General features: G+C 55.8%; 3 protein-coding genes across 10 annotated transcripts; all 3 read right to left on the bottom strand.

Annotated features, from left to right (window-relative positions):
• Positions 1–278: 278 nt before the first annotated feature.
• IFFO1 (intermediate filament family orphan 1) lies at positions 279–10,760 on the bottom strand (the record flags this gene model as incomplete). Of its 2 annotated transcripts, none has more annotated exons than XM_082304780.1 (9): positions 279–1,030; positions 1,653–1,783; positions 1,981–2,073; positions 2,777–2,897; positions 3,384–3,568; positions 4,468–4,608; positions 4,861–4,956; positions 5,042–5,102; positions 10,060–10,760. In XM_082304780.1, 9 exons carry the CDS (start codon positions 10,758–10,760, stop codon positions 928–930), a joined length of 1,632 nt encoding a protein of 543 aa, XP_082160906.1. In that variant the 3' UTR covers positions 279–927. The 2 variants fall into 2 exon arrangements, with proteins under 2 accessions (XP_082160906.1, XP_082160907.1); XM_082304781.1 differs by having other exon boundaries at positions 3,384–3,544.
• A 7,438-nt stretch (positions 10,761–18,198) lies between these two features.
• Positions 18,199–23,718, bottom strand: NOP2 (NOP2 nucleolar protein). Of its 2 annotated transcripts, XM_082304757.1 has the most exons (16): positions 23,561–23,718; positions 23,416–23,461; positions 23,245–23,333; positions 22,550–22,815; positions 22,213–22,256; positions 21,890–22,047; positions 20,893–21,092; positions 20,701–20,790; positions 20,534–20,621; positions 20,297–20,437; positions 19,980–20,119; positions 19,618–19,707; positions 19,204–19,326; positions 19,022–19,119; positions 18,800–18,930; positions 18,199–18,689 (listed from the first exon to the last, which is right to left on the bottom strand). In XM_082304757.1, the coding sequence occupies exons 1-16, from the start codon at positions 23,664–23,666 to the stop codon at positions 18,436–18,438; spliced, it is 2,064 nt and encodes a 687-aa protein (XP_082160883.1). In that variant the 5' UTR covers positions 23,667–23,718; the 3' UTR covers positions 18,199–18,435. The 2 variants fall into 2 exon arrangements, with proteins under 2 accessions (XP_082160883.1, XP_082160884.1); XM_082304758.1 differs by lacking the exon at positions 19,618–19,707.
• Positions 23,719–23,904: 186 nt separating this feature from the next.
• Positions 23,905–46,239, bottom strand: CHD4 (chromodomain helicase DNA binding protein 4). 6 transcript variants are annotated; one of them, XM_082304751.1, is made up of 40 exons: positions 46,115–46,239; positions 44,991–45,152; positions 42,851–42,978; positions 42,470–42,661; positions 41,954–42,072; positions 41,290–41,531; positions 41,076–41,203; positions 40,820–40,955; positions 40,193–40,374; positions 39,819–40,058; positions 38,661–38,864; positions 38,349–38,554; positions 37,982–38,113; positions 37,580–37,676; positions 37,010–37,201; positions 36,722–36,922; positions 35,591–35,728; positions 33,421–33,542; positions 33,127–33,300; positions 32,673–32,814; positions 32,050–32,181; positions 31,819–31,936; positions 31,487–31,611; positions 30,956–31,193; positions 30,614–30,786; positions 30,270–30,450; positions 30,083–30,193; positions 29,824–29,930; positions 29,605–29,738; positions 28,984–29,128; positions 28,629–28,794; positions 27,714–27,823; positions 27,339–27,474; positions 27,009–27,086; positions 26,756–26,893; positions 26,549–26,657; positions 26,090–26,222; positions 24,927–25,122; positions 24,627–24,818; positions 23,905–24,538 (listed from the first exon to the last, which is right to left on the bottom strand). In XM_082304751.1, the coding sequence occupies exons 2-40, from the start codon at positions 45,085–45,087 to the stop codon at positions 24,477–24,479; spliced, it is 5,856 nt and encodes a 1,951-aa protein (XP_082160877.1). In that variant the 5' UTR covers positions 45,088–45,152; positions 46,115–46,239; the 3' UTR covers positions 23,905–24,476. The 6 variants fall into 6 exon arrangements, with proteins under 6 accessions (XP_082160877.1, XP_082160878.1, XP_082160879.1 ...); XM_082304752.1 differs by having other exon boundaries at positions 29,824–29,912; XM_082304753.1 differs by having other exon boundaries at positions 29,824–29,909.
• Positions 46,240–56,629: the final 10,390 nt, after the last annotated feature.

The raw sequence follows: 56,629 nt of genomic DNA, 5'->3' as shown, positions 1-56,629 counted from the left end.
ATTGATGTGGGCTTGGGGGTCCGGTGGAGGACACCCCCCACCTCAAGGGATTGAGTCCCCATCCCTGGAGGTATCTAAAAGAAGGGTAGACGTGGTGCTCGAGGACACGGTTTAGTGGTGGCCTTGGCAGTGATAGGTTAACGGTTGGACTCGATGATCTTAAGGGTCTTTTCCGACCTTAACGATTCTGTGATTCTATGATTCTAAGCCGCATGGTGCCCACGGCGGCGCAGGGAGAGCCCACACCCAGCGAAGCTGTAGAAAAGGAAACTGTCCCATTTAATGACACCTTGCCCCCATAACACAGTCGCGAGCGCACCGCCGACATGCGGCAAAGCAAAGTGCACGGTGAGCGGGACTCGTCCCCTGCCCTGGAGGAGGCGGGGAGGCTCAGGGTGCCCGGCACAGCACGGGGACAAGCCGGGCGCCCGGCCAGCAGCAAGGACAGAGAGAGCCCCGGGCTCGGTCCAGTTGGCACCAGTGTCAGGTCCAGTTTGCAGGGAGGTATGGCTCTCGTTCGGCTCCGTGTGGCGCAGGGAGGGCACGGGGCAGGTCAAGCGTACCAGGACAGAGGCCGGAGGAGGTGGGTCTGGGGGTGGCCTGGGGACAGGTCCTGGAGAACGCCTCTGCGGCAGGTTTGGAGCCTCCCTGCCCGAACCGCGGTTTAACCAAAGCTAGGGGAAGGGAATAGAGAAGGGGCTGGAGGCTGAGCGGCCCGGGTGAGGGCCCTCAGGTCTATCTAGCTATTCCCATTTGCAAGATATCCGGTGGCGGGGGGGTGCGGGATCTGCCAAGCACCCCGAAACGGGAGCGAGCCTGGGCGACAGACGTTTACCAGCGGCTCCACGTCCCTGACAGTCTCTCCCAGGCGCGGCTCAGGCACCCCCGTGCCGGGAAGGGGGTCCGAGGGAGCGGGGCCTCCCCTCATTATCTGATGGAAGCGTCGCTGGGGGGGTCACGGTCAGACTCTTCGCTCTCCTCGTTCGGGGCTGACTCGCTGTTGGAGGCCGGGGTGAAGGCAGGAGACTTTCTGCGGAGAAGAGCACAGGGCAGCAGTCACAGCACTGCCCAGGGGGAGGGAAAGGACCCAGTTCGGTGTGGGCAGGGGGCACCAGAGCAAGGAGAAGAGAAGCTGAAGTGCTCCTCTCGCTCCCTTGGGGCATGCGTGGGTCCGCGGGAATCCTTGGGTGCTGGGAAGGGTGTCCCAGAGGACATTAGATGAGAGGTCCAGAGCATGAAGGGGGAGATGCTGGAGGAGCCTGCCCAGAGCAGGACCCTGCCAAGGCATGTGAAAAGGGGTCAGTGAAAGCCCACCACAGAGCCCCCCAGCCCAGAGCCACCCTGGCTCCACGCGCCTGTGGGGACCTCTACGATGCCCCTGCACAATGGCAGCTCCTCTCTCCATCGGGGGTGTCCGGCTTCACCCGTCAAAACTGACCCCTGTGCGCAGCCCACCCTCTGCAGAGGTGGCACCACGACCTGTGTGGAGGCTGGCCGCCAGCAGTCCGACAGCTTCTGGGAACTGCCCTCTCTCCACGCCGCACCGGGGCAGGGCAGGAGGACTACCCCGTGCTTCACCTCCCACTCACCACCACCCTGGCTCCAGTCCTTGCCCAAAGCCCGGGTGTCCCGGGCCTCCCGCTGAAGCTCACCTGTCCCCAGACTGGGTGATGAGCCGCCGGCACGTCTCCATCTGCACGTCCAAGCCTCGCTTCATGCTGCACATTTCCATGTACTCGTGCAGGTGCCGGTTCATGTCGTTCTTGGCTGTCGCCAGCTCCAGCTGCACAAGGGAAACGGTGCGGAGATGAGCCCGGGGCATGGTGCGGCGCAGGGCAGGGGGCACGGCCGGACCCGAGGCTGCCGCCCCCCATTACCAACTACCGGCTCCAGCATGGAGTCTCCCTCCCCCGAGGACCCACTCCCTCGTTTCACCCCCTTTTGCGCCACGTCCTCCCCGCTTCCTCCTCCTCCTCCCACCTCTATTTGGTCGATGGTTTCCTGGTACTCCTTCTCACGGCTCTTGAACAGCGACTCCGTGTCCTTGATCACCTTCTCCAGGCTGTCGTCCTGCTGTTGGGGAGAGCAGACGGCACGTTTAGAGGCAGGGAGGCGTCCCACATGACGAACCAAAGGCAAGAGAGAGAGAAATCAGAGAAAGAACTGGCAGCACTGGGAAAAGAGGAAGAAACATAAGCGGTGTAGTATAAATAAGGCACGAGTCAGTCCTGCCAACACGGGGTAGAGAGACCCAGGACTCGCCACGCTGGGCAGTGACCACATCAGCCCAGAACGAGCCCAGCAATGCACAGAAGCTTTGGAGAGCACAGACCGTCCCCAAGCGCAACGCGTCCCCAGGGGACTGCCGAGTGCCGAGGATGCGGGATGGCGAGGGCTTCGGCCAGGCATTGAGGCCTCTGTTCGGGCAGCGGTGCTGCGCGGCGGGCAGGTGCGCTGGAGAGCCCGAGCAAGGGCCCACCAGCGACCAGCCCAGCCAGAGGAGGTCCACGCGTGTGGACCATGCCCTCAGCACATCTTTCAGGCTACAGGTCCCCGGTCTGTCTAACAAGGAGACCTTCACAAGGATGCGGTAACGTATTCGCATAGAGAAGATGGGGGTGGAAGATGGGGTGTAGAGGGGAAGCATCTGTACAGGCCTGCAAGGGATGGAGAGGGCTGAGGTCTGGTCTTTGAGGGAGCATCTTCCCAGCCTCAGGCAGGACCGAGTGTCCCAACCCAGGGCTGGATCCCCGAGGGGACCTGACACCACCGTTACCTCCCCCTGCACCTCTGCGGCTGCAATGGCGTATCCGGAGAAGTCCTCCCAGAGGAGCAGCGTTTCTTCCGTCTCCTCCCAGGTGAGGCTGTCACAGTCATCCTCAAAGTCATATTCCCTCCTGGGGGCAAGGGAACAGCACGTCAGCACCCAGCAGGAGAATCCCAGCAGGCAGGGCAGGCAGGGGGCCGCGTCGGTGCCGAAAGCCTCGCCGCTGCTCACAGGCAGGGCTGCAGCTCTTGGAGGTCTGGCCAGGGTGAGATCAAGTGTGCACAGACCCAATAGCTGATGGGGAAGGGGCTGGCTTTATGGTCAGGAGCCCCAGCAAATTCAGGCAGGGGCTCCCAAAAGGTGGGAAGGGGTCAAGAGGAGGGGAGCTGGAGCAGCTCCCACCCACGGCACAGGTGGGCTCACGTCTCCCGGGGAGGATCAGTCCCACCGTGCCGCAGAGCGCAGGGTGCATGCACCCTGCGGCAGCACCTCCCATCTCGCCCTCCCCTTGGAAGAGGAGCCGCAGCCCATCCCTGCCCTCTCCATCCCGGGCGCCAGCCTGGTGCCGGAGCCTCGCTCGACGCCACCGGCGGAGGTGCGGAGCAGCCACACTCACAGCTGGTTCAGCATCCTCTGCATTTCCTCATTGATACTCATGGCCGTGGTCTCGTCCTCCTCTTCCTCTTCAGGTTTTCGGGAGGCATCGCTCTCCGACAGCGAGGTGTCTTCATCGCTGACCTGCTTGCGCTCCCGCTTCCGCCCCACCGAGGCTGGGACCTTAACGGGAGACAAGTGCAGAGACTACAGAAACGAGGCCGGGTCCGAGGTTGGGAGCAGGTAGTTGGGAGGAGATGGAGGGGAAAGGAATGGTGGAGGGACAGAAAGGCAGGGAAAGACAGAAAGAGAGAAAGAAAGGAAGGAAGTAAGAAAAGCAAGAGAGAAAGAGAGAGACGGGCTCATTATGATCAGGTTAAAGATGGTGTGATGGATAAAACATGGTTTTAGCATTTTCTAAAATTAAAACTGAGCAACGAAAGATGGAAACTATGAATCTGATGAGAAAAAACAACGTGGTTTTACTGCAGAAAAACTCAAATCGCCCACCACCCCAGTCCAGAGACAGGGAAACACAGCGACAGAAACAGGAAAACAGAGACAGAGTCTGAAAAAGGTGAAATATGTCAATATTATTTATAGAAAGTTTAAAATTTGTACGCTTTCCCAACTGAATGGAACTAACCAGTTGCTTCTGTAGGGACAAAGAGAGCGAGACAGAAAGGCAGCGACATCCAGAAAGAGAAAAGAGACAGAGAGAGAGAAGAGAGACAGAGAGAAGATGACGGAGAGGGGAAGGGGAAGGAGAGAGATGGAGTTAGAGACAGACACTCAAGCCGCTCGTCTCCCTCCTGCAGCTGCTCCCCTACCACTGCGGGGTCCCCGGGCCCAACGCAACAGGTCAGCGAGAGGCTGAGGGGGCTCCCGACGCCCAAAGCAACATCTGGAGCTTTCCACCTCCTCTCCATGCCCTTTCGCCCGGTCCCCCCGAGACAGACAGAGAGCAAGGGGCCGCGAGGAGCGAGGGCGAGGGTGACCAAGCGTCTCCCCTAGCAGGGGGCTGGTGGTGTCTCTTCTACCTCCTTTGGGAACTCTCCTCCCCAGAGCCAGCGGCTGAGCCTGCGGCAGCAGCAGGCGCTCCTCACCTGAAACATCTTGATCATGTCCTCGCAGTTCCGCTGCTGCGCCACGTCGCACAGCTTGGCAGTGATGTCGATGCGCCGGCAGATGTCCATGTCCACCTTCATGGCCTTCTCCTGGATCTTGGTGTCCAGCTCCGTGATGTTCTGAACCCACAGCGCCACGGGAGGGGGATGAAGGAGGAAGATTAGGCAAGGCAAACGGCAACCGGAGCCCCCACGTTCCCTCCTGTGCTGCAGGACTGCATCCGCATCCCCAACTTTGCTCGCCGCACCCCGGACCAACCCTGCCAGATCACCTCTGCGCTGGACGCGCCCCACCAAGGAACTGCTTTTCTACACAGCCCCACCGCTCGGGTCGGACACTGCTGCCGGGTCGGAGAGGGGTTAGGGACTCACGTTGCTCATCAGTCCCTTGAAGACAACAAGCTCTGCCTTGAGCTGCTCCACCTTCATGGCCAGCTCCTCCTGGCAGGCTTCAGCCTCCTGGGCTTCCTGCCCCGGGCAGAGGGAGACGGGCAAATCAGCATCAGCGTGGGGCGGCTGGGGTGCAGGGGAAGGGGGGGAGAGCGACGCTCACCTCCTGCAGCTCCGTGACCCGGTCCTGAAGCTGGACACGCACCGTGTACTCCTCTTCCCATCTAGGGAGACAAAGGCGCTGGTCAGATCCCACTGGCCTCGCCGGCTGCCGGAGAGGAGGGAGCGGCAGCTGCTCCCCCCAAAGCTATCCAAGAGGGGGTGATGACGGCACCGGGGCGGGAAGGAGAACGTGCCCAGGAATGCATCACCGCTTCTTTCCAGACGACGGCAGCTGCCAAACGCCCATCAGCCACGGCCGTGAACCCTGCCCCACCACGCTCTCCGCTGTCCCCGCCGTGGGCTGGCCCAGGGCTGCCTGCTCCGTGACGGGGGGAGCTGGGGACACCAACCACGGGCTCCGCGTGGCAGCTGCGCTGCATGCCCTGCCACGACGGGGCCGGCCTACGGCCCGACACAGCCCACGGGCCTCCCCATCTGCCCCCGAGCCCCTTGGCCTTGGGTCACATTAGATTCAGCTCCAACGCTCAACAACTACTGCAGAGTTGCCCCCATCTGCATCGTATTTGTGACCGCATTTGCGCCACAAAACCCAGCCTAACACCAAACCTCGTTACCGCGTGAGCGGCCATGACGTGCGCCAACACGAAGGGCTGCTTCTTCTGCCTGGACCAGTGCAGAGGGCCGCCCTGCACCGGGCCACGCTACCCAGGCAGGGGCACGAGTCTCCTGGCTGCGCTGCTGCGTAACAGGTTGGATTAAAGAAGATTGTTTCATCCTAGAAAGAAGCAAGATGGATTGTCCCAAGTTATGCCAGGTTGGCCGGTGGAGACTGTATTAGGCTCTGCAGCTTTGCAAAAGGCTGAGCTGCAAGGCGCCTTGCTACACAAAGGCGCATCGCCTAGCAATTACTGTATTTCGCTGCATGAGATCATCGTCTTGGGCCACGCTGCAGCGTTGGCCCGGTCCACGGTCTGTTGGGAGGCCACCAGGCTGCACTGCTCTTTGCTAAATGACTATCCCATAGAGCAGACGGGCTGGCACGCGCCGCGGTGCGGCACGGGGCAGGGGCTGCTGCATTCTTACCCGGCTCCTGGCTCTTCTGGGAGAGCCAGATTTCTCCGAGAAAGCGGGATTTCTCTGGGAAAGCAACCGGAGCTGGGCCCTGCCTGGTGCTGTGATCTCCGGTTTCTATTTAACGCTTGCAAGCACTGACACAGGCGCTGCGACCCTGCACGAGGACGTGAAAAATCTCTCCCCTCGCTTACTCACACCAAGTCTGAAAAATAAATCCTCAGGTCTAGGAGACCAGAAAGCATATGAAAAGCCCTCGCGCTTGTTATCTCGAGGTATCAGGACAAGCTGACGACACGGGAGAGTCCTGGCTTATGAATTTCTAAGCTCTTAAGGCTGGCAACGCTGCTCCTTACTCAAACAAGGACAAAGCGTGCAGTCCTCGTGTTGGCGTTGGCTCCATACCGCAGCTACAGAAGGGGAGTCAAAGGGGGTTCCCGTCCCTCGGGGGGAAGAGGGAGAGAAAGAGAGAGGGAAGGAGAAAGTTAAAAAGTAGAATTGCCCTTATATGGGAACCGTTCAAACAAGGCCTCCCTCCCCGGGGAGAAAAACGCCTTCCACCATAAGAAAAAATTTTCAGCATCTTTCTCAGCGTGGCACTTCCTCTCTTTTTTGGTCTCCGCCTCCCTCCGGGTCTCTACGTAGCCCGGACTTACTGGGGAAGTAAAGCACAGCTGCAAACCCTTGGAAGAATTCATTTCACACCAACGCTACGGCAGGCGAGCGCAGATCAGATAAACGCCGATTTAAAGGCAGGAGGCAACAGCGATTCGCCCCGCACGCCCATCCGTTACGAACCGCTCTCCCGCTCGCCTCCTGCACGGCTCCTTCTTCTCTGCTCCCTCCTGCAATGCACCACTCCTAATAATAACCTGCCAGCGGCACTGCGCCCGCAGCCCGGCGCAGCCGGCGGCCGCTGCCAGCTCGCCGCCGGCTGGAAGCAAGGCCGCCCCACGGAACCCCACGGCCGCCGGCGCACGCCGAGGGGAGACGCGTGTCCTTCCTGCGCCGCCGCGAGGCAGCCCCCTGCCCAGCGGCTGGAATACGGGGAGAAGGCAGGGAGTGAGGGCAGGAGGGTGCCAGCAGCAGGCAGACGTGGTCGTCTCCTTGCCGGCTACAGGCCAGCACCTCCCAAAGCCGGGGATGCGACGAGATGCAGTGCTGGCCCCAAAGCCCCCCCCGCCGGGTGCGTCCCCTCAAGAAGTTCACTTAGCAAAATAAACAGCCTCTCGCGTCTCTAAAAACCCTGCTCGCTGCCAAAGGCACGGGGGCGTCGCACCCTGCGCTGCACGGTTAGCGCACGCCGGTGCTGCGGGGCACCCTTCGGGCTGCTGGGGGCTTGCAGCTGCACGTTTCCCTCTCTTGCCATGTTTGAGCTTCGCCTGAACGGGGAAGGCCCTGCAGCCCGGTGCACCTCCGTGGAGGGCAACTACAACAAAAGACCTTCTTGCGGCCCTTCAATATATAAAGGGGGCTTATAGCAACGACGGAGAGAGACCTGGAGTGACAGGACGAGGGGCAATGGTTTTAAAGTGAAAGAGGGTAGAGTTATATTGGAGATTAAGACATTTTTTGCAACGAGGGTGGTGAGGCACTGGCACAGGTTGCCCCAAGAAGTTGTGGATGCCCCATCCCTGGAAGCGTTCAAGGCCAGGTTGGACGGGGCTTTGAGCAACCTGGTCTGGTTGAAGACGTCCCTGCCCATGGCAGGGGGTTGGACTGGGTGCTCGTTAAAGGTCCCTTCCAGCCCAAACCGTTCTGTCACCCTAACACGCTGTGCCATAACGCTACTCGCCCCATACCTCCAGCGTGTGCTTGCAGCATCCAAGATAAAAACCGCTTGGGAATACGGAGGCAGTGGACAGCACAAACCGGAGGAGACGCTCAGATCCCCAGTGCTTGGTGGCTCTGTACGATACTCACAGGCACCCTTTGCCCCTCTCCAGACTACCTAGCCTCAGTCTGCCCTTCCCAAGCACGGCTCCCGAGAGCCTCTCTCCTGCTGCATCTCTTCTCCTCCCTCCCTATGGCCCCCGCACCCCTCCTAGATCCCAGACTTGAATTTCAGGCCCTGCACATCCAGCGAGAAGCTCCTCCTGCTGCATCGCTCCGAGCGCTGCGGGGTGCACGGCGGCAACGCTGCCCTGAAGAAAGCACAAGCTCGAGCACCCGAGCCGTGAGAACCGGCCAGCCCTGCGTTAACACGGGCTCTGCCCCCAGGCAGGTGGCAAAGGGATGACACCGGCTGTCCCCACGGCAGATCACAGCCCGCCAAGGCAGGGAGCTCTCCGCTCCCAGGGGATGTCGGCGTCAGCCCTCTGCATGGGGATGGGTGTGGAAACGGGATCCTCCTGTCCCATTCCCTTGTTCGGGACCTGGTTGCACCCGTCGGAACGTTCCCAGTGCCGGAAAGGGTCTGGGGGTGGGGTCTGCTTCTCCCCCAGCCCCTGGTAACACACTCCAAAAATAGATCCCACCAACAACATTGGCCCGCGGCAGCTCGTGGTGCCCCCCTGCCCGCCCCCAGCGTCCCCGCTCCCTCCGTCACCCCCCAGCCTCCCCCAAAGCCCGCTCGCCAGGGCGGGACAGCCCCAAAAAGCTCTCCTTTCTCCCAAAGTTTCAGCAGCACTGACAAACTCGACTCAGTCCCCTCCGGCTGAAGCGCTTGGAGCAGGCGAGGCTCCAGCCCTCCGGGCCAAAACGGTGGCTCCAGCTCCCCGCTGCCTGATCTGAAAACGCAAGGCGAGCTGCCCGCCCCTGGAGAAGGACCCCCGGCTTAATAATAAAAGGCCTTAGGTACAGGCAACGATCGGTGGGAAAGAAGAGATGTCAGCTCTTCCTTTCCATGTGCCTCGCTCGATGCCTTCAGAGCATCCGACAGGCGAGTCTGCTCAGCCAAAGCCTTATAAAGCCAAAAACATAAGGTGTCACCGTGGAGCCCCAGCCTTGATCTTGGCACCGGAGCCCATGGCTGCGAAGCCCAGGTCAGCAGCACGGCTCACGGGTAGAGCACGCCGTTCCGCTCCTTTGGGTACACAGTCAGTTACCTTCCAATTGCTTCTAAAGCATCATAAAGTAACTTTTGTTTGGGGGGGGGGAATCAGTCGCCCGGGTGGTGTCGGTCGCCAGCGGCCTCGCCCGGCCCCGCGCCCTGACCCAGCCACGCCAGCCCGCTGCCTGATCTCATCCTACGTGCGGATCCGGGAACAGCCTCAGAAACCGGCCTGGAACAAAAGCACCGCCGGGGCGACGGGAGAGCGGCGGCCGCCCCGCACGGGAAAGAAGAACGGGCCAAGAGATTAGCTCTGCATTCTGCTTCGCCCTTCTCCGAGGCACGTGCCGAGCCGCAGCTATTTTGGGTCGGGAGGAAAGCCCCGGAGGAGTGGGGGGCTCCCACATGGCTCGCTGCTGCCGAGGCGCCGGCTGGGAGAGCGCCGGGGAGGGAAAGGGCCCGGGGGAGCCAGCCGCCCTGCCGAGGGGCTTCTCGGCACCGTCCTACGCGTCCAGAGAGCCCTCCTCCTCCTCCCGGCAGCCTTTCCCAGCCCAAACCCGCTCACTGCTGCGCCTTCGCCTTCCTCACCTACTTTCCGGCTGCTCCTCCGAGATCCCCCCCCCTTTAAAACGCCAGCTCCTGGAGTCATGTTATTTCTTCCCTGCTTGGAAAAGCATTTCTAGTCCCTCATGCCGGGTTGATAAGATGGAAAAAGGCTCAGCGAGCATCCCGAGAGGGTTCAAACACCAGGAGGCAAGCGAGGAGACCCAGGCGCGGACGAACGCTTCCAGGGGTCCGTGTTTTAGCCTCGCAACCCCACCTCGCGCTGCCTGGAGCCCGCGCTCCCGGGAAGTCAGGCCAGGGCTGCCTCTTCCCTCCCGCCCGCTTCTCCCGCACCGGTGCCCACCGGGTAGAGCCCCGCAGCCTCCCCGGCGACGGCGTCGGTCCCTCGGGGGATGCAGCTCGGGCCCCTCGCTCCCGCCGCCCCTTCTCACCTGCGCTTGTACTCGTCGCGCTCCCTCTTCACCTTGGCCAAGACGTTGTAGAGGGCTCGGATCTCCGGGGTGATGGTGTCGATCTGCACGCCCACCCCGTCCGGGTGGACCCAGGAGACCCCCGGTCCCTGCACCAGGGTGGTCTCCGGCCCCGGACCCAAGCGCCGGGCTTGCGAGAAGGACCAGATGGTGCCGGGCATGAAGCGGGAGGCGGCCGGGAAGGGAGGGGGTGGCTGGGCAGGGGCTCCGGGCCGGCAACCGGGGGAACCCAGCGTCCGGGCCGGCCCCAGCCCCAGCCCCAGCCCCAGCCCCAGGCTGCGGATGGGGCCGACGAAGCCGGTCTGCACCGCCTGGTCGCGGCGCGGGGGTCCGCGGCCCCGGCTGCCCCCTCCCTCCTCCAGCGCCTGCTGCAGCTGCTTCTCCAGCTGCCGGTTGCGCCGCTCCAGCTCATGGACCTTGGCCAAGAAGCAGCGGAACCGCAGGTTCAGCGTCTTCAGGACGCTGATGTTGGAGCCCAGGTCGTTGCGGAGGGCCATGGCGGCGGGCGGCGCGGGGAAGGGGCCGGCGGGCGGCGGGGCGGCCAGCTCCCCCCCCAGGGGCTCGGCGGGGCGAGGGGCGGCCGGCGGCGGCGGCTCGGGGCCCGGCAGCCCCTGCTGCTCCTGCGGCAGGAGGAAGAGGTTGGGACCGAAGAGCGGGTTCATGGCGGCGGCGGGACGGGGAAGGGGCCGGGGGGGAGCCGAGGCCGCCGGCGCCAATCAGGGGGCCGGGGCCGGGGGGGGGCTGCGCCGGGCCGGGCCCGGCGGCGGGGGCGCGGCTTCCGCTGCGGCGGGGATGCGGCGGGGCCCCGCGGCCGCTCCCCCCGCTCGGCCCCGGCGGCCGGCCCCGGGCGGAGCGAGCGGAGGCGGGGAGGCGGCAGAAACCGCCCTTTCCTCGGCCGGCCCGGCCCCCTCGCCCCCCGCCGCCCCCCGCCGCCCCCCGCCGCCCGTGCCCGCGCTCGCCTTTTATTTTTTTTTTTTTAAATTATTACGATCTTTTTTGCATGGCCTTGCGTGCCGCCCCCCTTCAAACCGGCACGGCCTCCCCTCCGCGCCCCGGTAGCCCTCCTGCTCCATCAGCAGCCGCCCACGGCCCGCTGCCGCCGGACAATGGCGAGCCGGAGGCCGGCGGGCGCGCGGGGGTGGCCAGCGCCGTGCTTGGCTGGCGACTGCCTTTCTCCTTCGCTGCTCACAAAGCGGCCTCGGGTCTGGTTTCCTACCCCCTGTTTTAGCCTTCTGTAGGGTTTTTCCTACAGTCCCTCTTCCCCCGATCTCAACCCCAGGGCGCCGCCGCCAAACGCGCCGGCGTGGGCCCTCATCCCCGTGATCCGGTGGAAGGAGGCTGCGCGCGATGCGGGCGCGTTCGTGGCGGTGGGCGCCTGGGTCACCTCGCTGCCCGTTCCCCCGGGACTTGGCGCGCAGCGCTTGCGCAAACCGGCCTCCGCGGCCTCAGCTGAGCCGTCAGCAAGGGATGAGCGAGCGGTTAAAGGAGATGCCCAGCGCTGCGCTCCGTTGAACTCCGTGGCAGGAGGCAGGCAGGCTCCAGCTGGGTGATGTGCTGCAGCCCATCCCTTCGGGTCCGGCTCAGTCCACGCTTCCAGAAACTTCCCGGACCCGCTGAGGATGGCCGGCTTCGCTCGTCTTGACCGGGAATCTGCCTGTTGCGTTTTCCCTACCTACAGGGCTCCTCCATCCCTCAGTTACTCCTCTGCCTTCTTCGCCTGGGAGCAGACTGAACCAAAGTTGTTCCCCTCTGCTGCCTTGCTGTGTCCAGCACCAGTTTTGTCCTGTGACCTGCCTGTCTCCCCTGTCCTGCCCGCGACGCTGGGCTCCCCGCAGCAGCCCCTGTTTGCATTTACAGCACCGCCGCTAGAAGTCATAACCAGATTTCAGTCCCTCCCATACGGGCACAGGGTGGGAAATGAAGTGAGCTTTCCTTCTCCTTTTGTCACCTCCTTTTTGACATTTTCCCTCCTCCTAAGCGGCCGTTCCCTTGCTCTGCCTCTGACCGGAGAGGCTGAGCCATGGCGAGCAGTGCTTTTGTCAAGGGAGAGGAAGGCGGGAAGGCTTTCCTCAAGCGTGCGGGAGATCCCCGTCTTCCAAAAACCCTTGCTGCAACAGCAGGAGCCGCTGGTAGGGAGCCACACGCCCAGCAGCGATACTACCAGGGAAAAGGGAAGGACAGGCAGACGAGGGATCCCTGTCAACCTCCGTCCTGCTGGGGAAACCGGGCAAGCGGAGCTGATTAATGAAATGCCAGCGGAGGAAGGCGTCGCCATCCATCAGAAAAAGCTTTTTCACCAGGAGGCCGGGGCAGCGCTGGAGCAGGTGGTGGCATCTCCATCCTTGGTGGTTCTCAGGGCTCAGCTACGCAAAGCCACGGCGATGTGAGCTAGTGCCAGGACGGTCCTGCTTACGGCAGGGGGCCGGGATACAGACCGCCAGCATGGCTTCCCACCAGCACCCCTGCTGCCTCCTGGAGAGGCCAGGGCAGCGTGGAGCCGCCTTTTTTTTCCTAGCTTCCCTTGCTCCGGATACTTGCTGGGATCAAGGATTCCTCCTGACACAGAAGATGGCTGGGACAAAGAGCCAACCTCTTCTCCTTACTCCTGAGGAAGCTCAGAGCCTAGAGACAATCCTGCTACCCAGGGGACCACGATGCTCCTCCCTGGGCCTCAACCTCACCCCAGCACAACAGCTCCTCCTCCTCCTCCTCCATCTTCCCTTCTTGGCTCGCCAAAACCCCTTGCACTTCTGCAGAGCCTCCCACAGCTCCTGCCCTGATTTTATCAGCTCAGGCTCGGCAGCGGCATCGCTGGAGCCCACCCGCTGACACGCAGAGCTGCGCACTACGCCTCACCGCGGCTCTTGAAACTGTACCTGTAGCCAACGTAAAAATAAGACGCTGATTCACAAACGTGCTGGTATTTATCTTGCTCCCACAGATTTTAAGGCCGAGAAAGACGCGCTGCATTTTCTGCCCCCGTGCAAAACACACGGTGCAAGTTTCTGCAGCTCAAGTCAGGTGCCTGTGTGGGGCCGTGTCTCTAGTCGCTGACGGCATGGTAAAAAGAGATTGAGCCTCTACCATTACCCTTCATAGGCAAATCAAGGTAGATGCCCCAGGTGGCTCACGGCCTATGAAAATCACGCGCCGCACTTTGCCCCTTGTTTGAATTTGCCTAGCTTTAGCATCTGTTGCCAGTTTGCGATGCTCCCGCTCTCCCAGCTCACAGAAACTCTTGCTGGCTAACACACCCTCCTCGCAAAGGTGCTTCATGGGTGAAACCTGGTCAAATTAGCTCCGCAGCTTTCCTCGAGGCTCTTTTTTTAAGGCATAGGTCACATCAGTGTGTGCGTACCCCACCTCCTTCCCTCCGAGGACCCCAGCGGCACCTTCTGCCTTGCGCCACGCTGCTGGAACATTGCAGCGTCAACTCTCCAAGTCTTCCACTAAAACCAACCCCTAAAATCGCTTCTATCCGCAGCCAGAGGCAGGTGCTGCAGCGAACACACCACTTTGGGGCACTTTGCTGCCCAGCAAAGCCGGCAGCCCGGAGCTGGCTGCCTCAATTTGGGTGCGAATGGGGCGAAACTGGCACAGAGGACCAGCTGCCAACAGGAGCTGGGCGATCGCCACGCTAACCGACACACAGAAATGTCCCTGTCTAACAGCAAAGGAGGGAATAGATTTTAAAAAAACCAAGCCCAACCCAACCCAAACGCCAGTCCAGGAGGGGGTTTTGTAGCCAGGTCTTGCACGTGAAGGCAGTTGTAGGTACTCCAGCCAAGAGCCAGGGACCTAACTGGCCTTACTCTTCTCAGCAATTCCCCGTTGGCTGCGTCAGGCAGGTATAGGGCGTGCAGATACCCTCTTCGGGGCCCTCGGCATCCTCCCTAGCAGGGATGGACAGCTTGGGGGAGCAAAACCTACTGATGCGAGCTTGGTCATTGGAGTCCGCCCCTACAAAAGCGTATAGATCTATGGGGTTACGTGCAACGGAACGCGTGCTCAAGGATCCAAATTTTATACCCGCGGCCCTGAAATTTTATACCCGCCTTCCCTTCCTCTGCCACGCCAAGGGCGCGGGAGCTGGCCGTCTTAACCGTAGCCTGATAAGGCTTCTCCGATACTCGTTTCTCTCTGTTTGGGGAGGAGGGTTTGAAGAATCCCCACCGAATTCAAGATCTTACCGTGTGTGATATTTCTCCCACCACCCTGACACAGAACCTCGCCTCTTCCATGCGCCAGGTTTGTTTTGCACGCTTCTGGCCTTGTTTAGCCTAAATAACTTTACAGCGCGTGGCAACTCCATTACAGAACTGCTTACCCTTTTTTTTTTACCCTCCAAGTCATTAAACGCCACCCCAGTGACGGCTGCGCACAGCACAGTGGAACAGATATCACGACATATTACACCGACTTCTCTCAACCAGGTTTTAATTTATGATGGCGTTTTTACTCCTCAGATCTGCTTTCAACCCTTGCTTTGCTCTGCTTCAGCTCTCGCAAGCCGCGCCATCAGCAGCTTTGAGATAGTCAAATATATTAAAGGAAGGTACTGAAAGATGATCCGGGAGTCACATTTTCCCAAAATCTCAGCTTTCAGGTAACAAAAGATTCCCAGAGTATTTGCAGCTGCAAACACAAGTCTGATGTGACCAGCAGCCTTGTACCAGATGCAGAGGGAAGCCACCAACCTTCGTCCCCCGCTGCTGCGTCCCTGGGACCGCCTCCAAAGCTCGATGGCATTTCGGTGTCGCGCTCGACATTCTCTCTCTGAGCAGCGATAACTGCAACGGCTGAAATAAAGCACAGAAGGGGAGCAAACCGCCAAAGAGCTGAAAGTTTCCTCTGTCTCTCCCCAGCTATAACGAAAGGTTTGCAGGCAAGCAAAGCGAGCGGAACGATGCTCGGTAAGAGAGGGAAGTTTTATTGACATGGTTAAAGCAGCTTCTATTCCCAACCTTTCAGATGGGACTGACGTAATTTGGAGATCCACTGGGAACCTGACGGTCACATTGGGATCCCAACCAAGAACTTTCTATCCCTGCTGCCGGGGCTATCAGGATAAACTGGTTATCAAGCTGAGACTTGGATACACAGGAACCTCAACCGGCGGCAGCGGCAAAGCGGGACAGGTTAGCATCGCTGCCGAAAGGCCAGCTTCACAACTTGCCAGAGGTAAAAGCCCTCTAAGTGCGAGCCGCCCCTCGGCTGGAAGAGTGCCATACGGCTCCAGTTTTGAGTTGTATGCTAAAATCCTGTATTTCATCGCTCCTGGGGAAATCCGCTGGAACTGGAGAAGGAATAAGGCTGGAGGAGCAGAGGCAGGGCTCGGCCTACCTGGGGGCTGCGGTTGCCACAAGCACCGCGAGCCACGTGCGGCGAGGACCCCGCTGAGGGGAACGGGGTGCTAGGCAGAGCTCAGGACCCACCTGGGGAGCACTAAGGGGCAGGCGCAGCAGCGGGACCGCCTCCCAGGGGCGCGAGAGCCGCCAAGCTGGCTCAGACCAATGGTCCATCCAAGCTCAGGCATCGTTTTCCAGCACGGGATGAGGACAGAGGCGTTCGTGAGCAGGGCAAGCGAGCAGCGACCCCTCCTCACAACGCTCTCCCAGCCTCTACCAGTTGCCAGCTCATGGATCTTCTGAGCCAGTTGGATTTACCAGCCCTTACAAAACCCATTTTTCCCTTGTGCCTACAGCTGGGTCAACCCGCGTAAGCTTCTAGCATCCACCGTACCCTGCAGAAAGGGATTTCACAGCTACCTACGCCTTTGGTGCCTTCGATGGGTCCGAGGGTTTTTGGGTTGTTTATAGGAAAAGAGCAAGCGGTTGTTCCCCGTTCATCTTCTCCGTGCCACTAACAATTTTACACACCCTTATATCACTTCTTTCCCCACCGTCTCTTTTCCGAGCTTAAAAAGTCCTAGATTCCAGCTGTTCCCCTTGCAGAAACCGTTCCGTAACTCAGGATGCGTTTGTCCTCCCTGAACGTTTCCCAGTTTCACAATCCTTATTCAGATGGAGGGCACTAGAAACGCAGCGTTGAAGCGCAGGTATACAGGGAGGTAATTTTATACAGGGAGGCAGTAATTTTCTCCATTTTGCTATCTATCTAGTAATTCGTTTCCTAACAGCACCTAGCATTTATTTAATTTTTCTGAAAGACCCCAGAGAACTTCCCTCGGGTCCTGTATGCCAAGCAATGCAGAGACCTCGCCAGACGAGCCTGGAGCGAGACGGTCACGTTCAGAGGCTCCTCCCTGCCCTAATTCACCAGGAAGCATGGGGAAAAAGTAGTTTTCAACTATAAGGAGATTCGGTTAATGGCTATTCAACACAAAAAGACAAAACCCCCAAAAACGGAGTTATAGTAAGTTAAATACACAGATACATAAGGCCTAAAAAGCAGAAGATAACACGGGCTGTAACGAAGACCGGGACTCCCGAGACACTGATGGATTGAACCATTGCAGGAACCACTCGAGCGCAACCTGGCAGAGATTCAGCCAGCAGCTTGACAACTGATAAGCAAGCGAAATTATCACGGGCTTCGAGGGAAAGAGCAAATTTATTATGGGATGTTTGAGAGGAATTGCGGGACTGCGTAAAAAGTTTATCGTGCAATGTTTTAAGGAAGATCACGGGAGCAAAACTCACTAGGGGATGTTTGGGGGAAGGATTGAAGGAGGGGAAAGGGAGGCATCAAGCTAGATCAGGGAGAAGCGAGCGTGGGAAATGGAGAGGAGGAATAAATAGAAGGGGCCAGTCACCCAGAGAGACGGGCTGCTGGTCAGCGGTGCCTGCCTGGCTGAGCCCTGCACCCCATCACCACCATCTGTCCTGGCCTCGTATTAAAACTAATCCTCCCGGCTTCCTCTGCACGCATGCGCGTTTGCCATCTGCTAGCAAACCGCAAGCTGGAGTAGCCCCTACGCAGGGTACGAGGTCCGAGAGCCCAGACGGACCGCAGGCCTGAGGAGCAGCTACCGGCGATCCATCCAAGCGCGTGCACGCGATCCACCGGCACGCTCGAGGTTTGATGGGGCGGGGGGCAAGAACGGCATTAGGCCTTTTTTGCCATTTCGTGTTTTGCGAGTGCCGTTTGTGTTTTCCTGGGCACTCACCACAGCGCTTTTCTTCGGTTTCTGCTCATCGGCCTGTGTCTGGTTGCATCTATAGCACGTGCGCACGGGCGTCAGGGAGTTTCTGAAGTTCACGCTCAGCCCGGCGACTTGCTGAACCTTGCCTCGCGCGTAGCAGACCAGGAGAGAAAGGACTCCCTAGATCCTACAGTCCACCGCATTCAGCTGTCCTGGACACCAGACACTGGAATAGCACATCAAGTTCTGCCGCGAACCCAAAGCTCGGCGAGGAAAACAAATCAAGGCAAAGCCTCGCGTGAGTTGAGCTGGCGAGACAATCACAGAAACGAGAGTTACGCCTCAGGTCTGCTGCACACCCAACTCCACGCACGCGGTGGTGGAAGAGAAGCTGGAGAGCGTGCTTGGTAGAAAGCTTATTAATGAATCATCTCTAGAAAAAGATTTATCCGCCGGAGAGCAGAACCAAAGAAGATATCCACTCACGCTGACGAGGGAAAAGGACCTGGGCTGATGTTTAAATCGAAACAGCCCAGACCGCTGCTTGTTACGCCTCAGGGAGAAGCAACCACACCTCGGTGAACAAAGAGGCGAAAGGAAAGACCGCGATCGTACAGCTCCAGGAGCAGCAGCAATCCCTGCCGCAGCTTGGGAGGCCAAGGACCAAGGGACTGCTGGAGACCAGCACAAGGGTGAAACGGGGACAATCGCAACAGCGAACTGGACGAGCACACGGCGACGACGGGGAACTAGGGACCAGCACGGGACCCCCGGCCCGGGAGCCCCAGCCCTGCCCTGCCGAAGCAGCCTGCTGACAGGCACCGCACAGTACAGCCTTCACCCAGGCAGCCAGGATTTCAGCTCCCGCTGCTGCTTCGCAAACATCCGCGTTGCAGAGCGTAAGAACAGACACCAGAAATGCCAGAGCGTCAGATGGGAGCGGAAGGGGTTTCTGCTGCAGGGGAGCAAGGGGACACGGCAGAATTCTGTATTCCGTGTTCAAGGGAAAAGGAGGCGACTCGGAGCAAGAGTATAAAACTTTTAATGGGTCAGTGCATCAGTCCCTGATGCAGAAGGAAAGGAGCAAAGGGGGCTGCAGCTGTCCCAGGCGCTCAGCGCTGCAGAGGTGATCTGCACAGAGCGGGAAAGACAAGGCGGCACGCGCGTAGCTGCAGCAGCCCCCGGCCTTTGCTCTCCAAGGAGGGGCCCGGCACCTGGAAAAGCAGTTCCTCTCACTGTCCATTCGGTTTCGCTCTGTGCTTCTTCCTGGTAGGGACTTGAGGACGCATCATTTTGGCAGCGGGCCGGCCAGCCTTCAAGGGTCTCCTCTGTGCCTGCAACAAACGCCTCTTCTTCAAAGCAGGCTGTGGCGGCTTCTGCTCTTTGTCAGCTTTTGATCCCTCAAGTTTCTTCTTTTTTGGCTGAGGCTCCGTGGCGGTATCAGGGACAGCAGACGGAGCTGCAGCTTCCACAGCAGGTTCTTCATCTGAAACACGAGAGAAAGGTACTGTAAGAAGAACCCGCGTGGCTTCTGCAGGGGAAGCAGCCTGTGAGAGCAGGCCCAGGCAGCCTGGCTGCGCTCCAGCGCTAGCTTACCCTTTTGTGCCTGGGGGATGGCGTTGGAGAATTTCTTGAACTTGGCAATGAAGAACCCATCCATATTATGCGTGTGAGGATAGAAACGCCGCGTAGACTTGAGGGAGGGGTGGAAGCGACGGTCCTTGAACCTGGAGGAGGAAGTGGGGTGAGAAGCGATAGAATGCCTCTGCTCAAACTTCACCCCCAAGGAACGCATGCAGCTTGTGACCTGGCACCCACCTGGTGAAGCCTTCCTTGCCAAAGTCCAGGCCTGTGGCCACCAAACGAACGTTGCGTTTCTTCAGGGCGTAATCCACAACCCACTCGTTCTCCTCCACCTGCCAAAGACTAAGCGTTAGGATCCAAAGCTCAGCAGTCCCCCGAATAGGAGATGACCGCAGCAGAGCGTGGAAGGAACTTACCATGATGGAGCAAGTGCAGTAGACAATGTAGCCCCCCGTCTCTGAGGCAGCGTTGACTGAATCTATAGCGCTAAGAATCAGCTCCTTCTGCAGGTGAGCACAGCGCAGGATGTCTTTCTCATCCTGAAAGCGAAAGACAGGTTAGGATGGCAGAGGCACAGGGAAGCACCCCAGGCCTCTGTTGTGGATGGAGGGACGACAGGAGAGCAAAGCACACGTGACACAGAAGATTCTGGAGTCTTCTGCAGAACTAACCTCAAAAAACCTAGCTCTGGGACAACACACAGAGTAGGAAGGAGAAGGAAAAATCAGCGTCCCTATTGCAGGCATCTCTCGAGAACAAAGCTGTCCCGAAGTCCTTCCTCTCACGAATCATGCTTGAGTCCCCATCTTGTGTCCCCACTGGTCACTCACCTTATTAGTTTTGACAGCAGGATCCTTGGAAATGACGCCCGTTCCGCTACATGGAGCATCAAGCAAGACCCGGTCAAACCCTCCAAGCACCTACAGGCAGATGTACGTTTGGAATTACGCTCACAGGTAGGGACTCGGAACAAGACCAAGGCTAGAAGGGGAACCAGGAGACTGGGAAGGCAGGAAAGATCCCTCGCTCCTCCCTGCCCACCTCCCCATCTCCATATCAAATAACAAACACACTCCCCGGCAGATCTGTGTCCCACGACAAGTGGCTTTGGAGAACGCAGCTTTACTAAAGGGACAGCAGAGCAGCTCTAGGTAAGCAGGGTAAGGACGCCTCAAAGCAGGCAAGAACGTACCTTGGGGAACTGGCGTCCATCACAGTTGCTCACCACAGCATTGGTGACTCCCAGCCGATGCAAGTTCCCTACCACGCTGTGTAGCCGCTCGGCATTGCTGTCGTTGGCCAAGATCATACCCGTGTTCTTCATAAGCTGAGCTGCCGGAGGGAAAGACGCATCAGCAAGGGCCTAAAAACCTCCTGTGCTTTTGCCCACAGGGGCAGCCGCCCCCCTCCTTTCCCTGAGTTCAGTCCTGCTCTGTTCCCTCTTTCTGTATAGACCAGTAGAAACTCATCGCTTCCCAGAGCCTCCCTCCCAAGGCTCCAGGGTGGTACCTATGTAGCTGGTCTTGCCTCCTGGGGCACAGCACATATCCAGGATGCGTTCATTCTCCTGTGGAGCCAGAGCCATGACAGGGAGGAGACTGGAGGCTCCTTGCAGCATGTAGTGCCCAGCCAGATACTCAGGGGTGGCACCTGGGCAGGGAAGGCAGAACAAAAGAAGATGACATGTGAAAGAAAGGGAGCCAAGAGTGGGTCAGCTCAGCCCTACGACAGGAAGGGTGATCTCACCGATGGGCACAGAAGAGTCATAAATAACAAGTCCCGTTTTTGACCACTTCCCCAAGGGGTCGAGATTCACACCACGGTTGATTAGAGCCTGCAAGACAAGGAGATGGGACTGAGACACCGCCCCGCGTGACAGGCGGCGCAGGAGACAACCGCAGGTTCCTGCTCACCTGCGCCAGGTCCCGTCGCCGCGTCTTGAGCGTGTTGGTGCGAATGGTCACAGGGCGGGGAACCTCATTGGCTTCCAGAAAGTTTATCAGCTGGATGGAAGAAGGGACAGAGAATAGAGATAAAAACGAAGACCGGAGGAGGCAGCCAAATCCTCACCAGTCAGCAAAGATACGGGCAGGGCAGGATCCTACCTCAGGGAGCGGGAAGATGTCCATGAGCTTCGTGAGCAAGAAGTCACTGTAGGAATAGTAGGCAGCCATGTCCCGGCGCAGCAACGCGAGGTACTCCTGTCGGGTGCGTCCTTCCTCCCGCTTCACCGCGAAGTCCTGCAGCACCTCCATGTTGCCCTTGATGCGCTGGTGAATGACGTGCAGGTCAGGTGGCTCAGCAGGTAGACAGACCGTTAAGGAATCGTAAACAGCCGAGAAACACGCACACAGGCTCTTTACAAGCACAACTGATCGTGCAGGACTCCTGCATCACAACAGCACCCGCACCAGAAAGGCCTTGTTGGAATACGCTTTCATCAGAGCTCAGCAGAGGGGAGGGATTCAAAGGATGGAACCAGACAAAAAAGCTCACAAGGCAGGAACTACAAGGTATTTAAAAGAATTTGGCCGGTTACTTTAGATAAGCAGAGAAAAATAGGAAAAAGAAGACAACAAAAAAGTCTTTTAATCCTGAAAACATTACCTGGAGCAGAAAGGAGACTAGAAGTTCCCCAAGGGCAACTAAGGGGTACCGAGGAGAATGAGGAGAGGCAAGATTAAATTGTACTGGGGGGCAGGAAATGAAAACCACCAAAGGCCAAGAGCGAGTGCTTTGGCTGCTGGAATCGCTATCATCAGAGGCTCTAGGAACGGGTTAGACAAACACCTGCCAGGAAAATCAGGGTACAGAAGAACGGACTATGTGGTAAGACATCCACATGCATTTAGGACTAGAAAGGAAACTGGGACAAGCTCCAAGCTCCACGCAGGGCGTAACAGATTTCCTAACGGTGCTGTGCAGAAGCGCAGCATTGTATACTATCTATTAGGGCAACTCATCTAAAAATACTTTGTTGTGCACAAAACACTCTTGCTAAGCAACGCTCACGATAAAGCCCAAATGAAGCTCTTCAGTTGTATCCAGGCCCCGTGCTGCTGCACGCATACGGCTCGTGGATGTCACGGATAAAAAGGATATCCTCTCTCTCAATCTGTTCGTTAGTCGGCAGTTTAAATTGTTCGTCTATATCCAGGTTGAGCTGCAGATCCGGGCTCTCTTCCTCCTTCTGTCCCACTTTCTGCCCGCTCGCCTCCTCTGCCACCTCCTCTTCGCTGTCATCTTCACTGAGGCCTCCCCTAAGGACAAAGAACAGGAGGGATGTTTTACACCAGCACGGTATCACGCCGGCACTTCACAACTACCGTTTCTTAGATGGCAGAGAGGCCAGAAGAATGAATGACACCGGCTCCTCGTCGAACCAGGAAAGACTCTGCGGACTGGTGATGTTCTCAAAGCCTCACCTGTCAGACTTCCGCTTCAGGGCAGCTTTTTCAATAGGCAGCAACTAAACAGAGACAAAAGATTAATGAAACATCATCCCCAGGCGCCCCCCTTACTTCCCACCATCTGTGAAATTTATCTGCTCTGTTTAAAAAGGACAACAAACAAAAACACCGTGCCACGCTGGGATCAGTTGCTAAACTAGAAATTGTTCTTGTGAGGGGAAGAAGGGGAAAGCTCTCCACCACCTCACCATCCACCCCCCAGTACCGTCAACCTTTTCCCCCAGGCCTGATGGTTCCTTTCAGCCAGCAAAGTCAAGTATTTCTTGCGTAATTAAGGGCAAAAAGCTCCTACCTCTTCTTCCTCTGATGATAAGGCACCATAATCATCCACCATCTCCTCGCTGCTCCCATCCTCCTCCTCCTCCATCTCCCAGCTGCCCTCTTCCACCTCACCATCGCTGGATAACTCCAGGGTGTTTCCTTTGGACGGCGTTTTCTTGGCTTTGGCCGGAGCCAGCCATTTTGAATTGTCATCACTGAAGCCAGACTGCCCACGAGGGGTTTGTCCTGCTGCCTTTACGGCACGGTTCTCCTTCTGTGGGGATACCTGCTCTTTGACTAGAGGTAAAAGAAGCGGTTAAAAGTTCGGCGTTGTTCTCAAAAGCAGCTACCCCGTCTTTTTAATTGTTATACAAAAGGGGCCTTCATCCTAGCCCTGAGCTGCCTGTCCAAGGGAAGGGATGCTTGCTCCCCGCAGCAGTTTTCTCCATCGTAAGCAAGGGCATGTTCTCACCTCACCCCCAATGAAACCTTGAAGAGATCTAACCAGGATCACCAAAGAAAAGCACAGCTACAAAGGGCCGCAGAGCCTCAGTGACCCGTCCGCCTCGCCGGGAGCGGAGGTAACGTGTGGGAGAGAGACCTTTTACCGCTTGGTTGCCAGGCAGCGACCAGAAATGAGGGGAAAAATCGTTTAAAATAGTGAAATTCCATCTGTTCCGTGCTGTAACGAGGAGGCGGGGGGCGGCGGGGCGGGGTGGCACTCACCTGCCGGCTCTGGCCTTCCTCCTCCTCCTCCTCCGAGCGGCCTCCTCCCCGCCGGGGCGCTGCCCGCCGCCAGCCGCCTCTTCGCAGCCCTGCATGGCGAGGGGAAGCGGCGGTGGGGTCAGGTCAGAACCGGCCCCGCCGCCCCGCCGCCCCGGGCCGCCCCCCCCTCACCTCTTCCTCCCGTGACTGGAAAGCTTCTTCCTACCGGTCTCCGGCTCTGAGGAAAGACACGCGGCGGGCGGTCAGTCAGTCAGTCAGTCAGTCGGGCGGGCGGGCGGGCGGGCGGCCCGCAGCGGCGGCACCGGGCCGGACTCACCTGGCGGGAGGAAGCGGGCCAGCTCCACCTCGGCCCCCCGCTGCTTGCGGGCCTTGCGCCCGGGGCCGCGCTTCCCCTTGGCGCTGGGGTCCAGCTTCCGCCCCATGGCGCGGCGGCAGCGGACGGCGGCAGCGGGCCCGCCGCCCCACGTGCAGGCCTCCCCGCCGACGGCGCATGCGCGGGGCCCCGCCCCCCCGCCCTCGCCCCATTGGCCGGTGCCGCCGCGCCTGCTCGCTGAGTGGCTCGGCCGGCAACGTCAGACGGGCAGTGATGGCGTCACGGGGAGAGGCGGGGCCTCGGCTGTGAGGCGCTTACACCCCCCTCCCCCCCCATCAGCAACAAAATAAAATACAAGGAAACTTTATTTTTCAGTTTTACCAAGGTTTTGCTCTGTTTTTTGACTTTTTTTTGTTTGTTTGTTTGTTTTTTTGTCTTCAAGCTGTTTATTAGTGGACAAGTCCGGTCAGTTTTTGTATTAAAAAGGATCTTGATGGAGGTAGCTTTGTCTCTGTCCTGGCTTTCGCTTGGTCTTGCCTGCGCACTCATCTCTCGGTAAACAAACGCAAAATAAAATTAAAAAAAAAAAAAAAAAAAAAAAGAAAGAAAGAAAGAAAGAAAAAAACCAACAAAAAACCCCCAAAACTGGAATTGCAGGCGGAGGCAGCGAGCAAGGCAGCCAGGGTCTCCGTGTAACAGACGTGGCGCTGCGGCCTCCAGTCACTATGTACAGAGTCCGTCATCCGTCCCCCTCTCTCCTAAGCACACTCCTTGCTCCGAGGGGCTGGCTGCAGAGGAAGGAGTCCCTTCTCCTCCCGGAGACCTGCGCGGCAGCTTCCGTAGGGAGGGAAACAGCACCCAGTCGGGAATGTCAGGCGGAGGGGTCGAGTGTGAAGGGGTGGGGTGGGTGTGGGGGGGGTCACTTCAGCTTGGCCGAGAGGTCAACAGCACCGGGCCAGGGACTCACTGCTGCTGGGCCACCTGCGGGGCGAGAGAAGAGGGTCAGAGACCCTGGGTGACCAGGGCAGCTTCCCCCCGCAACCCCCCCGAGGTAACTCTGCTTACTGACCAGAGAGGGTACGTACTTGTTGGGGAGGCGGGGGCGGCGGGGGCTCGCTGCTGCGGTTGGCCAACCGGCTGAGGATGTTGCGCTCCGACATCTGGAGGCGCACGGCCACGGGTGGGATACGGGCGATGGTGGCGGGCAGACGAGTCACATCCGCCTTCATGTCACTCAACAGCTCCTCCAGCTGCTTCAGAACTGGAAGAGAAAGAGGAATCTGTTCAGAGGGGAAAGGGACACCCCACAGGGAAAAGACAAATCGGGACAGCGATGCTGACCCCATCCTCGTTCACCACACCGCGTTACCTTTGTGCAGCACGGCGTTGGCTGGTTTATTCCCGGCCATCGACTCCTTGGATAGGTGCTGGTGGCTCTCAGCCAGGCATTCCACCTCCGCGAAGCGCGTGTTCAGAGCCATAGAGGGATGAGATGGGTCTTCCGACATGTTCAGATAGGCGGCTCGCCGCAACTGCTCCTCGATCACCAGCGCCTGCTCCAGGAGCTGCAAGATGGGGCAGCAATGAGACAAAGTCTGTCTGCAGCTGCCCGAAAAGCAGCCTGTTTGCACCCCCAGTTTCTCCAGAGCCTGTTCTCCACTGTCTCCTGAGGTGAGATTCTGCAGCTGAACCTCCCTTCACCAGCTTCTGTTTATATTGAGTGAAGCCTAAGGAGCCCAAACTAATTAAGGGCTCCATTAAGCTAAGCCAGGTACACAAGGAAACCAGGCTGCATCTAGTTTAATAGAAGACTACCATCAATGCTCTAGGATTCTCATTCCTCCTCCAATTCTTTTTAAAGACCAAGTTGTTTGCTATTTTACTCTTTCTTTATGGAGCGAAGGGGATGGAGCTTTCTCTTTGAACCCCAGTGAGAAGTATCCCATGCTACTTGTAGGAAGAGTCTAGAAACTGCTAAGCACATCAGGGACATCTGGAGAAGTCAATCCAAATCCTATCAGTGCAGAACTGATGAGCCAGATCAGTTTTAATGTTTTGCTCCCAGACTGGAGAACTACACGGCCTTTATTTGGGTTGGCCTTAAATCACTCCCACAACTAAGCTTTGGTCACTCCCAAACAGGTTGGAGGCAGAGACTGGAGGCAACCCTTTCACCAATCCCTACAGCGTTTCCGAGTTCCGCTTAGGCACGTTGAGTGGGTTGGAGCACACCAAGCAGAAACCGTGAGGGGAAACAGCCACTTGAACCTTAAGCCTCCTGCCTACCGGCTGTTCAAGAAACATTTGGAGAGAGAGCACTGAACCGAGCTCCTCAATACCATTTCTAGAGTAAAGGGGGCTCCTATTGTGGAGCTACTGCGTGATCCTGAGAGATTGCTTATTTTTTCCCCCTAAAATGAAAGGCACTGCAGAAGCCTTCACTTTCTTAGTGGAAACTCGGAAGAGCAAGCTCTTGTTCTTAGAGGTCCAGCTGCCTGAAAGGCACTTACCACACTGAGGAGAAATCCTTACCTTGAATCTCCTTGCCAAGAACTTATTCTTTATTTCCAGGAAGTTACCCCTGTTCATCTCACCCTTGAAGGGTTCATTGAGGATGGCGTAACGTGGATCATTCTGAATATCCTGCCAACGGGCATAGCCATGACTGAGATGGGATGAGCTCAGGCAAACAAAGGCAGTGAGAACAAGGGAATACGCAGCCCAGGCAGATACAGTTCCCAAGAGGGGGTGGGGAAAGGGGGTGCAGAGAGGGGAGGAACAGGAGCCAAGGAAAAGGAATGAGAACTATGTCCTGCTAAGTCCTAACTATGCTGGCAGGAAACTCCTCCTCCCACCACCACTTTCACTCTTGTGAAAGAGGATAAAGCACTCTCTCCCTTAATGTACTCCAGTCAGACCCAGGACAGTCACCTTCACTGTGATATGGTTCATGTACAAGGGGAGAAAACTGGTCTGTCAGGGTAAGGATACTTGATAATCCCAGCAAGGAGCCAGTAGTCATGACGCCGATGCCAGATCTCATAGGTCTTCTTGGTGACAGTTGCAGCTCGCTCTTCGTTCTGCCACAGGGAGTGCAGTTCTGGAATGGGAAGAGACACCACAACAGTCGAAAGTCATTTCACCGACACAAGCAGGGGCATATAAACAAGTTCAAGCATATAAAAAGATTTCTCCTACCAGTGAAGCCACCATCTGCTATGTTGAACATGAAGCGCTGCTTTACTGCCTTCTTGTGCCTTTCGTCTACTGACTCTTTCAGCATCTCTCCGTTCTGCAGCATCACCAGATCTCTCTTATCGTCATCCTTTTTCTCATCTGTACACACAGGAAATTATTAGAAAGAACACGGCAGACACCGCAGCAAGTCGGACCCACAAGCAAGCCTCACGGGAGAGGGGTTAAGGAAAAGAATGGAATTATCGTGACTCACCTTTCTCATCCAGAGTGATTATAGGAGGTTCAGGAGGATTCTCAATAGGTGCTCTATCTTCCACTTTCTCCACATCAGCTGCAGGAGAGAAGGGGAACATGAGACACAGGGGAACATGGCAAGCCCCAGGTTTTGTTCTTCAGCCTGTGAAGCCTAATACTGTTCCCTACCTCCCTGTTCAAAGTCCTGGAACAGCCCCACTGATTGCCTAGATTTACACCTGTTTCTTTAGGATAAAGTGCTGAAGCAAAGAAGATACAGCTTTAGCAAAATAGTGTTGGGGGGGGGGTTATTGCTGTTCAAGGTATTAAAAAACCTCCCCAAAGATACCTTTGCTTTCCACGTCCATTTGCTCATCTGGTCTTTCCTTCACCTCCAGTTCCTCTACTTTTTTGTCATCTGCTTCTGTGGGGTTCACCGGGGATTTTGCTTCCTGTGGCGGTGTCTCCACAGGCTGGGCACACTGCTGAGGACAGAAATCAATGAGAAGCGAGGTAAAGCAGCACATGGAGACAGAAGACAGTCGCAGCAGTTTGGAAAGCAAAGATGCAGAAAACTGTCAGGCCAATTCCAAGGACCCGAGAATTATCTTTAAATATTGTTCTGAGAACTCACCTCTGTCTCAGCAGCTGAACAATACAGAAGAGGGGGCAGAAGCAGAGACATTTGCAATTGCATGAGGCAAACGAGCAACCCACCACTCACCTCCATAGGGACCTCTGTTTCAGTAGCAGAGGCACTGAGCTCTTTCTCTGGTTCAGATGTATCTCCTTGCTCCTTAGCACTGGCTCCTTCTTCTACTTTTACTCCTTCTTCTGTGTATTCCCCACCCCAGAGCAGCACAGCAGACAAAAGAAGAGAAGCCATCAGTAAGGTCTTTCCCTCACTGTTACCGAGCACACATCTTTGCTCCCAGAGATTAGGCCCATCAAAATGGGACCGACACCACTCAAGATCACAAGAGCACAAGTCTTATGAGGAGAGGCTGAGGGAGCTGGGGGGGCTCAGCCTGGAGAAGAGGAGGCTGAGGGGAGCCCTCATCGCTCTCTGCAACGGCCTGAAAGGAGGCTGGAGCCGGGGGGGTCGGTCTCTGCTCCCCAGGAACAAGCGATGGGACGAGAGGGAACGGCCTCAAGCTGCACCAGGGCAGGGTTGGGTTGGATATTAGGAAAAACTTCTTCCCCGAAAGGGCTGTCAGGCCCTGGCCCAGGCTGCCCAGGGCAGAGGTTGAGTCTCCACCCCTGGAGGGATTTAAAGAACAGATAGATGTGGTGCTTGAGGACATGGTTTAGTGGTGAGCTTGGCAGTGATAGGTTAACGGTTGGACTCGATGATCTTAAGGGTCTTTTCCAACCTTAACGACTCTATGATTCTAAGATGACCCCCCCCTTTCCTGCCCACTACAAATGCTGGGCTTCTCTTCTCACTGATGGCAGCACATCCAAGGAAAGCTAGTGTCCTCTCCTGCCTTTAAGGGCTCGCACATGTCTTTGGCAGCCCTCCTAACATGAGAGGGAAGTTGATCTGCGTCCACCCCCAGGCCCCACCACCACAGCTCCGGTGAGGGGAACGGCCAGGAGGGGGTCAGGACGCAGGACGGTACAGGAGGGGAGCTCTCACCAGGCGGAGGGACGGGGGCAGGCGTATTTGGCTGCGTATCTCCTGGCGTCGAAGGAGTTGGGGTTTTGGGAGAGGGTGAGCTTGGCTGTGAAAGTTTCTTGTTCTCCTCTATCTCTGCCAGTTCTGGCATGCTCCAACGGCCGTTCACGTGCTCGAATTCCTGCACCTGCATGAGAGGGAGAGAAAGACGTCTCATTGGAGGAGTCGTACAAAGCTTGTCCTCAAACCAGAAGAGACAGACCACTCGGCACACAAAGAAATAGGTGTGAAAGGAGAGGTAACTCACTACCTCAGGACCCCAGTGACTACAAGTTACAGGGAGAGCAAAGGCTACATTGCTCTGCTAGGCACCTACCTTTTTGCGTATAAGTGACATGACCCCAATGCGAGTAAGGACATGCTGTCGAGAAAGACCTTCCCGTGGGACCCCATCTGCGAAGGTCTCTGCACCATCAGCTCCAGGTTCACATAAGTGGCGCATGAACAGCGAGACATAGGCCCTGGAGCAGTTAAGAGACAAGCAATTAGACTACAAACCGGGTTAGCTGGAGACCTTCGTTATCAGACCCCTTCCAACACATAAGGGAAATCACCCCGAGACTCCTAACCCATAGCAACACAAGTTCTGGGGTTCCAGGCTCCTACAAGGGAGAATTTCCTGGCAGAATTACTACATACATCAAGGACACGCAGCTGACTCAGAGTCCTGAGCCAGAAACAACCATAAGCCCAAAAAGGACTCTACGAGAGCATTCGTTACATGGCCATCCTACTCCTCTAAAAGCATTTGCTTTTGGTGACAGATGAGTCGAGTCCAAGGAACATAACTAGGAACAACCCTGCTTCATTCCTCCCCAAAACTAATGCATTATGGAAATGCAGTCTCTAAGGAAAGGCCAGAAAAGGCCCAATTCTCATTCTTCCCCAAAGGGACTAGACGTAGCCAGTCTTCCATCCCTGCCTAACGCAGACTCACTTGAACTCTTTCTCTGACTTGCCACGGAGGTCCCGGACAAGCCACTGAGTGGTGAAGGCATCCTGAGGTGGCATTCCATAGCGCATGATAGCATTGAGGAAGGCTTTCCGTTGGCGGGCATTGAAACCCAAGACCTGGAATGGAGGAAAAGGCAGACAGATATGGCAAAAGCCGTACAGAAGCAGCTAGGAAGCAAACGCCTACCCTGTTACTACTTACCTCAATGTTCCCTCCCACACGGGCAAGTAAGGGAGGCAGAGGCTTATCCTTATCATTTCTCAGGCCTTTCCGGCTAGGCCGACGAGCTGCTGAAGAGAGAAATGCAGCTAAGGAGGAGAGACAATGCACAGCATATTGTTGTGTGAATATTTCCCTTGCAGAACAGCACCACAAAGTGTAAAAGTCACCCAAATCAAGTCCCAGCTATTCCCACACTCAGAGAAAGGGACCCAGGAACTCTGGCTTCACCAGAACTTACCTTCAGACCTCTCATCAAAGTCCTCATCTCCTTCTTCAGAAGCAACTGAATAGTCTGACTGATTATCTGACTGGTCATCCTGCCAGTCTGAAAGAAAAACAGCACGTGAGCCTGAGACGCTACTCCGTTACTTCCCAGCAACATATACTTACACCCATTTCTCCCTCAGGTTCCTGTGGATTTGTACCTCTATCCTCCTGCGAGCCATCGTTGTAGTTAACTTGCTTGCGAATACGTTTGCCCTTGCCCAGATTCCTGGCCAGATCCTCCTGTTGCTGTTCATAATGGTGACGCAGCAGTTTCTCCCAGTAATCGGGATCCACTGACTCCTCCTGCTTAATGATCTCCCGTTCAACCTCCTCTTCCTCCTGCCACAGAGAGGTAACAAATTTAGAGCCCCTGAGCTCCAAATCCCAACCTGTCTGAGCAGATATATGCCTGCTCGCCCTTAAAAGCATCAGAGCTCAATTTGCTTAATTGATCCTACATCATTCAGCAGAAGATGCTAGTTGACATCCACCTCACACTCACCCCCATCTCCTCTTCACGAACCACATACTGGGCCACCTTGAAGGAGCTGAGATACTCATTCATGCCCTGAAGTTCCGTATCTTCTGTTTCATCCTGGTTCCGATCCAACAGACGCTCAATTGCTTTGTCATCATAGTGGATGACGCTGCTGTCCTCCCCTTCTTTGTTATCCCCTGAGGGAAAAGCACAGGCACAGTTGCTGCGTGGACCTCAAGGGACTAGGAAAGGGAATGCCACCCTAGACCCCTCTGCAGAGCTATAATCAGCACTGTGCCTACAGTCGCTTGCTAAATAAGGAGCCAGACCTCCCCACCTCCTTCAGTTCTACTCCCAGGCACTCACCCCCCTCAGTAGCCTCATCCTTGAAGAGCTCTTCAGTGCCAAATTTGAGAATGTCATCAAGTTCCTGTTTGGACATGGAGCCTGTCTTGGAGCCCAGCCCTGGTCTCACTACCAGATGAGTTAACATCATTTTCTTCTTGGCCACCTGAGTGATACGCTCCTCCACTGAGGCCCTTGTCACAAAGCGGTATATCATCACTTTCTTGTTCTGTCCAATTCTGTGTGCACGACTGAAGGCCTAGAAAAGAGATGTGCTCAGAACAGTCTAGAGCTACACAAGTAGTAGTCTGATACGCCCCGCCTACCTCCACGAGTTTCCCAGCTGCCTTCATGTTGGCTCTTAACATTAGTGAAGGCTGGGCCCTGGAAGAACCCTCCACTATTTCACTTCCCATCTCTACCCATCCTCACTGCTCTAATTTTGCGTATTTCTAGAGGGGAAGTCTCACATTCCTTCACTCCTCCTGATGATTTCGTTTCCCCTCTTCCTCAGGATTACTCCCCATAGTGAGTGGTCTCATTCAGACTCACCTGGATATCATTGTGGGGGTTCCAGTCTGAATCATAGATAATCACAGTATCTGCTGTGGCCAAGTTAATACCAAGACCCCCAGCTCGAGTTGAAAGCAGAAAGCAGAACTGCTGAGCACCAGGAGCTTAGATAAAAGGAGAGAACAAAAGTAATCAAGGGAGAGTGCATCACTCAAACAAGGATTTCCCACATCACCTGAGGGGGAATCACTACTAGTCTAAGATTCCAGGAGAGCAACGGAAGCCTTGGGCCACAACCACCCCATGTGGACTGCTAAAGCACATACAAGGGAACGGTTTCCATTTTGCAAAGAAAGTAGGAGACTCCATACCATTGAAGCGATCGATAGCCTCCTGACGCATGTTCCCTGTGATTCCTCCATCAATCCGCTCATACTTGTACCCTTCGTGTTCCAAAAAGTCTTCTAGAAGGTCCAACATTTTAGTCATCTGCATATCAGAAAAACACCACCACAAAAGAGTGAGGGCCAAGGGGACACCAGGTCAACAGGCTCCTTTCTCAGAAAAAGAGTTCCCAGCCTTAAGGTTTTTCCCCCATATACCTGAGAGAATATGAGCACCCTGTGACCTCCCTCCTTAAGGTTCTTTAACATCTTCTGGAGCAGCAACAGCTTTCCAGAGGCTCGAATAAGGGCACTACCATCATACATGCCATTTGGCATTTTTGGAGCTTCCTGAGAAGAAGAAAAAAAAAAAAAAGAGAAAAAGAAAGGGAGTAAGGGGTGGGGGAAGAAAACCGCTTGAAGAGACGCAGCTCGGTCTTTGTCCCTAGCTGTGTTCATCAGATGCTGACTCACGTCTGGTCATTTAGCTTGGCACAACCCCAGTGTGTAGCACTACTTATACAAAACATCAATGCTACCCTGTGCCTCTTCTCTTGCAATTTGACTGCTAGATGCCCTCCTCTTTCTTACTGACCTAATCCCTACTCTTACTGTCTCCACCACCTTGCATGCGTTGCAAGATAGCTCCTACCTGCCATACAAAGATACTGGAAAAGGAAAGGCCTTCCAGCATGTCAGGTCTACATAAACACAGGACAACACAAACACAGAAGCAGAAGGAGAGGAAGGGGAACCCCTCCATGCTTCACTAGGGAGTGAACTGGCTCCTTGATACCAGCCAACAGGGAATCTGCTTGTAGAGAACAAGTGACTGGACATACCATAGCAGCCACAGGAAAGAGGTAGGGGTGGTTACAGCACTTCTTCAGATCCATAACAACATTGAGCAAGGAGACTTGGTTACCACCACCCCGTGCATTCAGTGCCTCAAAGTTTCTTGTCAAAATGTATTTATAATATTTCCTGGAAAGAAAAAAAATTACAACTCAGATACCCCGCCATGAGAATGACTAACATACTCTCTTGCTAAACCCTGCACAGCTCCTGGCATTACCTGCCAGCTACCCAGGCTCTGCCAGTAGCATTCACTATCTCTTTATCCCTTACATTAGGATTAGTCTTCCCTCTGCTATAGTGGCAGCAGGAAATCCTCCTCCTATCCACTGTGTAGTAAGCCCTATAGCGAGGATGAGGCTGTTTCAGCATCCTCTTCCAAGGAGTAGAACAGAGCAAGAGCAATTCAACACCAGGTGCTCTCTTCATCCTCACACTCACTTCTGCATGGGGCTCAACTCCACTCTGACAATGAGTTCAGTCTTCGATGGCATATTCTTGAAAACATCAGCTTTGAGGCGCCTCAGCATGTGTGGGCCCAGCATGTCATGCAGCTTCTTGATCTGATCCTCCTTGGCAATATCTGCAAACTCTTCTAGGAAGCCCTCCAAGTTACTGCAGAAAAACAGACACTCAGCAAAAGCCTCGAAGGAAAAAGAGAAAAAAAAAAAAAACACCACGAGGAAGGGGATAGGGTGACAAGAGAGGCAGGCTGACTCGCACTGCAAGACATACTGGAATCTCTCCGGCGTCAGGAAGTTCAGCAGGTGGAACAGTTCTTCCAGGTTGTTCTGCAGGGGGGTTCCCGTCAGCAGCAGCTTGTGCTGGAGGGAGTAACCGTTCAGCACACGGAAGAACTGGGAAGCAGAGAGCAAGGACAAAAAGGAGGGGACCAAAACACACAAACACGTCAAAGGCTTATTTAAGTCATAGGCCTACAAAAAAATAATTTCTCCTAGAAAAAAAAAATTGACATCAAGCTAGGGTTCAATTTAGATCACATCAGCTGTTTGGACAAGAGCTCCAAGTAGTTCACATTCCAGTCAGGGTCACTAGACTGATCTCGTTTGGATCATCGCTCTGCATAGCTCAACCATGACTGCAGCAAATCCTACAAGCCATCAGGTGCCGGCAGGTTTCCTTTGCTCTTTTAAGTTACAAGCTCTTTCAGACCACCAATCATTTCCAGAGTGCTATACTATGTACTTTTTCTTGCTAAATTAGCGTTCCACATTCTTACAACTGCTCTGCCTTGAGAATTCTAGAAATAACTAAGTCACTCTTCCTATTCATATCAACCCTGGCAGCGTTCCAGAGCTCTGAACAAGCAGAGGAGAAAAAGAGCTAAGGGTTTGCCAATGTGTCTTTAAGGTAATTTGTGCTAGTTTTCACAACAATGAAGCAATTCCAGACAGAGGTAGCGAGCAGTTGAAGTACTGAACTGAAAAGCACAAGTGTACCACATTCACCAGCACAAATTGACAATAAAGCAGTAATTTATTTACAAGCTTGGCCACTGCTTTGCTTATTTTACACTTCGCATGATACAAGGTCAAACTTAATGGAAGTAGCTTGTACTAGATGGCAAACAAACAAACAAAAAAAAGAAACAAAGAGAAACCCACCACCACTTCTGTTTTGGTTATCGCACCAGAAGGATCTGTCTAGTGGCCTCCACGGGGATTTATCTTTTGACATAGTTACTGTCAAAAAGCATTCTCATTTTGCAATCAGATATGGAAGTTACTGATTATATCTGCAAAACTTTGGTAGAAAACCAGGGTCTGTCAAGAAACATCTGACTGGTCTTGCAGACCTGAAGCTGTCCTTATGGGACAGGAAAGTGCTCCAGAAAAAGGTAGATTTAATAGTCTTGGTGGATAACCAATTGTAACTATCAGTCATAGCGTAACCTTGAGCCTTTAAATCCTCTATTCAATTAACGAATATTAATAGTAAGCAGTCATTACTACTTCCAATAATTTCAATGCTAAGCATGGAATGGCATCCAGTCTTCGTGTCTACAATAAAAAAAAAACACTGGGAGCTGGACTGCAAGCACAGCTACGATGTCTCTGAAAGATGCCTCACGCTAAGATCCAAAAAGCTAAAGCCATTTAAAAAAAAAAAAAAAAGAGAAATCAAGAGGCAATTTTGTCTTACACAGTCTCCAAGAACCTATAAAACCAGATTTCCAATAACAATTGTTTTTAGCATACTGAGCACTAGAACCCAGCTGAAGACAGACAAATCAATACCAGAATTAAGGCACAAGGGCCTAGGGAGAGGCTGGATTAAGAAAGTACAGTCAAGTCTACTAAACTCAAACAAGCTTAATTAAGGTGCAGCCTCATATAAAAACAGCTATATGGCTTTCAGCGTCTACCCAGGCATTTTTGAACACCTCTGCCCACCTCTCCCATTTCTATAACGTCTAATTAGTTCTGCTACAAAGTTAGATGAATGCAGACAGCAGGCCTACTCCGGAAGCAGGATAATTGTGCTCCTGCAGCTTGTTTTATGTTCAGTATGGCAAACCTCTCCAGAATAGAGGCGGTGCGGATATATGATCTGCTTTGAGAGAAGCCAGTTTGTATTTGAGAGCGACAACAACATCCAGGTTTTTCTTTTTTCCAGCGTACACAGATTGCCTATTCACCCACAAAGCTGTTTTAACCAGCGATACGTACACACAAGTTGTTGCCAGTGATAATCAATACCCGAATTAAGGCTGTTCGATATTTTTTCTTAATAGCACATCAAATTTACTATTGAACAAATGACTAAGAGTTGGCAGACAAACTTATGCACTTAGGAGCAGTTACATTTAGTCTTCTCAACACACTCTGCCCATTACCCCCAGCAACATAGGCCATGGTCATCGACTACCTATGCTCCTCTGTACCTTAGACTGGTTGTTCTTCAGCCGGTGAGCTTCATCCACAATGAGACAGGCCCAGTCGATAGAGCCTAGTATGGCCATATCAATTGTGATCAGTTCATAGGAGGTGAGAAGCACGTGGAACTTCACAGCAGCCTCCTTCTGCAAAGGAAAAGGATGAACGTGGTAACGGGATAGGGGAATGCCCCAGGACAAAGCAGATGTGGTGTTTCTCCATCAAGTTATTCTCATGAGCCCTGGTCAAACAGCACATCAAAAAAAAAACCCCAACTTTTCACACCCACAGCTTCCTGTCACAAGATTCAAAATGCTACCCAAACCATTCTAACCTTTTAATCCCCTATTACTCTCTTAACACATGGAAATCTCCTCAACCCCCTCAGTACCTGCTACTTCTGGACAGCTGCCAAATATTGTACGAGAAGTTTAACAAATAAGCAGCGAATAGAGGCATGGGAGGGAAACGAGATTTGGAGAAGAGCGGCTCATCAAAAAGCTAAGACTTAAAAAGATAAGTAGTTTATCGTGGAACTTTAAATTACTGTTAGTACTTAACGCAGTTCAATTTCAAGGGAAGCAAAGGAGTCCTATCTATCTCTGCCAATGGAAAAGCTTCAGCTCCCATCTTGCTTTTCCTAGAAGACTAAAGTTCTACAAAATCTAGCCACCTAGACCAGGCTCTCCCTTCCTGTCTGGGCACAGAAGGCAATTTCTCAGGTGTCTAGGTATGGCCTCACCGTCAGCCAGTTCCTCAGAAAGATTAGAGACTTCACACTTTTTTCTACGTTTGTCTTTTTCATACAATGGCAATTCTGACACTGCCTTGCAGCTGAAGAAACGATGCACAACTTCACAGATTAAGCAGAAGAGAGAGGGACTTGCCTGTGGTCAGTATTACCTTAGTCAACTCTCTTTTTCCAGTACCAAATTAGTTCAAACTAGTAGGAGTGTTTAAACAGTCTAGAGCAGGAGTCTAAACGCCCACTAGTCATCAACTTGCAGTTATTGCCCCTTGGAAACTACAAGTATAATCAGTTCCCAGGGACATCAGAGCATCTGAACCTCAGCTGCTGACAGCCAGTCTAGGGCACCTCTTCTTTCAGTTCAGGCTTGCGTTACAGCAGAGTTCCGTACCTTCATTCTGGATGCTTTTTTGCCTCCACGGATGGCGTTATCCTCAAAAGTGAACTCATTCTCACGGATGATGGCCCGGCTGTCTTTGTCCCCGACGTAGGTCACTACATACATATCTGGGGCCCACATCTCAAATTCTCGTTCCCAGTTGATGATTGTGGACAGCGGGGCACTCACCAAGAAGGGACCCTTTGAGTGGCCCTGTGAAGAGAGTCAGTAAGAGCATGAGATGAATGCAACCACGAACGCAGGCAGGATCTCCCCGGGTAGCGATCTCCCAGCTCTCACCTCTTTGTATAAGGAATACAGGAACACAGCTGTCTGCACAGTCTTTCCCAGACCCATTTCATCAGCCAAGATTGTATCTGTGCCCTGGGCCCAAGAGAAGCGCAGCCAGTTCAGTCCTTCCAGTTGGTAGGGATGCAGAGTTCCCCCTGTGACATCGAGGTACTCCGGTTGCCGGTCATATTTCACTGTTGGCTACAGCGGAAAAAAGGAAGAGTTGAGATCCTTTACCTTAACTAGACAGCTACCAAGACTCGTTTCCCAGTCACCCTAGTGCAAATGAGACTTCACAGATGACAACCAGACTAGCACCAGACAAAAATCCCAAATGGCCAAAAGGTATCCACCAAGAAGCTTTTTTTTTTTTAAACCCTTTCACCAAGAGCCAGGCAGTGCCTCACCCAACGGACAAGGTGGGCCTTTGCTTGAGGGCTCTATAACCCATTCGTTCTTTGGGCCAGGAAGGAACTCTAAGCCACATGGTCTTCACTCTTTAGTTTCCTCTTTACCTGCCTCCCTCCCCAAAATAGGCAGCTGTTTCAGATGGCTCCTAAGCAATAAACAGGAACTTACATCTACTGTGGGAGTCTCAGGGGGCCTTTCCAGTTTCCGCATCTTCACCTTCTTTAACTTCTTACCAGGCCTGCCCTCTTCACCTCTCATCAGCTCCCTAGGCAGAGACAGGCCCAAGAACATGCAAGTTTAATGGTTTTTGTAACAGATCAAGGGATAATTATTGCAAAGAATAGGAGGGCAATCACCCAACTCAAATCGGCTCAAGAGAACAGGGCTGGAACCTTCATGAACTGGTGGAGAGGCACAAGGTCCCTGCCCAAAGGGATAAGGAGCCAGCAACAAGAAGATGCTTCTTGGCTATCTCCCTCTATTAACCCAGCGAGTGCTAGGGGCTGACGTAATCTGGTATTTTCTCTTGAGGGAAGGGAAAGGAACACAACCTCCAGATACTTCTCTTACCTGTGATTCCAGTAGGCTTGCTTGTAGAGGTCATAATCTTGGATATCCACATCTTCGCTTTCCCAGGATGCCTGGTCATAGGGTAGGTCTCTCCATTTAATCAAATAGTGGACGTTCCCCTTCTTATCCACGCTGCGGAAGAAACCAGTACGCCGTAAGCACAGTGAAACAACAGTATTCACCCAATCCACTCAAACGGGAGAGAAAGGATCTCTTAATGAAGCAACAGAAACAGAGGAACCGTGCTTGTCAAACCAACGGAAGAACTCCCACTGTTTCCCCCAGTCATACTGCAGTTCAGCTCATCCACTCTCCCTTAGCCCTGCTTAAGGTCTTTGTTGAAAATCCTCTTTGCTGCCTCCCCTACCTATGATTAAGGATCCTGTGGATCATCATCCACTCAGGCTTGATCCCATATCGATAGAAGCGCTCCTCCATCTCAGCATATTTGGGGTCCTTGTTTTTTCTCTTTCGGCTTTTCTCCTCCTCCCCCCCAAAGTCCCCTGAGGGCGGCTCATCCATATCATTTTTGCGTTGGTAGTTACGGAACATGACCTGGCAGTGCAGCTCCAGCTGGAGTCGGGACAGAAGCAGTTAGTAGGTGTTCCCGCCCCCAGCTATCCAAAACATCTCCCCCCAACTATCCACCCTTACGACATGCTTAGAGTCCTCCGCTCACCTGCAACTCCGACACCCAAGAGCAGTGCCAGTAGGACATGCCCTGCCATTTGACAAAGAACTGCCTTTCGGGCCGCCCCTCCAGGGGCTTCGGGGGAGGAGCGTTAGGGTCTGCATCAGGCGGACGTGGCGGTGGGGGGCCAACCGGGGGCTGACCCCATTTCCAGATCAAGATCTTCTGCACCTTTCCTTTCAAAGCTGGGCACTGAGAAGGTAAGCAGAGCTTGTTACAGAACATACGTGCTCTAACACACAAGCGCTGAGGAGTAGAAACATACAGAGTCACAGTTCTCTTCCTTAGTTATAGCTTTACTACGCGGATGGAATTTGCTTTTTGGACTTGGAAGCTTTCATCCTCCTATCTCTGGGATTTCTTTGAGCTTTCTCCAGTTTTTCTTTTTTTTCCCCTAGGACTGACAAACCCCAAACTGAATTCAGTATCTCCATTTAGTTGTCTCCCCAGGGCCACACCGATTCAGAAATTCTACATGAAATACAGAAATTGCTAGGCTTGACCAGCCCAGCAGTCTGTCCAACCACAACTCCAATCAAAGTTTGTACAGAAAACATTTTGCTGTAGAACTATTGGCCCAGCATAGTGATATGTCCTGAAGCAGCTTTTTTTGTTCATCATCTTAAGTCCTTATCACCTAATGAAAGCACCTAACGCCATTTATAATACGTCATTTCAAGAACTTCCTGGAAGCGTGACATTTCTCCCAACTGTCTGCTAAGAAAGGGCTTGGCATTAGAGCTTGCAGTTCAAAAAAAACCTGTTTGGCTCAGCATCAGTTTAAAAATATTTTTTTTAAGCACTGAATTTGCTTGCACTCATTCTTCTGCACCTACATACATGCAGGATCCAAGAAAACTGAGCCTTGGCATCCTAGACCCAAAACTGCCCCAACTACTCTGCACATGGGCAAACCTCATGAGACTCAGTGGCTGTCACCCTGTCCTTCCTGCCGTCTGGAGAAAGCAGCCAACCGACGAGGCATAATCCAGCCACAAAAAGCCAGGCCTTGATGTTTTATAACATCAAGTGCGATAGGAGATAGTCTTCGGAGGACTAAGCATTTCTGGAGAAATATCATCATCCAAAGGGATTAAATCGATCATCTCTTGTAGGCATAGGAGAACGGTACGAGCAGAAACTTACTGTGCAGCGAGGACAGAGCCACTCTCCGTTGGGAATCTCTGGCAACGGGGGATTCAGACAGTGGATGTGATAGGATGAAGGACAGGCATCACAGCACAGCAGCTCTCCTCCGTCCTTGCAGACTCTACAGAACTCCATATGGTGGTCATCCTCTTCCTCAGCATCCCCCACAACATCCTCCAGGATTTCCTCACCTTCAGAGTTATCCTCCTTTGCCTCCCACTGAATGCCCTCTTTTTCCTGTAGGAGAGGGAAATCAGAAAACCAAAGTCACTCATCTGTGATTATTTTATTACAGCTGAAGAGTGGCCCCAAGTCACTTGGCATCCCCCTCCGTGATTCCTGGCACGGTTTGGGGGGAATCCAGCACTCACACAGTGCGGGCAGCTCCATTTGCCCTCTGGGGCTTTCTCCATGTCTGGGTCCAGGCAAACCATGTGGTAGGCACGAGGGCAGGTATCGCACAGTATAATTTCTCCTCCCTGCTGGCACACCTCACAGTAGTCCTGGTGATCGGTCTCATAGCCATCCACAGCCACTGCGGAGTCCTCCTCACCTGCAGAGGGTGGTGAGGAGTTACAGCAGTTACAGGCCACAGGTACAGGCTTCCGACAGCAAGAGAGGGTACCCTCCCAACAGCCTACGTAGTAACACAGAGATCCAGAATCCCAAACTCTTGCTCGATCTATGTAAACAAACAGGGCAGGGAGCAAGAGCTGGAACAGGATTAAAACAAGCCCTTTTGGGCCTCCTTCCACTTGTGAAATCAAAGGCGTAGTTGAGGCCAGGAAAACTCAGCGCTGTGTCTGTCTCCCTACCAAGGTGAGAAAGAACTCCTGAAAGCCTTTTCCTTATTAAAAATAATATCAGGTTCTTCCTTCACGAACAATTCTCCTCCCTCAAGTATGCTGTTAAATACCCAAATTCTGCACAGACATTCCTCTCATCTTTCTACACGCTTAGCTGCACCTCTATCTCCAACTGACAGCAAGCATCGATACCTTTCTTTTTCTTTTTCCCAGCTTTGAGTTTTTTGCGACTGCGGCTACTACGGCTTGTAGATCCATCTGAAACGGAGTAGCTGTTGATGCTGGCGTCATCGAAGTCTGATTCCACATCCAGATCATCGTCTTCACTCTGAAGTAGGTAAGAAGCAAAGCTACGCTACTCCGGCACGCGTGCTGGGGGCAGCAATCAGACACGCGTCCCAGCATTTCCAGCATCTCCCTGGAAGGTCGAGGAAGGAGCGCCACTTACTGATGATCTTTTACGCTTGGAACCAAATCCTCCCAGTTTTATTTTCAAAGGTGCCACCTTCTTTGTTTTAGGTTTCTTGATATCGGGAATACGAGGACTGGCCTTCGGCTTCCGCCGGGCATTGGGTCCTGGGAACAGAGGAGCCTGCGAGTCAGAAGGACTACTGCCTCGATACCACTCGCCCCCTACCATCCCGCCAGATTTTTCACCTCACCTTTGCCCTCCTTCGTCTTGGCTTTCCTGAGCGGCACATCTACAGGGGGCTGCGGCAGGACAGCGTCCACGTTTGTCACCATACTCTCCACTACCGCAACAGCCGCGGCTGCAGCGGCTGCCACAGATGCGCCCGAACTTCCCTTGAAGGGGTTGTTTGTGCTAAACTCCCTCCACTTGGCTCCCAGTACCATCATCATCTTCGACACTGCTATTTTAGGGTTCTTGGCTGCAATAAGTGGCCTGCGTACAGTTAAGGAAGGAAGAGTTACTGAACCACCCTGAAATCCAGATCATTATTCCTCCCCGCCGCCACCCCCATCAGCACCTCTATCTCAATCTACATTCCTTTCTAATCTCTGCTCTCAGCAGCCAATGAATCTCGCCACTCCGTCCTTCATTCTGTGTGGAGGATGCAAATGCTCAGGGCCTTGGAAAGTGACATGGAATTTAGCGTACTAGGGAAGAAAGGGGACCGGGAGCGAGGACTGGCATCATCTCCATCACTGAAAACAAAAAAGGTGCGAACCAATTATTTCACTCCTGCTCTAGGTAGGACGCTAGTGTCTCTAATGTGCCTTGAGCTTCCAAAAACAAGGAACCTAGTCCTTGTCACATCTCTTTTTTTGCTCCAGAGTCCTTCCAAGCGCAGGCCTGCAGTTCACCTGACAAACTGGCTGAAAGCTTTGTAGTTGGTGAGAGTGCGGTAATCCTCCTCAGTGAAGATGTGATCAATATCCTCCATGCCCCAGTCTTCCAGGAGCTGAGCAGACGACTTCGGCTCCTGTGCAAAGAGAATTGCAGCAACTCTGAGAAAAAGCTCTAAGTTCTGCTCTAGGAAAGAGAACTTCCACCCATCTACAGATGACCCAATGGGCTGGGACCAGGGGATTTCCCCCCACCCTGTCCACTTAGCGCTGCCACAGGACACAGCCTCAACAGAACATCAGCGGAGGTGGGAAAAGTCTTTGGATTCAATACACATTCTAGGAGTGTTTATGACAGAAGAGGGGAAGGAATGCCAGGTGGGAAAACGGTCAGGTCAAGCAGGTCTAGTAGAGGAAGAGGAGACTAAACAGCCCCAGCTCCACGTGCCATCACAAACGGAGAGCACAGTGATCCCCAAAATCAGATACGTGGGAATGAGGAGCAAGCAGCCAGTCAGCAGGGTAGCTTCTCACCTTTGAGTCATCATCTTCTTCCTCTTCTTCCTCCTCCTCCTTGCGCTTGGCTTTGTTTTTCTTTTCCTTCTTGGGCCCTAATTTCTTCTTTTTCTTCTTCCCAGGAGTGTAGTCACTGCCCTCACTGTCAGAGCGCAGAACCTCCTCTTCCTCCTCCACAAACTCATTCCCCTCACCAGAGCTGTCCCCCAGCTGGGGAGGGAGGGAGAGAGAAGATCAGGCAGCTGTGAGAAAATACCCTGGATAAGCACTAAACACCACAGTCTCCCTGAGCTCTAGAGGGTTCGTACAAAGGATTGCTGCTGTAGGCCAACAACAGTAAGCGCCCTCACCCTGTATGTCCATATTTTAGAGTGTGACCGTAGGCATCCTCTTCCTTACCTCCTTCTTCTGACGCTTGCTGAGCTTGGGCACTTTGGGTTCCTTTAGTTTCTTGGGCTTCTTCTTCTTCTTGATTTTGGGCGTCTCAGCCTCTGACAGAAGCTCTTCTTCTGGCTCTTCTTCAGGCTCTGGAGGGGAAGAGGCGACACATCTCATTCAAACCCCATCTGCGCACTACAGCATAGCCCACTTCTCACAGAGATCGCTCAACTCGTCTACTTCTTGCTACACGCTTACAAACGTAGAAACCTTTACAACTGCTTACTCTGCTACTGTTCACAACGGATCCTAGGTAATTCCTATGGTAAGTTACCACTGCACATGGTTTTACCCCTCCCCTCAACACCGCTTGTTTTCCACAATATTCCTCCTCCAAGCAGAGCTGCACTCAGATCTCAGGGACCAGAAGTTTGCTATAACCCAACGGGAAGAGGAAAGAGCACGGAATAGATGGCCACATCTAAAGGAGACAGAATGGTGAAACATTTGAGAACCCGACCAGAATACCGCTTCACTCCACGGGTCTCCAGGAGAGAAAGCCACAACTCTCTAGCTCTTTGGTGGTACAGAGCATCCTATGGCCGTATGCAAAATACAGGCCAGTAAGCCACTACCTGTCCCCCTCCATAGGAAAGCTGTTACTCAGCAACTCTATTCCGATCCGGATTTGACACAACCTTCCCCCAACCCCTTGCCTCTGCGCCAACAGCTAGCGAGCTCACCGCCCGGCCGGAGGGACGCACGCCAGCTCCCCACCGCCCATCTGCGGGCCCCCCTTCCCTGCCTGCCCCCCGCCCGAGGGGCAGGGGCGGCCAGACAGCCCTGCCCTTTGTGGCAAGCTGCGGGAGCAGCCGGGCCACCCGCCCTCCCCCGCCGCCCCGCCCACCGCACACAGCCAGAGTCACTCCTTCTCCCTCCAAGGGAAAATGGCCTCCTGACCACAGGAGCTGGGCAGGATGGAGGAAGCCACAGGTCAGAGGAGCTACGGCAGCCGGGGGTGAAACGGGTCGAGCTCTCGCAACCCGGGGTCCCGCGCCTGGCCCCTGCCAGATTCCCAGCCGATGGATGTCTCTTTGCTCCCACGGTCCTGCAACACCAGGTCCTTCAGCCATCCCACCTCTTCTTCTCCCCCAAGTTCTGATTTAGAGCTGTCCCATCCTTTCCAAAGCTCTCTGGTTCGCAGGGATTTTAACAGTTTTTCTTCACCAAGATTCTCCTTACAAGGCTTACCGACAGTCCCCTTCTGCCTAAGATTTCAGAGGTGCCAGAAAACCCTGGAGTCAAAGCTTCAGAAAAAATGCCAAACAAAAGACCAAAAAGCCCACAGCACCATTCTCCCTTTCCAGTTGCAACATTTCTCTTATACGACACTACAAGACTACAGCGTGAGTTAGTAGGAAAACTCAAACTTGTCTTAAGATCCAGCACATCAGGCTACACGTTATTCCTTTTCACAAGGAAGCAGAGAATCCAGATGTGGGTCCACAGAGCAAGTCATCAACCGCAACAGCGGCAACAACAAAAAACCCCAAAAAGAGAAGAGTAGCCCGGGCTCTAACTCAAGTCTCGTGCTGACGATGAGGATGCAAACACGAGGGGAAAAGGCAAGGTACAAAGACGACAAGAAAAGCAAAGGTGAGCAAGCAGCAGGGAGCGAGAACCACAAGAAACCTCAGTAATTGGGTGTGGTGATGAAGGAAAGTGGGTCACGCAACAGCCCAGGGCAGTTTGCTCTGGACGTCAGCCGGTCTGAGCTCCCAGATGAAAGGCCACCAGGCACCCTGCCCTTTCACGTTACTGCCCCCCTTCCCCCTCCCCATTCACAAAATAACACAACTCGCAGGCATTTTGGTACCCCGTCAGAATTGGACATTCGGCCTCCACCCCTTACGCCTCCTCAAAGCACGGGCCCCGGCAGCCTGCAACGGCCGTGAACAAAGTCAGCTCCACCTGACACAAAGCTGGGAGCCTCGCACTTTGAAGCAACCCTAGGACTCGGCTATCAAAATCAAAAATGTATGCGTGACTCGTAGGTAAAAAAAAAAAAAAGGCATTCCCCAGCACATCATGTATTTCACATATTCAGGTTGAGACCAGCGTTGCCGCCGTTTCGCACGCGTGCCCCGTGGGCTGTCCGTACCTGGATGCTGGGGGATTGCGTTGTTCAGCAGGATCTCCATCTCATCGTCATCGCTGCCCCCCGAGCACGGGGACGGAGATCCGATGCCCGACGCCATGTCCTCCGAACTGGGGGAGGCCTGGCCTTACACAGGGTGCCGTCTTCTTGCCAGTCAAGCCAGTACTTCATCGAAAAGTGAAAAAAGAGAAAGTTATAGCAGACCTGAACTCTGTTTTCCCAAGCAATAGTGCTACCGAGAGGATCCGTGAGAAAGCTTAGACAGCAACTTTACGGGATTTGGAGCCTACAGATAATAGAAACACTGGCAGCAAGTATCAGCTTAGAGTTGTGATGAGGCAGGCTTTGAAGACACTGGATATTAAACTGAGTCAGCAGCTCATCTCTGGCGAGGGAGCCAAAACAGCTGTCCTATGGGAAAACCCTCCCGTCCCCTGCAGCCGGGCGCCCTCGGGGATGGCTACCGGGGGCTGGGCAGGCAGCCGGGGCGCTGTCAGCGAGCCGGGGGGCCCGGGACGGCGGAGCCGGCGGTCCCCCGCTCCAACTTGCGGCGGGCGGGCGGGCAGGGAGGGAGGGAGGCCGGCGTCGCCCTCCCGCTGCTCCTCGGCCGCCGGCCCCACACAAAAGGCAGGGCGGGCAGGCAGGGCGGGCAGCAGGCAGAGCAGGCAGGGCGGGCAGGCAGCAGGCAGGGCCCCGCGGCGCCCGCAGCCCCGCTCCGCTGCCCGCCGCACCCGCGCCCCCGCCCGGAGCGGGGCTGCGCGGCGCAGGGCGGGGGCGGCGGGGGGGGGGGGGGCCGGGGCACGGTCTCCCGGGCGGGGGCGCGGGGCGGGGCCGGGGAAGTCCGGCTCCATGCGGCGAGGGGGCCGCCGCTCCCCGGGGACGGGAGCCGAGCGGCCGGGGCTGCGGGGACCGGCGGGGCGGCCGCCCGCCGGCGCGGCCCCGGGGGAGGGGGGGTGAGGGACGGACGGACGGACGGACGTCCTGCGGCCGCCCGGGCAAGGGGACGGCGCGGCCGCGGGGAAGGTGGGGAGCTGCGGCCGGCGGAGAGGGGCGCCCGCCGGCACGGAGGGGCGCCCCGGGAGGCGGCGGAAGGCCCTGCCCGCCCTCGTCCCCGCCCGGCTCCTCACCCGGCTCCGGACCCCGGCTCCTCTCGCCGCCGCCGCTGCTGCCGCTGCTGAAGGGAAAATGGCTCCGGCCCCGGCACCGCCTCTTAAAGGGGAAAAAACCCGGCCAGGCCCCGCCCCGCTCCCGCCTCCATCCCATAATATGCCCGGGGACCCCGGCAACAGGCCCCGCCCCCGTCTCCCCGGCAACCACCCCCCCAACCCGAGACATCCCATAATACTCGCCCTCCCCTCCGAACTTCCCACTCGCTGCCCGGCCCGGCATCCCATAATAACAACCCCTCCCGCCGGGAACATCCCATAATACGCCCCCCCCTCCCCCGAGAAACATCCCATAATACTCCCCACGCTCGCACCCCTTCGCTCCGGCATCCCATAATACTTCCCCCCCCAGCTCGGGACCCCGCGCCGGGGCAGGGCGCCCCCCCCCGCCATCCCATAATAGGCACGCCCCCCCCCTCAGGTTACTGTAGTAACCCCCCCCGGAACATCCCATAATAGTCCCACCCCGGGCGCACATCCCATAATAGCCACACACCCCACACACCCCCGCCCAGGCAGGCATCCCATAATAGTCGCCGGGAGCCACCGGCCGGCCATCCCATAATACCCCCCGCCGCCGCTGCCGCCGCCGCCCCCACCTGCCCGGGGCCCTGCCCGCCGCCCCGGGGCCCTCACGCCCCCGGCGGGCACCACCCTCCCCGGGCCGGCGGCACCGGGCCCCGCCACCGGCCCCCGGCCTCGGGGCTCCCCTTCCCCGCGCCCCGGTTCCCATCCCGCTGGGCCCCTCCGAGGCTATCGGTCGCCTCCCGGCCGCACGGCGCGAGGCCTCCTCCTCCTCCTCCTCCTCTTCTCCCGGTTGCCGGTACCTACGGAACCCACCCGTACCCCGGGGATACGCGGCCTCTCCGCGTGCTCCGTCCCTCTCGCCCCGCGCCGCTGCCTGCTGCGGCCCTCCGCCGGGGAACCCGTCGTGGCTTCGTACAGACGCCAACAGCCCGCGGCTGTAAATACACCCCGATTTCACACGTGCCGCTATCGTTAATTTCCCATTAAACACTAACGCCGCCTGTCCCGCGTTCAGCACCTTCACAACGCTTCATCTCAACACGGAGGCGCAGTCCTGTCCGTCTGTCCCGGTACGCACCTGGGTGTCGACGACTGCGCTCGTTCCTCCTCAAACCAACGCCTTCGCTGTCCCGTGCCCGGTGATGCACGTGCACGGTTCCTCCCGCCGCGGTGAAACGCCCCGCAACACGAGGGGAGGATTTACCGTTCTGGACCGCAACAGGTCGTTACCGACCCGGTAACGCGATCTGTGCCTCCTCTTCCAAACCACGCCAAAAATACGTCCGTGCACGCGCCGGGCAGGCGGGTGTTCAGTAACGCCATCCCATCGGCTCTGCTGCCTGCCGGCGTATCCCGGACTAGCGACAAACTCTGCCGTACCTGCACGTGCGCCCCGAACCGCCCGCCTCCTCGCACCTCTCTGCTGCGATACCGTCAAGCTCCGCCATCTCGCCCGCACGCCCGTCACCGCCGTGTGCTCCAACGCGGCCCCCGCAACGCGGAATACCCGTACGTCCCGTGCGTTATTCACCTCCTCGCACGTACGGGAATCCCGCTAACCCTCCAGCCAGCCGCTGTACGCGCACGTGTGCGATCCCTTCGCCTGAATGACGGTGACGCTATCATTTATCTCAGCTCCACGGAGGAAAAGCGGGAGGGAAGAGCCACGCTGCTGTTCCGCAGACGCCAGCCATCCTCTGCACGGATCAAAACGAACGGGATATCCCACGCTACAGAAACGTATGGCGGGTAACGGCACCGCCAAACGCAGGCGGACCCCCGCAGGACTTTTCATTCCCTCTTTTGTGTGCTGACAGCCATAATCCTCTCTAATCAGAGCCGGGTGGACAGCCACGCCAAATTCCCGTGCCGAGCAGCCCGGCCCCAACCAGTGACCGCCGGATGCTGCCTGCGCCTCTCTTCCGGCGGTTTGGTGGCATGGCGAGAGGTACGACGCGGGCAAAGACCCCGCAGAGGGGGGCAGTTACCAGGGCCATCTCTCCAGGTGCTCCCCGACGCTCTTGCCGTCGGGGCCGTGATCGGGAGAGGGCTGCTCGCTACCGGTTAGGCGACCTCTATCCTGGAGCCTCGGTCACTCAAGCGCCAAGCTTCCCAAGGAGCCACCGCTTCCCCGAAATCTTTCTGTGTACGACACCTGAACGCGTTTTTCTCATGACTGCCCCCAAGGTTCCCCAGCTCCCCTCCAACTCATTTTTCTTTGTAACTTGAAGTTTCTCGGGCAGCAGAAGCCTTAATTTTCACTCAAAAAAAATCCATGCAGGCTAGAAGTGATGATGGTTAAGGTGTTTTCAGTGTTTGTGAGGGCTGTACAGATTAAATGGATTTTAAAAAATGAGACTTCTAAGTGTTTTCCTTTGATGATATCACCATGAGAGAGATTTCCAGCTGTGTGGCTGCTTTAAACCTGGAAGTTGCCCTGCCTGACTGTGGTTTGATTACTTACCCGGTTTAACTGAATCTTCTGAGTTTATAGCACTTGGCTTGGAAACAATTCCAGCAGGATCTGTGTAATATAACCTTCCCTACCTGCCGACAGGTGTCAGTGCCCTGAACAACCCCACGGCGTGCTTCCCTTGGGGAAAACGCCTGCGACATCCCCTCGCTTCGGTGCTGCGCCCGTGTTGGGGAAATCCAAATTAACCGGAGGAGCGTCCGCACACCCCTGCCCAGCTCTGCTTCCGAGGACGACTGGCTGAAGCGGGCTCCGGACCCCCGCAGCAACGTGCCGGTGCGGCCTCTAAATTATTTCTGTAGTTTCGCGCGTGGTCTGAGTCACTCGGGGTTCAGGCCCCAGCCCTGCCCCACCTTCCTCCATGCGGCGGGCAGCCTCCCCTGCCCAGGCTTTTATCAGGCCCACGGCCCTTTCTCGCTTTCGCTTTCAGCAGAGACACGTTCCTCCAGGGTAACAAGAAGAGCAAAGCGTGACATTATTTCACCGTGGTCCTCGTTCAGTGTTTTCACTCCGGCGTGAAACCTCCAGGAGTGGAGAGGCCAGAAACCTCCGGCCAGGGTATCCCGGTGCTGCTCGGTGTGGGAGGCAGGAGCGGCGGGAAGGGACTCCAGAGCATTTTGGAAAGAAGGGAGACTCTCCAGGCTAACCCGAACCGTTCGTGTGTAGGACGCAGATAACAGACTACAAGCACAACCTGCTGGTGCTGCAGACAATGCGACCTTAGAGGTCAGTCTGTGGTCTCGCAGGTTGTTTTTTGTCGGCTCCTTTCGTGTCCAGTAACAAAGCAGAGGTGTTAATGGGTTTAGATGCTGGACGTCGTGATGCTGACTCTGTATTGGGTTCTGGGATACAGACGTAGTTCCGTTCCACTCCTCTTCGTTTTTGCTGCTCCTCTGATGGAGGGTTGCTCTAGCCTGCCTGTAATATCCGTTTTGTCAGGTTACGTACAACTAGTAACATGAAAACCATCTTTCGGTATCTGTGTAAAAGTGGTGTCATCCGCTGTACCCATAAGCGGGATGCTGTTCCTCAAAGGCTGCAGGGACGTTTCACCTCGTCCTTTAACCTAGTTTTGACCATTTGTAGCTGACGCGAATAGGTTTTGTAGTCAGCTCTCCTGATCGCATTGATGCCCTGACTCTGAGTTGAGCTCTTACAGCTTCTGCCAAGTAACCTTGAAGATCTCGGGCTTTCTGAGAAGTCTTGCCTTTTGTTTTTCTTTGGTGAGGCAAAGAATTTTGCCCCAGACCATTTTGAGAGGGGAGGGGTATCAAACTCCCAGATAAGTAACTTTTACTTGGAGATTAGGAAGAAACGGGTCCACAGTTTCACTCAATATTCGGTTATTGTCCCAGCGTCTGTGTCTCTTCAACCCCCCTCCCCTTCATTTTACACTGTCTTGTGAGCATCCCGTGTCCCCAACGCTAGCCAAAACAACTGTCCTGAATTCTGCAAGTCTACCCAACACTACACAGCTCTTTCCTCTGCCCGAGATACTCTTCTCCACTTCCAGATTTCTGCAAAGTCTCCATGGCAAGCTAAAGAAATCCAAATGATCCGTTTTCACTGTTGCTTTTTTCATCGTGCCCCCCACACCCATTCTATTTTTTTGTTGTTGTGGGTTTTTTTCACAGAGAAGCATGACCTTATTTGTTTAGCACACTGGCAGTACCTTTCCTTTGGTGTCAGACATGGAAGAAAATGACACAAAGAAATAGTCTCCTCATCTTGTGGAGAAGAGACAAGAGCCCCTCCTGTCACGTCCAAGAAGCTGCTCCCGCAGCAAACAAACGCCACTGGAACAAGAGGCAGAGAGAGACTCGCACACAGAGAATTTGGGAGGATACAACCAGAATACATGCGATCGCGATCCACTGAACAGACAACGCGCGCTTCTTTTTTGAGAACATGCTCGTGTCAATGGAGGATCCGGTCTCTCTCACAGCCACCTAGGTGAGGGCTGCCCATATGCCAGCATGACTCTGCATCTACTTCCCGCTAGAAGAACGGCAGTTCAGACTTCGCTCTGCACTCGTCATGAGCCTCGGCTCCTGTTCTGCCAGGAGAAGGAGGGGGCAGGGTGAACGGTGCGGCCGCGCAGCCAGAGCCGCACCACGTCAGCCAGACGCGCAGGGTGCATGAGGCAGGGCTGGCAGCAGAGAACTGAGGAGGGGGGAGAGAGAGAGAAGATTGGGGATCGCTCAGCCCCTGTAAATCTGAACTGTTGATCTCTATCTCTGCACGCTTTGCTAGTTTGCTTGCTTTAAGAGACATCACAGACACACTTGGTACCGACACCTATAGCTAAGGTTACTTGATATTTTCCATCACAAGTTTGTTTTCAGTTACTCAGAACTTTGCCAGACATCAGACATTCAGATTCGAATTTTCCATGTTTATCTTCACCTTTTTTTTTCTGAAGATGGAGGCACTTAGTAAGATGTAAGAAACAAATCTTATTTTGCGATTGTAAAAATCTGACTTATAACATAGAATTTTGTATATAACGAATAATGAAAGCTGGAAGCGATACCCAAAAGTTAAGGATGCTTATTAGTTACCGTTTTTAGGTCTCCATTTCCCCAAAGTGCCTTAGATAGATGCCCCGCTCCCCTCTCCATGAAACAAACAGTTGGATCCCATCAGAGAAGAAGCAAGTGTGGTCTCAAAGGGACTGCAAGAACGGCCTACTGGTTCGAGCTGCCTGGATTGCAATTCCGCGATACCTATTTTTGCATCCTGTATTAAAGCTGGTGCGTGCTGGCAAAAATCACTAACACTGAAACACATCCTCTTGAGCTCGCTTAGCAGAAATACTGAAAAAACAGGCTGGGACAGAATTCTCCTTCATCTCCCACCTCCAGCTGCATCTGGGAGAGGCATTTCCAGCACTGCAGCCAGCAGCAACCGTGCTACAGGGAACGGTGCAAATAAGCCTAGAGGTTGTGTGCCCCATTCGACTGGGTGCGAACCCCGCTGCTGCTGAGCAGAGCTGATGACTTGGGTTTGCTTGAGAGGAGGACAAATCTCAGTGGTGATACCTACTAAGCCACTTTCAGCTCAAAACCAGCCAGAGCCAGGAGGTTTTCTGTTGTCCCGTAACAGGCAACAACCAGCCAGGTAACTTCGGGGCTGTGCCCTCAGCGCAGAAACCCATGATCACATACCAGATCCTGCTCTGAGATGCTCAGGGACCTGACAGGAGGCTGGAGCCGGGGGGCGTTGGTCTCTTCTCCCAAGTAACAAGCAATAGGATGAGAGGGAACGGCCTCAAGCTGCGCCAGGGCAGGTTTGGGTTGGGTATTAGGAAAAATTCCTTCCCCCAAAGGGCTGTCAGGGCCTGGCCCAGGCTGCCCAGGGCAGGGGCTGAGTCCCCATCCCTGGGGGGATTTAAAAGCCGGGGAGATGTGGTGCTGAGGGACATGGGTTAGTGGTGGCCTTGGCAGCACTGGGTTAGCGGTTGGGCTTGATGATCTTGAAGGTCTTTTCCAAGCTAGACGATTCCATATTTCTATGACGGGTCTTCTTTGTGCCATGCACGTTTCTGGAAGTTGCCAGCTTCTACCTTTGTGACTTATGCAGCAAGTTTTTTTCTTAAAAAAAAAAAAGATACGTCGGGAGCAATGTTGAAGCGCCTTTCTTATTGCGAGTCATCGGGATGCTCTGGAGCCCCAGTCTGAAGGGCTGGTTTCGTTGTTTCCCCCTTCCTCAGCTGGCAAGGCGACAGAATTTGCTTTGAGAGCCAGCAGAAGCCCGCAGGCTCCTGAGGGCGGGAGCGCCCAACGGCGGCCTCGCCACCCCGGGGACCCGGCCCGGGATTTCTGTAAAACTCACCTCAAGCCGCGGCCCCCGCCGCCCTTCCCGCCCTGAGGGGCCGCGGCCCCCCCGCCCCGCCCCGCCGGGCCGCATCCCATAATAGTTCACAACGGCGAGTCCATCCCATAATAGCCACCCACGGGAAACGCTCCATAGCAACCACCCCCACCCCACCCCACCCCCCATCCAACCCATCCCCACACGGTGGAGCGGCCATCCCATAATACCCCGCCGGCTTTATCGCTTGGGACTGCTGAGGGGCGGGGGGGGTGCGTGTGTGTGTGTCCGTCCCGGCGGGCACGGCCATCCCATAATAACCCATCCCATAATATCTCCCGGGGAGGCGGCCCGCCGTAGGTACAGCGGCATCCCATAATAGCCGCCCGGTCACACGGCGCTGGGAACGGTGCCATCCCATAATACGCCCTCCCCCCGCCGGCTGCGGCGGGCCCTGCCATCCCATAATAGCCCTCCCCCCCCATCCATCCCATAATACTCCCCCGGCGGCAGGAGGGCCCTGCCATCCCATAATACTCCCTGCCACCCACCTGCCCCCCTCCGGTGGCGGGAGGCCTCGCCATCCCATAATAGTCGCGGCTCGCCATCCCATAATACCCGCCGCTTGCCCTACCCGCCCCCCCGCCCCGGGCCTCGCCATCCCATAATAAGCCGCGGCGGAGGCCTGACCCCGTGGGCCGGAGCCCGATCGCCTCAGCTGGGTCCCTGCCCGCCACTGCCACCACTGCCACCGCCACCGGGCCGCCTCACCCCGGCCTGGCCTTGCCACCGGGCCGCCTCACCTCGCCTCACCCCGGCCTGGCCTCCCCTCCCCCTCGCCACTGGGCCACCTCGCCTCACCCCGGCCTGACCTTGCCACCAGGCCACCTCGCCTCGCCTTGCCTCACCCCGGTCTGACCTTGCCACCAGGCCACCTCGCCTTGCCTCACCCCGGCCTGGCCTTGCCACCGGGCCGCCTCGCCTCACCCCAGCCTGGCCTCCCCCCCATCACCGGGCCACCTCGCCTCAGCCCGGCCTGGCCGTGCCGCTGGGCCACCTTGCCTCACCCCGGCCTGGCCTGGTGTCCCCCCCGCCACCGGGCCGCCTCACCTCACCCCGGCCTGGCCTCGCCACCGGGCCACCTCGCCTCAGCCCGGCCTGGCCGTGCCGCTGGGCCACCTTGCCTCACCCCGGCCTGGCCTGGTGTCCCCCCCGCCACCGGGCCGCCTCACCTCACCCCAGCCTGGCCTCGCCACCGGGCCGCCTCGCCTCACCCCGGCCTGGCCTGGTGTCCCCCCCCCGCCACCGGGCCGCCTCGCCTCACCCCGGCCTGGCCTGGTGTCCCCCCCCCGCCACTGGGCTGCCTCGCCTCACCCTGGCCTGGCCTCGCCACCGGGCCGCCTCGCCTCACCCCGGCCTGGCCTGGTGTCCCCCCCGCCACCGGGCTGCCTCACCTCACCCCGGCCTGGCCTCGCCACCGGGCCGCCTCGCCTCACCCCGGCCTGGCCTGGCCTCCCCCCCACCACCGGGCCGCCTCACCTCACCCCGGCCTGGCCTCGCCACCGGGCCGCCTCGCCTCACCCCGGCCTGGCCTGGTGTCCCCCCCCCGCCACTGGGCTGCCTCGCCTCACCCTGGCCTGGCCTCGCCACCGGGCCGCCTCGCCTCACCTCACCTCACCCTGGCCTTGCCACCGGGCCGCCACACCTCACCCCGGCCCAGGCCGCCCGGAGCCTCGCCCCGCCGCCTTCCCCACTCAGCCCTCGCCGGCCACAGAAAAGCACAAAGCCGGAGCAAGCGCCGCATCGTGCCGCCCGACGGCAAGGCAGCAGGTTGCCCGCGCCCGGTCTGGACGGAGCCCGCGGGACCCGCGACCTGCGCTTGGCTCGGCCTTCGTGACCGCCAAGCCCTGACCTAGTTTGCCGTCTGCCATGCCGCCGCCCGGAAGGCCTCCGGCTCCTCGCCTGCGGCCACCGCGTGCTGCGTTTGGGTCGGCTCGCAGAAAGCTTTGCCATCCGCTCGCATCTGCGTTACCGCGCGTCTGCTGTGGAAGATAACTCCCCTTCTTGCCCTCCGCTCGTGTGAGCGTATTTTACTTCCGAACACGGTTTTTACCGTTCTCTTCGGGTTTTGCTTTCAGCCCCATCCCCGCTTTTGTGTGCCTGTTGTATTTCATGCTTATTATGGGCTCGTGGCAGCGTTTCTGAGCTTCTCAGTGGTTTTACTGGACATATTCGCTCCCCATCCTTACACGAACAGCTCAGCATCTGCCACATCTTGTTAAAGCCAGCAAAAGCGTCCCGATATCGAAGGGAGGAACAGAAAGTGACAAGCTGAAATAACACCGTGTAAAAGGTTTGCGTGCAGAAAACAACCCGAAAAACCATGTAATTTCCCACACCCTGAACAGAAGATCCAAAATGATTGACTTTGCGGATTAAAAAGGCAGGCGGGGAAACAGTAACACGCGGTGGCGACGAAGCGGGGTGTTTCCTTGGCGGTACGTAGGGTGGGACGCGGCGAAGGCGCCCGCGCCCGTTCGGTCCGATCCCCGCGGAACACGAGGTTTTAGAGCAGCAGCAGCAGCCAGTTTGGACACGGCTGCGAGGAAAGGCGGGAAGGATTCTGTTTTCCCAGCGAGAAACCTGCTGCTCTCCACCTGGCTTCATCCCGGTGAAACCGGAGAAGGGGTCTGCCGGGATCGCGCCTGCGGCCGCGCGCCCACCGGCCACCCCGGTTGCCCTCGCTGGCGCTGCTGGCGAGGTGTGGTCCCTTTGTCTGGTGGCTTTCCGGCGGCGGCGGCAGGAGCCCCCTTCACCAACTCCGCGTTTTACAGGGAGTCCCCCTGTGGCAGATCTGTTAACAGGGGAAGCGTCCGCGGGGGAGCGCGAGGCGGCGGAGGATGCAGCCTGCGAAGTGCCGCGCGTTTTCTTCTGCCTGTCACGCATTTTGTTTGCGGATCATCTTTTGGTTAGAAACAAGCGAGCGAACGCACGCAGCGCTCCACGGTCTTGGAGGAGCTCCGGACTCGGAGCCTGGAAGCATCGAGTCCTTTTGGACAATCCTTTCCACTCGCTGCTTTTCACATTTCCCTGCGCTTGGGCACCTACTGAGTAGGTCTCTAATCTGCGTCCTCGGGAAGATAGCTGTCTTTCGCTTCTTTTACGCAGAAGGTAACTGAAGGGCCAAACGAGGTCGTGTCGGGCTGAGCTAACACAGAGCCTTAGTTTGCAACGTGTGGTCTGTACTATACCATCTGCACGTGACGTGTTCAGATCAATGTTACATCTGTTTAGTAAAACACTGAGAAAGCCTAATGCAGAGGAAGAACTTAAACTGCTCCAAGCCTGGATAGATCTGTGCTTTGGGCACACGCTCATTTAGTGGAAATCCATCGCAGTTTGGGTGCTGCTGTCCCCCGGGTGTCCGCTACTGACCTGCTGCGGTAGAAGTTGCTCCTCCGGGCTCTGGCCGGAGCGGAAGGTGTGCATGCTCGCTATCTGCTCCAGCGCAAAGTCCTTCACGGCACGACGGCTGCCGGAGGAGCTCCGAGCTAAGGAAGCTGTTCCGACCTCAGCGGCCGTGCTTGGACCCCACCGGGGCATCTTGCTTTTCAGGGCCTGCCTGCCCTGCCAGCAGCCGCTTCCTCCTCTCCCCTGCACGCCCTCCTTCCTCTCCTCCCGTCCTCCTCAGACCCCACAGCAGGTCCTGTGCCGTGCCGCCTTCCCCCTCTCGCACCTTTCACAGAGAAAGAGGGAAACTGCTGCAGCCGGGCTGCTGCCCCAGGGAGTGGGAGCCGCGTTTCTGCAGGGGCAATAGCTGCCGCTCAGCGCCTGCGTGCTGCGAGCAGGCACAGGAGGGGCATGAGCGTCCCGGGCAGCGAGCCACGCCAGCCCGCGGGCTCTCAATTTGATTGCACTAAGTGAACAGGTGCCTCAGCCTTTAAGTGCTCACCAAATTTAATTATACCACTTCAAAATGTTCCATCTCAGGTGAGGCTTGAACATGTCCACATTAGCGGTTTTTAGAGGTGTAACAAGACTGTTTTTAAACGGATTGATTTACACTGGTGACACCGCTAACAGACAAACTGTCTTACGAAAAACTCCCGGTTTCAGGTTCTCCCTTCTCTCTTTCCAAAGAAATATTGCAGGCTTTGTGTGCA

This window comes from Platalea leucorodia (genome assembly GCF_965183815.1).
Source record: "Platalea leucorodia genome assembly, chromosome: 2".
NCBI lineage: Eukaryota > Metazoa > Chordata > Aves > Pelecaniformes > Threskiornithidae > Platalea > Platalea leucorodia.
This window is presented reverse-complemented; position numbering and strand designations above follow the sequence as displayed.

What these genes read in the sequence shown, in the direction of transcription:
- NOP2 (XM_082304757.1), bottom strand. Translation starts at nt 23,666, where the DNA reads ATGGGGCGGAAGCTGGACCCCAGCGCCAAGGGGAAGCGCGGCCCCGGG. An exon ending in TATCATCAGAGGAAGAAGAG is followed by an intron (nt 22,257 to 22,549) that starts GTAGGAGCTTTT and finishes GTCTCTGTTTAG; the next exon opens with TTGCTGCCTATTGAAAAAGC. An exon ending in CTGAAGCGGAAGTCTGACAG is followed by an intron (nt 22,048 to 22,212) that starts GTGAGGCTTTGA and finishes CTTTGTCCTTAG; the next exon opens with GGGAGGCCTCAGTGAAGATG.
- CHD4 (XM_082304751.1), bottom strand. Translation starts at nt 45,087, where the DNA reads ATGGCGTCGGGCATCGGATCTCCGTCCCCGTGCTCGGGGGGCAGCGAT. An exon ending in TGTATTCCTTATACAAAGAG is followed by an intron (nt 36,923 to 37,009) that starts GTGAGAGCTGGG and finishes CTCTCTTCACAG; the next exon opens with GGCCACTCAAAGGGTCCCTT. An exon ending in TGAAGAACAACCAGTCTAAG is followed by an intron (nt 33,543 to 35,590) that starts GTACAGAGGAGC and finishes TCTGCTTCCCAG; the next exon opens with TTCTTCCGTGTGCTGAACGG.